Below are 60,948 nucleotides of genomic sequence, written 5' to 3' on the forward strand. Positions count from 1 at the left end.
CAAATGAGAAAGCAGCACAATGAATATATCGATTGAATGATAGCTTTAATCTGGTGAGAGATAACACCAGTGGGTCATCCAAAGTGACGATTCTATGCCATAGGCAAACTTTGGAAGGGTGATCATCTAATGTAATAGGTATCATTCACAAAAAGACACAATTGATATCATGAATCAGTGACACAGTGTCACGAATCTACCCAGTGTACACTATTTCCCTTCATATATATTTTTAAAGTTCTCTCAATAGAGTCTTTTCTTTTTTTCTGTTTTGTCATATATGTTAATCAATAATAAAAGTTGTTTTAAAATTGACCAGAAACAGGAACTATTAGTCTCACGACTACTGGATTATAAATAACTAACGCCTGGGTACCTTTCTGGGTTAAGTGTATGCGCATCCCGATTCGGCGCAGCGCATGCGCACTGCACAAATATGGGCTCGATCTAGCCTAAGTGCCTGCGCATCCTCCCAGTGCGCAGCGCCGTACTGATGATGTAATCGGGAGGCACCTGACACCGGTGGATGACCTGCCCTGAACTCTGCTCCTAGTATAAGGTGATAGGCCAACACCTATACATGTTTTGACTATGAGTGGACGATTGCCCTGTCAATCAGTTACTAAAGTACTTAACCCTCCGTTTTGTGGCTGCACCCATTGCTGCCCATTTCCCCTGAAGAAGCCAGTTATCTGGCGAAACATGTCGGGGGGCAGTTTGTTGTTTTAATGCGCAGTCTCCTCCTTCATAGTGAATAAACAGTGTTTGTCCGCATGGACTAGCATTTAGTAGAGCGATCAAGTAGTCAGTCCAGCTACACACCTATTAGTGTCTGCCTAACCTGCGGTGCTCCTAGCCTTTCAGTTTCTAGCTGACCTGCTGTGTGTGTGGGAGCCACTTGTTCCCCCCTGACAGAGGGTTGACGCCGTATAGGTCCCCTCTGCTTTACACTGCCATACGGGCAGCAGTATAGAGCTAGTAATAGCCAAGCAAACGGCGACACTGTGGAATTTCAGTGAGAAGGTGGGAGCTAGTGCACTCTCCCGGCCCTTCTTATTGTTGTTTATCAATTCAAATTCCTGTTGAAGTGGGGACAGTAATTTTAACTTTTAGGATTTTGGTCTGTAGGAAAATTAATAAAGATAAGCAATTCATTCACCCACCTACTGATATTTAGGTTTTAGTCCATTGAGAATTAAAAGTGAAGTTTTAAACTAATACCTGGGTCAAGATAGGTCTCATTGCCTAGGTTGGCATTAGTTAATTTAGTTGTTACTATACCTTACCCAGGTTAGGTCCTAAATATGATTATAATTTTAATTTTTACACACAGGCCATTTCAGTGCCTAATATGTTGTGCCCAGCATGTGCCAGTGTGAAAAGTTAACTTTCTTATTATTATGCCGTTTCCTGGTTTTAGAAACACTCTACATATGGTTCTTTTGGGAGAAATAATAAATAGAACAAGAAAAGTGACCCTAGTTTGGAAACCACACTCCATAAGACATTTACCCAGGGGTTTAGTGTGCATTTTGATCCCATAGGTGTTTTTTTTTTTTTTTTTTTTATTAATGTGCTGCGGACAGTGATATTGCAGCGCAATCAGAAACACACTTAAATTATTAGGCAGGTTCTACTGGGAAATGCCATAAATGTAGATGTAAACTGCTGTTTATGTGCACCACAGGGCTCAGAAGGGAAATACCACTGTCTAGCTTTTAGAGCAAAGACTTTAATGGAAATTATTATTTCAGAAACCCCCTATAATCATTGGATAACACTTTTAAGGACCCTTTTACTGACATTGGAAACCACTGTTTTTAAAATAATATGTATTATGTCAAATAATTATGATGCTGAACATTTGTACAATGTATAGAGTGAAAACGCTGTTCTTTCCAATATGAAGGGTATCTGTATACAGATAAAGCTACTGTTTCACCATAAGAATACCACTTAATACTACAAGTTAATCCCTAGTTACCATAGACAGCTAAAAAAATTTTTTTTTGGATGCTTATGGAGTTCTTTCCTTCGGTTGCTTTGTTTGCCACCTCCAAAAAACTGGGTTGTAAGTACCATGTTAATATTTAAAGTGGCGACCTTTTAGATGGCCAAGAACATTGGAGAACAATAGTGACACTGACCTACTGTATCTTCAGAGGCATGACTTGCCAGACAAGATTAGTAAATTAGTCCTTTCCTGGTACTACATAAATAAAACCATGCTGTCTATATGAGTATCATTTATAGACATAACCTATAACAATTCTCTCCATTTCTAGGATGTTGGTAGAACTCTATATTATTGGTTAAGTGCATCATAGTTGCCAAAACAACTTATAACAACACATAATCTACCAGAAAATAATGCTATGAATGTTTTAGATAATAAATCAAAATCATGCTGTACACTGAAGATTAACCACCTCAGCTCCCCTAGCTTAAACACCCTTAATGACCAGACCACTTTTTACAATTCTGCACTACACTACTTTCACGGTTTATTGCTCGGTCATGCAACTTACCACCCAAATGAATTTTACCTCCTTTTCTTCTCACTAATAGAGCTTTCATTTTGTGGTATTTCATTGCTGCTGACATTTTTACTTTTTTTGTTATTAATCGAAATTTACAGATTTTTTTTTTTTTAAAATGACATTTTTCACTTTTAGTTGTAAAATTTTTTTAAAAAAACGACATCTATATATAAATTTTTCTCTAAATTTATTTTTCTACATGTCTTTGATTAAAAAAAAATGTTTGGGTAAAAAAAAAAAAAATGGTTTGGGTAAAAGTTATAGCGTTCACAAACTATGGTACAAAAATGTGAATTTCCGCTTTTTGAAGCAGCTCTGACTTTCTGAGCACCTGTCATGTTTCCTGAGGTTCTACAATGCCCAGACAGTAAAAACACCCCACAAATGACCCCATTTTGGAAAGTAGACACCCTAAGGTATTAGCTGATGGGCATAGGGAGTTCATAGAACTTTTTATTTTTTGTCACAAGTTAGCGGAAAATTATGATTTTTTATTATTTTTTTTCCCTTACAAAGTCTCATATTCCACTAACTTGTGACAAAAAATAAAAACTTTCATGAACTCACTATGCCCATCACGAAATACCTTGGGGTGTCTTCTTTCCAAAATGGGGTCACATGTAGGGTATTTATACTGCCCTGGCATTTTAGGGGCCCTAAAGCGTGAGAAGTCTGGCATCCAAATGTCAAAAAATGCCCTCCTAAAAGGAATTTGGGCCCCTTTGCGCATCTAGGCTGCAGAAAAGTGTCACACATCTGGTATCGCCGTACTCAGAAGAAGTAGGGCAATGTGTTTTGGGGTGTCATTTTACATATACCCATGCTGGTCGAGAGAAATATCTCTGCAAAAGACAACTTTTCCCATTTTTTTTATACAAAGTTGGCATTTGACCGAGATATTTATCTCACCCAGCATGGGTATATGTAAAATGACACCCCAAAACACATTGCCCAACCTCTCCTGAGTACGGCGATACCACATGTGTGACACTTTTTTGCAGCCTAGATGCGCAAAGGGGCCCAAATTCCTTTTAGGAGGGCATTTTTTGACATTTGGATCCCAGACTTCTTCTCACGCTTTAGGGCCCCTAAAATGCCAGGGCAGTATAAATATCCTACATGTGACCCCATTTTGGAAAGAAGACACCCCAAGGTATTCAATGAGGGGCATGGCGAGTTTACATAAGATTTTTTTTTTTTTGCACAAGTTAGCGGAAATTGATTTTTTTTTTCTCACAAAGTCTCCCTTTCTGCTAACTTGGGACAAAAAGTTCAATCTTTCATGGACTCAATATGCCCCTCAGCGAATACCTTGGGGTGTCTTCTTTCCGAAATGGGGTCACGTGGGGTATTTATACTGCCCTGGCATTTTAGGGGCCCTAAAGCGTGAGTAGAAGTCTGGAATATAAATGTCTAAAAAAATTTACGCATTTGGATTCCGTGAGGGGTATGGTGAGTTCATGTGAGATTTTATTTTTTGTCACAAGTTAGTGGAATATGAGACTTTGTAAGAAAAAAATAAAATAAAATATCAATTTCCACTAACGTGTGCCAAAAAAATGTCTGAATGGAGCCTTACAGGGGGGTGATCAATGACAGGGGGGTGATCACCCCATATAGACTCCCTGATCACCCCCCTGTAAGGCTCCATTCAGACGTCCGTATGTGTTTTGCGGATCCGATCCATGGATCCGTAAAACACATACGGACATCTGAATGGAGCCTTACAGGGGGGTGATCAATGACAGGGGGTGATCAGGGAGTCTATATGGGGTGATCACCCCCCTGTAAGGCTCCATTCAGACGTCCGTATGTGTTTTGAGGATCCGATCCATGGATCCGTAAAACACATACGGACTTCTGAATGGAGCCTTACTGCCTTACTGCCGCCTCCGGGACGCGATCCTGCGTTAGGCGGTCCGGAGGCGGTTAAAGGGGTTGTCCCACAACAAATATTCTAGTTTTCAAACGAGCCCCTGGATTTTAATACTTTTGTAATTGCATGTAATTAAAAATTTAGCATAGCCACTGAGTTATTCAATAAAATATATCTGTATAGAACCACCTGCTGTTTGTTCTTTTTCTTATTTCTTTGACCAGCTCACTGAGATGGCCGCACATGCTCAGTTTCATCCTTCAACTGCCTCCTGAGCTGTGATAGGGAGAGCTGAGACACGCCCCCTTAGCTGCAGCAGAAAAGACACTCCCCTTGAGCTGCCAACTTGGTAAAAATCTAGCAGAGCAATGAATGGAGAGATCTCTGGATCCATGTGAGGTACAGGGCTGGTTCTAGCTTTGTTGGAAAGAGGTTGTCATGTACTATATGATGTCTGATTTTTCTACATTATTGATAGGATAACACCTTTAATTGATTACTATTCAATTTACAAGTGTTTACCAGGTAGAATAGATCTGTACAGTAAAAATATAATTGTATCTAGTCCTTATAGCAGGACTTAAAGGGATTATACGGTAAATGATAATGATGACCTGTCCTCAGGAAAGGTCATCATTATCGATCAGCTGTTTCAGGGAGCAGGCACACTAACGTAGTTCTGGGAAGTGCCGCCGGTAGTGACCGTGCTTGGTTTGCTGCTCAGCCCCATTCACTTCTATGGGACTGAGCTGCAACTTGGTCATGTGGCTGATGTGCAGTGACATCACATGGCCTAGAAAGCACCTGCAGTGCTCAATGAGAGGCCGACAGCTGATCGGTGGGGGTCGGGTGTTGGACCCCAGCTGATCTGATATTGATGACTTATCCTGAGGATAGGTCATCAATATCTAGTTCCAGATAACCCCTTTAAAGGGGTTGTCTGGGAATACATAGTTTCTAACAGGTGTCATCAGCCTGCCTCCCCTAGCGAAAGGATCATACTTACCTGCTTCCCACCACTCTGTTACTCCACACTGGCTCCTGCTTTGCCATCTTCCAGTGTGGGATTTGTTTTCTTCCTTCACTGAATAGGCATGGTCACCTGATCTTATTTAGCCAACCGCTGCCTTCAGCGATGATGTGTCCACATGAGGCAAGTCACTGCTGATGTCAGCAATTGACTAAAGAGAATCAGGTATCGGTATTCCATGTATTCCTTGACGACCCCATTAAAATTTGGTGCAATGAGGGCATCATCGTTCTTGTTGCACATAAGTTCCTCTCCTTTTTGTGGCCAGCCCCTCCCTGGCTACTTTGCCACTGCCTGGCCTTGTCAATCAAAGCAGCCAGGGAGGGGCTGGCCACAGAAAGTAGAGGAACTTGGGTACCAAAAGAGCAATAGTGATGCCCTCATTGCACCAAAGGTCTAATTTGCATATCAAGAAAAAGTATCATATCTCAATAATGGAGCCTCAACTCAACAAGAGAAAAACAGTGTTTTAATCAGATCAGGTGAACTTGAAGTATGTGTATATAAGTAAATCAATTTGATTATGCAGTGAACAATGGATTACATTGTCCCAGAATGACAACCTATCACCTATCCACAGCACAGGTGATAAGTGTCTGATTGCTGGTACACCTGTGGGACCTCACCGATCACAAGAATGGTAACGAGATATTATATATGAACATATGCAGACTTTGCCTGGCTTTTTTTATGGCCTCATGCACACGACGGTTGTTGTGTTCCGTTCCGCAAAATGTGGTTCAGTTGTTCCGTGATCCGTTTTTGTTTCCGTGTGTCTTCCTTTATTTTTGGAGGACCACCAGACATAAAGGAAGGTAAAAAAAAGTCTAAGACAGGTTTGCCATGCAAATGATAGGAATAAAATGGACACGGATGACAATCTTGTGTGCCTCCGCATTTTTTAGCAGTCCCATTGACTTAAATGGGTCCACAAACCGTTTTTCGCGACAAGAATAGGACAGGTTATATTTTTTTGATGGACTGGAACCACGGACGGCAAACGGTGCACTATCCGCATTTTCAACGGCTCCATAGAAATGAATGGGTCCGCACCTGAAACGCTAAAATCGGCGGAATGGACGCGGAAGCAAACAACGGTCGTGTGCATGAGGCCTATCAGACATTTTTTGGGGGGTCTATGGGTCCTGGAAAGTCACTGTTTTTGGTAAAAAAAAACAAAAAACAGAATACATTTCTCCCATGCTTTCCTTTTTTTTTGGAATGGCACCAGAGGTACGTCCAATATTTTCCCTCTTGAAATAATGTGAATTCAACCAAGCTAAAGATGTATGTTAATGGGAAATCAGGTATTATTATTTATTTTACTCACTTATATAGCACTGACATTTTCCGCAGTTCTTTAGACATTATCATCATTCGCTGTCCCAAACTGATCTCACAATCTAAGTTCCCTATCAGTGTGTCTTTGGAGCATGGGAGGAACTCCTTGCAGATGTTGTCATTGGCTGTCCCAGTGATAAGGAAAACTTTAAGGGAATCTCACCATTTTACCTATCCAGCTTGAACTCACCCTACCACTGTCACTCTACCAAATACTCCATGGATGTGTTCTCCCATGTTACACCAAGCCAAAATATCAAGAAATGTCTTCTCAAACACCTGCTCTTCTCCGCTGCTTCTCCACCCACTGTCTTTTGATTGACTGTACCCCTTTGCATCTCACTTTCCAAACTCTTGCTGAAATTCCCTCTCCTGCAGATCGCTGTCACAATCTTGCTCAGGCGCATGACCAACACAGAGTGGAAAGAAGCCAGAGGTGAGTTCAGTAAGAATATTAAGCCGCTGTGCAGTAGAGGTCAGTAATTGTGCATGCACAAGATTTCAGGAGATTTCAAGAGTGAGGAGAGCTGTCAGTCTAGACAAAAGAGGTGTGTCTAAGTGTGTAAAATGAGACAGAACTAGAAGCTGGGGACTCTTTTCTTCACAGAAGAATCAGATATACAGTAACTCTTTTTGGCTCATTTACAAATAGTGAAAGAAATTATAAGCTTAAAAGAGTTTGGCAGGTATTAATAATAGCAGAACAATATCTTGGTGCAGTATACAAAGTATTCCCACCAGTGGTTCTCAAAAGTAACAGGACCTTCTCATTAATCCGCAGACCAACGGCAGTGGTAGAAGGGCAGCAGGGGTGGCCTGGCCATAAACCCTACAGGGAAATTTCCTCTTTAAATCAACTGTGTCACTGTCCTCAGGACATTAAAAAGTTACAAATTATGGTGTGCTCCATATTTACAACATAATTTGTGACTTCTTACAATTTTTCTAAAGTGGTCAGAAATGAGTGGGGCTTATCAGGAGGTGTGGGGCCTATCACTATAACTGATGCCAGAAGTGGGGAAAAGTTATAGTTCAAGTCTACGCTAGCCCATAGCTGGCGTAGATTTGAGTTTCTGGCCGATGGGGTACCAGCGATGCAACTAAGAGGCATCTCCCTCTTAATAAATTAGGTGCTTCTTACTCCAGTGCACAGAGGATCAAGACTAGCATACAGCAACGCCAGTCTTATTAAATGTCCCCCAATGACATAGGACTAGCTTAGCTGAATGTAAAGATATGTTGCCTCATTCTAGTGAAAAATAGGTTTCATGGTGTCATAAACTTCATTGTAACCAATCTATCAACCTACTTTCAATAAATACAACACTCAGAATAGTATTAATCATCTTTATTTTATTTTACTTTCTTTTATTTGTTGGATAAAGTTGGCCACGGTGTTACTTACGTTACTTAAATAAATATATAAACTGAATTAAATCTGATAAACCAGTTAATCACCATAAATAATTAAATCCACCTAGTCCACTCAAATAGTGACTAATACCCCAAAGCTAACACTGTGACATAAATTAAAAAGGGGAATGGGGGGGGGGTCTCTTCTCTGCTGCTCACCAACTGAACAATAACTGTCTGATCCTTTCTTTTATAGGTACTCACGTGCGAACAGTTGAACCATTCTCCAATCAAGAAAAATATATTCTTTCAAATCCAGATCGCACGAGGCATCTGTTACCAGCAAATACCCAGATCGCAAAAGCATCAGGTAAGAAACATAAGCATCATTACTTGCACATGCATTTAAAGATGTCATGACACCATGTCACCCCTAATTGCATGCACAATCAGGTTTGTCCATTCAAATACAAATGAGTAGTTACATGCACTGAGGCTGAGCCCAAGCCACTCCATGCACCCATCTCATCCTGCTTCTGTTGCTAGCCCTTCTCGCCAGTTCTTGATTGACAGAGCCTGTTTCCTACATAGTTATCTCATCAGGTTTTGTCAATCAAGAAGGAGAGTGAGGGGCTGTTAGAGTAAGCAGGTGGAGCAAGGGTGCATAGAGTGGTTTGGACCTGACCTGGGGGGAGTTCTTTGCGTATGGATTAAAATACTTTTTCTCCAGAATGATGCAATGGATCACTAAGTGAATGTATCATTACATTATACTGAGTTAGCCCTACAAGGCATTCTGGCAATGAATTTCCTTCTTGACAGATTACCTTAAAGAGAAGAACATTATGTAGTGACACACGCTAATTTCAATGGTCTGTCACTCATGACCTAATATTAGGCGGTTGGCGAGAACATGCAGAATAATCATTACAGAGTGAGCCGGAGAAGAGTCATGCTTTTCCTTAGGAGAGTCACGGTTTAATCATGAACTGCTGCTCTGCCACCCATGATTGACGGAGAAAACAAAGGAGAAGACTGTCACTGGTAGGATAGTGGCAGAGCAATAGTTCATAAAAAAACATGACTCTTCTCAGACAGCCGTGACTCTTCTCCAGCATGGGGTGAAATGTTAACATGGCAGGTTCTTGGCAACCACTTAGTAGTAGCTCATGAGTGACAGACTACTAAATTGATTGAGTCTGTCAGTATTCTATGCTGTCCTTACAGTAGGTGTGCACCACCTGCGGCCCTCGATACCATTCTGTGCGGCCCCGAATTATCTGGTAACAGACATGTCTGTGTCTTGTGGCTGCTAACATGGATCTTTCTAGCATTCTCCCATTAGATGGGAGTACTAGGTATATAAGTGTAACTAGCCATTTATGGTATATACTGTATGTACAATATGCAATAAATATAGTATTCAAGTTGGTAATACCCCTTTAAGTTTTTTTTTACCAGCCCTTGGAAATGGTTCAGGCTGACAATGAGGCCCCCAATCAGCAAATGTTGAGCACCCCTGCCTTACAGTATACTCCTGTCCACACAACTGTTAACTGCATGGTTTTCCTCTCGATGTATCCCATTTTAATTATGAATTGTAACAATGTACTATTCTTTATCATATATAATAAATATATTACAAGTACCACAGATTTGATCTTTTATAATTTTTACATTTTTAGGCAGCATGATGGCCAGGCTCGGACTGGCCCACAGGGGTACAGATGAATCCCCCGGTGGGCCCCTGAGCAAGGTGGGCCCCTAGTCTCCCACCCTCTGCACAAGTTGCACATAATACTGTAGACTTATTGCACTACTTACATATATTCAATGTACAGCACCTCCACCAGCCTATGTTCATATAAAAAACTTGATAGAATATTAAATAAACTCCCCAGTTTATTAATATACACAGGATCAGAGCCGAGATGACTTCTAGGTATAGAGGAAAGCTACCAGTGTCCTCTTCTACCCAGGACCTACCTTCTCAAAGTTGCTGCAGGGATCCCAATATTCAATCAACTGGTAGCTTCTTTCTGCTGTGTGAACAGGTAATAATCGAATGTATCCATACAGTGGGCCCCCAAAATAAATTTTACTGGTGGGCCCTAGGCACCCCAGTCCGACACTGATGATGGCTCAGTCATAAGCACAGACACATTGAAGGAGTCCCAAGTAATCCTTTGGGAACAGCATTTACATGAAGTATGTATGTTCACCCTATGGTTACATGGTAGAGATGAGTGAATTTATGAAAAGTTCGATTCGGCTGATTCACAGAATTTTACGAAGCGCATTTTTTTGTAAGTAGTGGGTGCAATCACAGGGATCTGCGATAGTGCCGCCCCCGTCATTGTACCCCTCAGATGCCGTGTTCATACATAATCACGGCATCTGAGTGTAAAAACTGTGTAAAATTAACATTTAAAACATTTTTTACTCAAACTTACCGCATCCAAAAAACAAAAAGAATTCATACTTAACTCCTCCATTTGTTTGCGACGGGCCGGCCGCTGCCATCTTGATTGAAGATCTAGAACGAAATCTCGCGTGGCACGAGATTACATCATCGTGCCGGGCGGCGTGGTGACGTTACATGTCACCACACACGGGATTTCGGCTGAGATCTTCAATCAAGATGGCGGCTGGTGGCCCGTCACAAGCAAATGGAGGAGTTAAGTATGAATTCTTTTGTTTTTTACACTATTTCAGGTTAAATCGATTCGCTAACACGAAGCACAAGGAAATTCGGTTTCAAGTCGAATCAAATTTATCTTGAAATTCGGATCGAATTCCACTTGGTTGAATTCGATTCGCTCATCTCTATTACATGGGTTTACTCTGGTACCATGACTTCCTCTTTCACTTGGATTTCCTTTGCATTTAGCCTCAGTATGTATATAGCAGGGGTTTGATCAGCTGGCTACAGTTGATATTTATGGTAGAGCAGGAAGCTATAGACTCCCTGACACTTTCTAAGCTGCAGGCTGCTTTAGGCCTGCAACCTGGAAGATTAGGGAACAACACTCAGCAAGCCAAATTCATGGCACAGGCGGTGCAATGAGCATCACCATATGGCTGACTACAGAGGCTGGGGGAACTTTAGGTGCTCCACTCATCTGGGGATTGGGATAAAGTGAGTACATTAGTGGGGACACTAGAATTTGAAAGGGGGCACTACAAACTAGACTGGCAGTGGTCACTATGAACTTGTAACATAGTAACATAGTATATAAGGCCGAAAAAATACAATTGTCCATCCAGTTCGGCCTGTTATCCTGCAGTTGATCCAGAGGAAGGCAAAAAAAAAAACTGAGAGGTACAAGCCAATTTTCACCACTTAAGGGGGAAAAAATTCCTTCCCGACTTCATTCATCTATGCCCCTTTTGATGCAACCCATTATCTTATTGGCCTTGGCAGCAGCTGCCTGACACTGGTTTTTACTACTTAGTTTGCCGTTTATTAAAATTCCTAGGTCCCTTTCCATTTTCAGTGTTACCGAGTGTTTTACCATTTAGTATGTATGGGTGAGTTGCATTATTCCTTCCCATGTGCATAACCTTACATTTGTCAGTGTTAAACCTCATCTGCCACAGCCTCTAATCTATCCAAATCCATCTGTAGCAGTATATTGTCCTCTTCAGTGTTAATTACTTTAAACAGTTTAGTGTCATCTGCAAAAATTGATATTTTACTGTTCCAGCCTTCTACCAGATCATTAATAAATATATTAAAGAGAATAGGGCCCAATACTGACCCCTGGGGTACTCTTCTAGTGACAGTGACCCAATCTGAGTGTGTAACGTTAATAACCACCCTTTGTTTTGTATTATTGAGCCAGTTACTTACCCACATACAGACATTTTTTCCCAGTTCGAGCATTTTTATTTTATATACTAACCTTTTATGTGGTACAGTGTCAAATGCTTTGGAGAAGTCCAGATATACGACATCCATTGATTCACCACTGTCAAGTCTAGAACCTACCTCCTCATAGAAACTTAATAAATTAGTTTGACATGACCGATCCCTCGTGAAGCCATGCTGATATGATGTTATTTGCTTGTTTTCACTGAGATCCTCCAAGATAGCATCTCTTATAAAACCTTCAAACAGTTTACCCACAGCAGATGTTAAACTTACCAGCCTATAGTTTGCGGGGTCTGTTTTCGCACCCTTTTTGAATATTGGCACCACATTTGCTATGCGCCAATCCTGTGGAACACACTCCCTGTCAGTATAAAGTCTGTAAATATCAGAAATAAGGGTCTGGCTATGACATTACTTCATTCTCTTAGGATACGGGGTGTATGCCATCTGGTCCTGGCGATTTGTCTATTTTAATCTTTTTAAGTCGCTGTTGTACTTCTTCCTGGGTCAGAAAGGGCACTGTGAATGGGGAATTTACTTTTAGATTCTGCATTTCATCTGACAGTTTATTTTCCTCAGTGAATACAGTGGAGAATTTTTTTTTTAGAGCTTTGCTTTCTCCTCGTTGCTCTCTGCAACTTCCCCCTCATTGCTCTGTAGAGGGCCGACACCTTCAGATTTATACTTTTTACCATTTATATAATTGAAGAACATTTTAGGGTTAGTTTTGCTCTCTTTGGCAATTAATCTCTCAGTCTCTAGTGTGGCGTCTTTTATTAGTTTTTTTACATATTCAATTTTTTTCCTTATAGTTTTTCAGTGCTTCCTTGCTATGATGTTGTTTTAGTTATTTAAATGCTTTCTTTTTGTAATTTATTGCTTTCTTTACAGTTCTATTTATCCACATTGGTTTCTTCTTGTTCTTTAACCCTTTATTCCTATATGGTTTGTACCTCTCTCACAATTAGATTTTAGGATGCTTTTAAAAATATCAAATTTTGTGGCAGTATTTTTATTTTTGAGGACTTTGCCCCAGTTAGTTACGCCTATGGCCTCTCTTAGTTGGCTAAATTTAGCTTTTTTGAAGTTTGGTATTTTTGTTCCTCCCTGTAGAAACACTCGTTTGAAGGATAATTGGAAGGTTATTACTTTATGGTCACTATTTACCAGGTTTCCCCCAACCTGCACATCTGTTGTTCTGTCAGGTCTATTGGTTAATACTAAGTCCATTATGGCCATCCCTCTAATCGGGTTCTGAACCAGTTGAGAAAGGTAATTGTCTTTAGTTATTGCCAAGAACCTGTTTCCTTTATGAGATGCACAGCTTTCAGTTTCCCAGTGTATATCTGGGTAGTTGAAGTCCCTCATAATAACAACCTCATTATGATTAGCCGCCTCCCTCTATCTCGTTTAGTAGTAGATTTTCTGTGGACTGTGGTATATTAGGTGGTTTATAATAAGCTCCTAGTAATAATTTATTATTATTTTTGCCTCCATGTATTTTTACCCACAGTGACACCCCATGTTCATGTCCCTCACTTATATCTTCTCGGACTGTGGGCTTTAGACAGGACTTTACATAAAGGCAGACCCCTCCCCCTCTCCGGTTTGACGATCCTTTCTAAACAGACTGTAACTTTGTACATTAACTGCCCAGTCATAGTTATCAACTAGTCTTGGAAACCACAGGCGAGTCTAGAGTCCCCCTCGGTCAGGAGGGAAACATGGAGACAAAAGAAGGGGTATGGGGGGCGCACAATAGGGTAGTATGTTCGATACAAACTTAATTGTAAAACAAGTAAAAGGTGCTCACCTTTTTAGGTTGTGCTAGAATAGACACAACTCTATTGTGGGTATGTAAAATAAGCCAAAGAGATTTTTTCGGATCCGTGGATGCAGCCGCAGAAGAGGTGTCTTTGGGATCGGAGGCCCAATCCCCCAAAGGATGCTTGTAGAGAGGAAGGTTTTCTGGTCAGGCGCAAAACACATAGGATCCAAACCGTCTCTTTTAGGTGAATCTTTTTTAATGCATAAATAAAAATAGAACAACGCGTTTTGGGGCTCAAAATGTCCCCTTCATCAGGTTAATAGTAATCACAATGAATAATATCAGTACAGGTATTTAAAGATACAAAAAAACCGCCAAAAAACGGATTACCTGAGAGCTGCCCACAGATGGGAGGGGCTAGCTGCAGGTAATGTATCACAAATATAAATATAACTGTTCAAATTATAAGTATGGTCACAGTATGTAATTACAGTAGGTATATGGAGATAATATAAGGGGATAAATTGCATATACTCGGCGATTCTTTCATGAGATTATAACAGCTAAGGACGGAGGACAGGAGTCACATGACCGCACTGATGCGGTCACGTGATCGGCGCAGAGTAACTTCTATGTATAGTACCCGGCGCCTGCACTCTATTAGGTAAGTCTTCTTGCACGGGCACCCTGTGTGTTTGACCTCGGTCGCGGCCCTGCGCCCCACTGTGACAGCCGCCTGGTGTGCTGTTAGTGGGAGCGCACATTCTCCGCAGACCGGCGTCCCCGTAGTCATGGACACTGGCCATGTGATCGTGAGGCTTGCGATCACATGACCGGGTGCCCGTGCAAGAAGACTTACCTAATAGAGCGCAGGCGCCGGGTACTATACATAGAAGTTACTCTGCGCCGATCACGTGACCGCATCAGTGCGGTCATGTGACTCCTGTCCTCCGTCCTTAGCTGTTATAATCTCATGAAAGAATCGCCGAGTATATGCAATTTATCCCCTTATATTATCTCCATATACCTACTGTAATTACATACTGTGACCATACTTATAATTTGAACAGTTATATTTATATTTGTGATACATTACCTGCAGCTAGCCCCTCCCATCTGTGGGCAGCTCTCAGGTAATCCGTTTTTTGGCGTTTTTTTTGTATCCTTATATACCTGTACTGATATTATTCATTGTGATTACTATTAACCTGATGAAGGGGACATTTTGAGCCCCGAAACGCGTTGTTCTATTTTTATTTATGCATTAAAAAAGATTCACCTAAAAGAGACAGTTTGGATCCTATGTGTTTTGCGCCTGACCAGAAAACCTTCCTCTCTATAGTTATCAACTAGCCATGTCTCAGTTATTCCCACTATGTCATAGTCCTCCTCACACATCACTAATTCCAGTTCCCCAGTTTTATTAGTCAGGCTTCTGGCATTAGTATGCATACAATTAAGAGGTTTATGTATATTTTGTACCCTACACCTTTCCTTCTGAACTGTTCTAGTCCCTCCTTCCATTCCTCCCCAGTCCCCCTGCCTTGCCCCGGTCTTTATCTGCACTATCTTCGCATCCTATAACGTAATTACCCTCCCCCCAGTCCTTAGTTTAAAGACTTCTCCAACCTTCTAGCCATCTTCTCCCCCAACACAGCTGCCTCTTCCCCATTGAGGTGCAGCCCATCCCTACGATAGAGCCTGTAGCTGACAGAGAAGTTGGCCCAGTTCTCCAGGAACCCAAACCCCTCCTTCCTACACCAGTTCTTGAGCCACTTGTTAACCTCCCTAATCTCCCGCTGCCTTTCTTGTGTGGCCCGTGTTACAGGTAGTATTTCTGAAAACACTACCTTTGAGGTCCTGGCCCTAAGCTTTTGACCTAAATCCCTAAAATAATTTTTAAGGACTCTCCACCTTCCTCTAACTTTGTCATTGGTTCCGATATGGACCATGACCACTGGATCGTCTCCAGCCCCTCCCAGTAATCTGTCAACCCGATCCGCAATGTGTCGAACTCTAGCGCCAGGAAGACAACACATTGTTCGGTGTTCACGGTCTTTGTGACAGATTGCCCTTTCTGTACCCCTAATAATAGAGTCTCCCACTATCAGCACCTGTCTGGCCTGCCCTGCTCTCCTGTTTACTGGAGATGACATTCCCCTGACTGGCAGAGGAAGTGTCCAGCTGCAGCAGTGCTGTCCCTAGACAGACATCCCCCTGATCTGCCAACCGTGAAAACTTGTTGGGGTGTGACAGATCAGAGCTAGCCTCCCTGGAACTCTTCCCTCTACCCCGCTTTCTAACTGTTACCCAGCTAGCTACCTCACTTTCCTCAGCCTCCTCGCTTTCACCCTCCCCCTAATCTACCCCATACAGTGCTTGCTCAGTGAGCAGCAAACTCTTTTCCAAATCGTTAACACCTCTCAGTGTGAGGGAGCAATATAAACTTGTTAGAAAGGAGTGGGCACTATGAACTAGTGAAGGTGCACTATAAATATGAGGGGGCACTCTAAACGAGAGGGAGCACTCTAAACATGAGAGGGCTTTGTATGCTTGTGAGGGGACATATGGGGGCAGACAGGAGGTATTGTTTATAATAATATTCTATTGCTGCCCCAAAAAAGTAATAGACACCTTTTATTATTTTCCAAGGGTACAAAGAGGGCATTATTCCTTTGTAGGAGGCAATATTTCAAATTGATGGCAGAAAGATGTACACTATTACTGTGGAGGGGCATAAGGTGGGCATTGTTACTGTTTGTGTAGTTTGCACAAAGGTAGAATTCTGTTAAAACTAAGAACCAAAGATGACTATGTTGCAAACTCTGCAGACACAAGTGTGGAATAAGTCATCATAGCGGTCTGGGCAGAATGGTAAAGACAGGAAACGTGAAGGATTCCAATCAGAGGAGTCACCTGTAAGACATTGGGGGAGATTTATCAAACTGGTGTAAAGTAGAACTAAAGTTGCTGTCGACAGGACTTTCTTTTCCGTCCTGCATAACGGAAAATAGACGGATCCAGTATGCTTGCCCATAGACATTTATTATGATGGATCAAAACGGAATGCCTCTAAAGGTTTCCGTTTTGAATTCCGCTATTTTCCATTATAACCATGTTATAACGGAAAGCAATAACAGAATTCATAATGCTGATGTGAATCTGCCCTAAGCCAGTTCTACTTTATACCAGTTTGATAAATCTCTCACATTGTATTTAATTTCACTATAATCACTTATATACAGTTGCAAGAAAAAGTATGTGAACCCTTTGGAATGATATGGATTTCTGCACAAATTGGTCATAAAATGTGATCTGATCTTCATCTAAGTCACAACAATAGACAATCAGTCTGCTTAAACTAATAACACAAAGAAGTAAATGTTACCATGTTTTTATTAAACACACCATGTAAACATTCACAGTGCAGGTGGAAAAAGTATGTGAACCCTTGGATTTAATAACTGGTTGAACCTCCTTTGGCAGCAATAACTTCAACCAAATTTTTCCTGTAGTTGCAGATCAGACGTGCACAACGGTCAGGAGTAATCCTTGACCATTCCTCTTTACAGAACTGTTTCAGTTCAGCAATATTCTTGGGATGTCTGGTGCGAATCGCTTTCTTGAGGTCATGCCACAGCATCTCCATCGGGTTGAGGTCAGGACTCTGACTGGGCCACTCCAGAAGGCGTATTTTCTTCTGTTTAAGCCATTCTGTTGTTGATTTACTTCTATGCTTTGGGTCGTTGTCCTGTTGCAACACCCATGTTCTGTTGAGCTTCAGCTGGTGGACAGATGGCCTTAAGTTCTCCTGCAAAATGTCTGGATAAGCTTGGGAATTCATTTTTCCTTCAATGATAGCAATCCGTCCAGGCCCTGACGCAGCAAAGCAGCCCCAATCCATCAGGCCCCCACCACCATACTTCACAGTTGGGATGAGGTTTTGAGGTTGGTGTGCTGTGCCTCTTTTTCTCCACACATAGTGTTGTGTGTTTCTTCCAAACAACTCAACTTTGGTTTCATCTGTCCACAGAATATGTTGCCAGTACTGCTGTGGAACATCCAGGTGCTGTTGTGCAAACTGTAAAAGTCCAGCAATGTTTTTTTTTGGACAGCAGTGGCTTCCTCTGTGGTATCCTACCATTAAATCCATTCTTGTTTAGTGTTTTACGTATCGTAGATTCGCTAACAGGGATGTTAGCATATGCCAGAGACTTCTGTAAGTCTTTAGCTGACACTCTAGGATTCTTCTTCACCTCATTGAGCAGTCTGCGCTGTGCTCTTGCAGTCATCTTTACAGGACGGCCACTCCTAGGGAGAGTAGCAGCAGTGCTGAACTTTCTCCATTTATAGACAATTTGTCTTACCGTGGACTGATGAACAGCAAGGCTTTTGGAGATACTTTTATAACCCTTTCTAGCTTTATGCAAGTCAACAATTCTTAATCGTAGGTTTTCTAAGAGCTCTTTTGTGCGAGGCATAATTCACATCAGGCAATGCTTCTTGTGAAATGCAAACCCAGAACTGGTGTGTGTTTTATATAGGGCAGGGCAGCTGTAACCAACACCTCCAATCTCATCTCATTGATTGTACTCCAGTTGGCTGACACCTCACTCCAATTAGCTCTTGGAGATGTCATTAGTCTAGGGGTTCACATACTTTTTCCACCTGCACTGTGAAAGTTTACATGGTGTGTTCAATAAAAACATGGTAACATTTAATTCTTTGTGTGTTATTAGTTTAAGCAGACTGTGATTGTCTATTGTTGTGACTTAGATGAAGATCAGATCACATTTTATGACCAATTTGTGCAGAAATCCATATCATTCCAAAGGGTTCACATACTTTTTATTGCAACTGTAGTACAGTCTGCAGAGTGCCTGGGTAAAACTAATATCCACTGCTATATGGTGATTGTATGATGATAATTCTGTGTTTTGTATAGCGGTTTTTATCCAGTGACACTGGTGAATTATGAGTCACTATGTGATGGTAAAGGAATAATGGTCATGGTGTAACAGTACTATCTGTGCCTTGTACAGTTATATCATTAGTAATATTGGCCTTTGCATGGTACATTTTGTTTAATACCAGTATGGATATAATATTTAGTCATTGGTCTTGGTCTGTGATATAATTGGTAACATTTGTCTTTTTACAGCTATTTTGTACTTTGTAGCAGCATGGTGGTATTATTTGGTCTTGGTATAGTGATATTATTGGTAATATCAGTCTTTGTACAGTGGTATTATTTATTCAGTAACAATATGGTGGAATTATTTATTAATTATGTGATGGTAATGGTCACAGTGTAACAGTAATGTGTATAGTAGTAATATTAGGATACATGCACATGTTCAGGATTCATGTGCTGAGAATCCGCACTGAAATCCGTAGGTGTTCACAAGCAAATCTGTGCAGTCAATCCACATCAATTGGTGCGGATTTGCATGCGGATTTTCCGCACTCAATCCTGATCGTGTGCATTTAGCCTAATAGGTGCATGGTGTGTTTTGTTCAATAACAGTATGGGGGGGGGGGGGGATATTTAATCACTGTATAGTGGTATTATTTATTTACTCTGTAGTGGTCTCGGAGTGGCAGCATTATTTGGGCTTTGTAAAGTGGTATCATTGGTAATATTGGTCTTTGTATAGTGAATTTTGTTAAGCAAGAGTATGGTGGTAATCTCTAATCCCTCTATGGTACTATTGCATCATTGTATAATTTGATGATGATATATGTTTATTACATTATTTCTTTGTGTGAATGGGGGACATATGCTTTGAGGTTTGTTCCCCTGATCTTTAGAAATCCAGCAATGTCTCCTTTTCAATTCACTGAATGTGAATGTAATTGTTAGAACAATATTTCAGCATTTTTATTTTGCCTAGGGCAAAAATTTGTCTATAATCAACCCTGCCAAGAAATAGGAGGAGTGATGGTTACATCGTGGGGGGATGGAGGGGGGTAAGTAGTTTATTGCCCTGGTAAGGAACCTGTTGTTAAAATTTTTAATTCCATCCCTGTCTAATAGAAGTGATATTGTAAGCCCCAATAAGTGCAGGGACTGATGTGTGATTGCATTCTGTATACAGAGCTGCACAATATGCTGGCCCGTAACAAATGTACACATTACATGGGTTCCCTTTACTGCATACTAACTTTAGCATTTCTAACAGGCAGAAGTTCTTCTTCCATCTCAGGTTCCTTGGGAGGTTCATGTACCACATGTTGATTTCTTGGAGCTTTACTAATATTTTTGTGACTTGTGAGCTCAAAACATATGTGTTCATGTCACATTTGCTTTACAGGAAAATGATCACATGGCAAACGCTTGCAACACAATGCATGTTACTTTGAATGTAATGGATAGTGCATATTATTCTAAAATGTAAAAACGACTCCAAGAAACTAGTCCAGAAACGTGTCTCATAAAAAACAGATTCAACTCCTGTCAACAGATTTCACTGTATAAGAGTCGAATATATTTAATGCCACTGACCTATGCTACATCCACTCCATGGAAAAAATGACTGCATGTTAAAGCCGTGTAGAAAGACCCATATTTTTGCCTCTACCCAATAAATTCTTCAACTCCCAATTAGCTGAAGGAGTTAAACATTGAGCAGGTACAGATCCTGTGGCAATTACAAATCTCCCTGAAATAAAAGCCAGAAACAGGAAGCCAAAAAACAGGTCCCTAAGGCAGGCATCTGTCTTAAATGATATCATTTGTCAAATTTCCAGCATCTTGTGGTTGCAAACACAAAAAGAAGTTCTGTGCTGTACTGAGGACATTACATTCTCATTAGCCAGAATGTTCCTGAAGTACATAACACAGGATTTTCATTTAATAGGAAGCAGCTAAAGCGCCTTCTGCTTGGTTGTAGTTGATACAAATGGTAAAAGAAAGGGTTGTCTATAGAACGAGTGTTGTCCTGGTTTTGGTCCGGTCAGTCCTGTGAATGACTAGCAGACGTTTTTTACATTTTCTCCATCACTGAGGCTCATTGCATGCAGCGTCTTGTGCTTTCATTACATATACAACTTCACACGCCACCTGCACACATAAGTACGTTTTCAGCACTGATAGGCACCTACCTATAGCCTTTATGTGAACGGCAAACACTGAATGCATCGCTTCCACATTGAAATGCACAGTTTTGCACTTTTTTGAAAAGCAAATGAACCCCAAATGTTGTTTTTCGGCTTCTCATTGTTAAGGCATGTCTTGATTAATTGCAGCAATTTATCAGGTTATGGACAAGTGCAACATGAAAGGCCGAGTCACAATGAAAGTGGCCTGTGAGTGACCCCTGTCCTGGGTGAGAGAAGAGGTCACACAATACAGAACAGCTTATCCATTTAGGTTCTTAGTCCATTAGGACTGTGCTAAAGCCTCCAAAACACAAGTGATTGCTTACAATGTGGAACAAAATGAAACCCGAAATCTAGTCGTCGCCTACTGCAGCACTCTGCTTTGCCTCAGAAGTAAATGACCATCTTGTCCATCAAATCCAAGACTCCCAATGTCAGTCAACCTCGGTGATTTGATGAAGACATTCATCTTTATTGTTTGCTGAGACATTGCTTAAAGGATCATATTTTGCCCTTCTCTGGAGCTCGCCTCCCAATATATTGTAGCTGGAGGGATTTACCAGTTAAATGTTAGCGTTTTATCTTTATTACGGACCCATTAAAATGAAAGGATCCATGACTTCGTTCAGTTCACAGGAAGCAATTTAAGTGGTAATATACATACGGCTAAAAAGTCTTTGCAAAGAATTCCACTGTTTCGATTTGCATAGAGAACAGCAAAATGTTTAAGACATGCCTCGTGTTACCATGGAATAATGTCTTTTATTTGACTGTATGTTAACATTTTATTGCTAGTTTATGCTTTAGGAATGTATACTGATACTTTCGCAAATAGCAATATATACAGTATATATATAGTACTATATATTTTTATTTACTCATGTTTGTGTGTTTCATTGTTTTTATTGAATTTTTCAAAATATGTAACAAAACAAGATAACATATTCCTGGACTAGGTTGCCACAATATAAACATTGTACAGTAACCTAATATACCAATAGGATACAACCTTCTTATATTTGTGAAGTAAACCTTCAAAGTGGTCAGTAGTCACATCTTACAGGCTGAAGTCATGTAAATGATGTGTGCCGTCAAAAAGTGGAGGAGGCCAGGAAAAGAAAAAGAAAGAAAAATTACAACAAAAAGAAAGGAAAAAAGTAACATAATGGAAAAGGCATCTATGTCTTTGTATACAAAATGTGCATTTCCTATGATAGAAAAACTGAGTGAGGGGCCTAAGCAGTCCTTCATGGTGTGTGGGCTATTTTATAGATGGGATGGAAATAAAGAAACCAGAGGATCCCCAGCAAAAGGTGCTCTTGAAACCAGGTTGTGAGTGGGAAGAATTCCTTAAGATTATTCTGCATGTGGAAGGGAAGGATTGCAATAAAGCTTTCCCAAACTTTGAAAAACTTCTCTGTGAATATCTCCTTTCTGAAACATTGGGGGGGGGGGGGGGGGGTGTCCTTAGTCAGCATAAGGAGACTTATAGGCCATACATGCTCCTCTGGTATTCTGGGAAGAAAGGGACACAAATGACTAAGGCACTCTTTCCACAAGTAGAGATGGTACCCACCAAATCCTGACTTAGGCCTCTCACTCAGTTAAGCCAGTACTTTCTGCTCTGCACTGATGAGGGGCAATCACCCCGAAACAGCTGCCTGCAGATGAGGAGCTGGCTTATTTAATATCCGATTCATGTCTCAAGGCCTAGTTAAAGTGTTGAACATTGACTTATAGGATAGCTGCCTTACATCTGGTGGCATCAGACTAAGAGCTCATTTGCATATCTTCATTGCAGAAGAGCATGTATGGCCTATAAGTCTGCTTACGCCGACTAAGGCTACTTTCACACCTGCGTTTAGATGCGGATCCGTCTGGTATCTGCACAGACGGATCCGCACCTATAATGCAAACGCTGGTTTCCGTTCAGAACGGATCCGTCTGAATTACTAAGTGTAAGTCAAACGGGCCCGTCCTGACTTACATTGAAAGTCAATGGGGGACGGATCCGTTTACAATTGCACCATATTGTGCCAGTGTAAACGGATCCGTCCCCATTGACTTACATTGTAAGTCAGGACGGATCCGTTTGGCTCCGCATCGCCAGGTGGACACCAAAACGCTGCATGCTCGGTGGACACCAAAAAACGGATGCATTCTGAACGGATCCTTATCCATTCAGAATGCATTGGGGCTAAACTGATCTTGAAATGGATCTCACAAGCGGACCCAGAAACGCCAGTGTGACAGTAGCCTTAGGCGCTCTCTCCCCAAGGAGAGATAGTACCCCCCAAGAATGTTCTTTTCACGTCACACATGCTTGCTAGTTTGTGTTGGTCTATCAGATAAAATCCTGACTAAATACATTTGTTTGTGGGTGCAACAACAAAAAAGTGGAAAAGTATGAATACTTTTTCACAGCACTGTAGCTATGAGCTTGTAAATATTGAAAGAATGTTATGTGACAATAAGGAAATTCTTAGTCTTATGCGCCCAACAATTTTGAAAGTCAGGATTATAAATTACGGTGGGGGGAGGGCTATTCTAGGTATGCAACTTTGTTCCCAGGAAGTCAGTAAACAGGGACGTGTTGGAGATGCAGTCCACCGCCACACGTAAAAGAGCAGCTGTTTTATATTCCCGGATATTCGGAATTCAAACCCCTATTGAGGCGAACTTGTTGTAAAATGTGATATGGGATTCGTGAGCGTCCCCCTTTCCAAATAAATGATCTATACAGAAAAATGTACTCACTTTTATGTAGCACTGAAATGTTATGCAGCACTTTACAGCTTTAGGCCTCTTACATACGAACGTGTGCGCCCCGTGGCAGTGCTGCGGCCCGCAAATTGTGCCGCAATGCATGAACACTAACCGTGGGGCAGCAGCAGCGAATCGTGGAGGTCTGCGATCTGCCCGTTCCGCAAAAAGATAGAACATGTTCTATCTTTTTGCTGAACGGAAGCACGGGACGAAACCCCACGGAAGCACTCTGTAGTGCTTCCATAGGGTTCCGTTCCGTGCTTCTGTTCAGCACCATTCCTCATCTCCATATTAGCGGACCCATTCAAGCGAATGGGTCCGCATCCATCATGCGGAATGCCCACGGAACGACGCCCGTGTATTGCGGATCCGCACACGTTCGTGTGAAAGAGGCCTTATAGATATTATCATCACTTGATGTCCCAGTGCAGCTCACAGTCTAAGTTACCTATCAGTATGTCTTTGGAGTGTGGGAGGAAACTGACACAAACACAGTAAGAACATACAAACACCATGCAGATGTTGTCCTTGGTTGGATTTTGAACCTAGGACCCCAGCGCTGCTAACCACTGAGCCATCATATATCTATTTATATATATTTATACAGTACAGACCAAAAGTTTGGACACACCTTCTCATTCAAAGAGTTTTCTTTATTTTCATGACTATGAAAATTGTAGATTCACACTGAAGGCATCAAAACTATGAATTAACACATGTGGAATTATATACATAACAAACAAGTGTGAAATATCTGAAAATATGTCATATTCTAGGTTCTTAAAGTAGCCACCTTTTGCTTTGATTACTGCTTTGCACACTCTTGGCATTCTCTTGATGAGCTTCAAGAGGTAGTCCCCTGAAATGGTTTTCACTTCACAGGTGTGCCCTGTCAGGTTTAATAAGTGGGATTTCTTGCCTTATAAATGGGGTTGGGACCATCAATTGCGTTGAGGAGAAGTCAGGTGGATACACAGCTGATAGTCCTACTGAATAGACTGTTAGAATTGGTATTATGGCAAGAAAAAAGCAGCTAAGTAAAGAAAAACGAGTGGCCATCATTACTTTAAGAAATGAAGGTCAGTCAGGCTACTTTCACAGTAGCGTTCAGAGAGGATCCATCTGGTGTCTGCACAGACGGATCCTCTCCTATAATGCAGACGTTTGGATCCGTTCAGAACGGATCCGTCTGCATTATAGTTTAGAAAAAATTCTAAGTCTGAAAGTTGTTCAGACGGATCCGTCCAGACTTTACATTGAAAGTTTGAAAATTGAGCCATATTGTGTCAACTTCAAACGGATCCGTCCCCATTGACTTACATTGTAAGTCTGGACGGATCCATTTGCCTCCGCACGGCCAGGCGGACACCCGAATGCTGCAAGCAGCGTTCGGGTGTCCGCCTGCTGAGTGGAGGCTGAACGCTGCCAGACTGATGCATTCTGAGCGGATCCGCATCCACTCAGAATGCATTGGTAGCTGGACGGATGCGTTCGGGGCCGCTTGTGAGACCCTTCAAATGGAGCTCACAAGCGGAGCCCTGACGCTAGTGTGAAAGTAGCCTCAGTCAGCCGAAAAATTGGGAAAACTTTGAAAGTAAGGGCTATTTGACCATGGAGAGTGATGGGGTGCTGCGCCAGATGACCTGGCCTCCACAGTCACCGGACCTGAACCCAATCGAGATGGTTTGGGGTGAGCTGGACCGCAGAGTGAAGGCAAAAGGGCCAACAAGTGCTAAGCATCTCTGGGAACTCTTTCAAAACTGTTGGAAGACCATTTCAGGGGACTACCTCTTGAAGCTCATCAAGAGAATGCCAAGAGTGTGCAAAGCAGTAATCAAAGCAAAAGGTGGCTACTTTGAAGAACCTAGAATATGACATATTTTTAGTTGTTTCACACTTGTTTGTTATGTATATAATTCCACATGTGTTAATTCATAGTTTTGATGCCTTCATAGTCATGAAAATAAAGAAAACTCTTTGAATGAGAAGGTGTGTCCAAACTTTTGGTCTGTACTGTACATATATATATATATATATATATATATATATATATATACATACACTCACCTTAAGAATTATTAGGAACACCATACTAATATGGTGTTGGACCCCCTTTTGCCTTCAGAACTGCCTTAATTCTACGTGGCATTGATTCAACACGGTGCTGATAGCATTTTTTAGAAATATTGGCCCATATTGATAGGATAGCATCTTGCAGTTGATGGAGATTTGAGGGATGCACATCCAGAGCACGAAGCTTCCATTCCACCACATCCCAAAGATGCTCTATTGGGTTGAGATCTGGTGACTGTGGGGGCCATTTTAGTACAGTCATGTTCAAGAAACTAATTTGAAATGATTCGAGCTTTGTGACATGGTGCATTATCCTGCTGGAAGTAGCCATCAGAGGATGGATACATGTTCTCATTCTGTTGACGCCAAATTCGGACTCTACCATTGGAATGTCTCAACAGAAATCAAGACTCATCAGACCAGGCAACATTTTTCCATCCTTCAATAGTCCAATTTTGGTGAGCTCGTGCAAATTGTAGCCTCTTTTTCCTATTTGTAGTGGAGATGAGTGGTACCCGGTGGAGTCTTCTGCTGTTGTAGCCCATCCGCCTCAAGGTTGTGACTTCACAAAACTTTGCTGCATACCTCGGTTGTAACGAGTGGTTATTTCAGTCAACGTTGATCTTCTATCAGCTTGAATCAGTCGGCCCATTCTCCTCTGACCTCTAGCATCCACAAGGCATTTTTGCCCACAGGACTGCCGCATACTGGATGTTTTTCCCTTTTCACACCATTCTTTGTAAACCCTAGAAATGGTTGTGCGTTAAAATCCCAGTAACTGAGCAGATTGTGAAATACTCAGACCGGCCCGTCTGGCACCAACAACCATGCCACGCTCAAAATTGCTTAAATCACCTTTCTTTCCCATTCTGACATTCAGTTTGGAGTTCAGGAGATTGTCTTGACCAGGACCACACCCCTAAATGCATTGAAGCAACTGCCATGTGATTGGTTGACTAAATAATTGCATTAATGAGAAATAGAACAGGTGTTCCTAATAATTCTTTAGGTGAGTGTATATATACACATCTATCTATCTATCCATATATAGTGTGTATAGATATATTTATGGAGTGTTAAAATCCTCACCTTTAAAAAATATGGTCATCGTGTCCAAAAAATGTGCACTGTGATTACCAAATATATTACTTCTAAATAGGTAGAAAAATAGTGCTTCCCCCTGAACAGTACCTAACAGAAGACAAACAAGCATACATACTGTATATTGGAGTTGACCTATATACTTGTGAAAATGTGACTAACATGTATGATCTGAGCTGTTGTCTCACATTTCCCTTTTTTCCTTCCTTCTTGGCAGGCAACCACAACTACTGCTAGCACTTTACTATGTTTAAACTGTATCACAAGTTGCTGTATGTAAAACAGTTAACCCTGTAGTGCTACATGATTTCAAATGTACATCAAACAATGAAAGTGTAGAATCTTTGATATACAGGGAGTGCAGAATTATTAGGCAAGTTGTATTTTTGAGGATTAATTTTATTATTGAACAACAACCATGTTCTCAATGAACCCAAAAAACTCATTAATATCAAAGCTGAATATTTTTGGAAGTAGTTTTTAGTTTGTTTTTAGTTTTAGCTATTTTAGGGGGATATCTGTGTGTGCAGGTGATTATTACTGTGCATAATTATTAGGCAACTTAACAAAAAACAAATATATACCCATTTCAATTATTTATTTTTACCAGTGAAACCAATATAACATCTCAACATTCACAAATATACATTTCTGACATACAAAAACAAATCAGTGACCAATATAGCCACCTTTCTTTGCAAGGACACTCAAAAGCCTGCCATCCATGGATTCTGTCAGTGTTTTGATCTGTTCACCATCAACATTGCGTGCAGCAGCAACCACAGCCTCCCAGACACTGTTCAGAGAGGTGTACTGTTTTCCCTCCTTTTAAATCTCACATTTGATGATGGACCACAGGTTCTCAATGGGGTTCAGATCAGGTGAACAAGGAAGCCATGTCATTAGATTTTCTTCTTTTATACCCTTTCTTGCGAGCCACGCTGTGGAGTACTTGGACGCGTGTGATGGAGCATTGTCCTGCATGAAAATCATGTTTTTCTTGAAGGATGCAGACTTCTTCCTGTACCACTGCTTGAAGAAGGTGTCTTCCAGAAACTGGCAGTAGGACTGGGAGTTGAGCTTGACTCCATCCTCAACCCGAAAAGGCCCCACAAGCTCATCTTTGATGATACCAGCCCAAACCAGTACTCCACCTCCACCTTGCTGGCGTCTGAGTCGGACTGGAGCTCTCTGCCCTTTACCAATCCAGCCACGGGCCCATCCATCTGGCCCATCAAGACTCACTCTCATTTCATCAGTCCATAAAACCTTAGAAAAATCAGTCTTGAGATATTTCTTGGCCCAGTCTTGACGTTTCAGCTTGTGTGTCTTGTTCAGTGGTGGTCGTCTTTCAGCCTTTCTTACCTTGGCCATGTCTCTGAGTATTGCACACCTTGTGCTTTTGGGCACTCCAGTGATGTTGCAACTCTGAAATATGGCCAAACTGGTGGCAAGTGGCATCTTGGCAGCTGCACGCTTGACTTTTCTCAGTTCATGGGCAGTTATTTTGCGCCTTGGTTTTTCCACACGTTTCTTGCGACCCTGTTGACTATTTTGAATGAAACGCTTGATTGTTCGATGATCACGCTTCAGAAGCTTTGCAATTTTAAGAGTGCTGCATCCCTCTGCAAGATATCTCACTATTTTTGACTTTTCTGAGCCTGTCAAGTTCTTCTTTTGACCCATTTTGCCAAAGGAAAGGAAGTTGCCTAATAATTATGCACACCTAATATAGGGTGTTGATGTCATTAGACCACACCCCTTCTCATTACAGAGATGCACATCACCTAATATGCTTAATTGGTAGTAGGCTTTCGAGCCTATACAGCTTGGAGTAAGACAACATGCATAAAGAGGATGATGTGGTTAAAATACTCACTTGCCTAATAATTCTGCACGCAGTGTATATTTGTTCCATGGGCAGCATGGTGGCTCAGTGGTTGGCACTGGTTCCTTGCAGTGCTACGGTCCTAGGTTTGAATCTGACCAAGGACAACATCTGCATGGAGTTTGTATGTTCTCCTCGTGTTTCCTCCGATTTCCTCCGACACTCCAAAGACATACTGATAGGGACCTTAGATTGTGAGCCGCATTGGGGACAGCTTGAAGCTAATGTCTGTAAACTGCTGCGGAATATAGCAGCGCTATATAAGTGCATTAAATACATTTCACATATCATCCATAGCAGATTATTCAGACTGATGTGAGCGAGTCATTTTGCATCCATTCAATATAGCTACGGTTATATTAAAAAACTTTTTGGGTGTCTGCACATGTTGCAGATTTGTATACAGAAAATCACATACATCTGCATTATTTATCTTGGTTTTGGTGCATTTCTCTGCAGTTTTTGTTGAGCATATTCGTGTGGACCTTCTTTGAAAACTCCATAGAAGTCTATTGGGAAAACCACTGTACAGAAGGTGCAGAATCGCACAAACAATTGAACTGCTGTGGTTTTTAAAATCTGCACAACAGATCAATTTCCACACGGAAGGAAAAAGTAAAGTGTAAGTGAGATTTGTCAACAGGGCCGGTGCAACCATATAGGCGAACTAGGCGTTCGCCTAGGGCGCCGGCCTGCTGGATGCGCCCTGGTGGGCTCCCCCTGACTGGGGCTGCAGCCCTGGGCAAGCAGCTCTTAAGCCGCCCCCAGCGCCGTTACAGGGGGTCCAGGAGGTGGAGGTCCTTCTTAAATATGGCAGAGAAGGCATCTGCTTACCCTGATGGCAGGTGCCTGCTCTGCCAGTAAATTACCGGAGGAGAGAAGGCGGGCGGCAAGGGAGGCTGTTCTAGCAGCTCCCCACTCCTCCCTCGTGCGCCCTCTGTGATGCCGGAATATGACGTCATTCCGGCCCCGCTGGAGGACTGAGGAGCTGCACCATATTGGACCCCAGGGAGGTGAGCGTATGTGTGTGTGTACGTCATTCAGTGAGTGCATGTGTGTGTACGTCATTCAGTGAGTGCATGTGTGTGTACGTCATTCAGTGAGTGCATGTGTGTGTACGTCATTCAGTGAGTGCATGTGTGTGTACGTCATTCAGTGAGTGCATGTGTGTGTACGTCATTCAGTGAGTGTATGTGTGTGTACGTCATTCAGTGAGTGTCTGAGTGTGTACGTCATTCAGTGAGTGTATGTGTGTGTACGTCATTCAGTGAGTGTCTGAGTGTGTGTCTGTCTGTCAGTGTGTGTGTGTGTGTCTGTCAGTGAGTGAGTGACATGAGGCGGGCGGCAAAATGGATCTTTGCCTAGGGCGGCAAAAATCCTTGCACCGGCCCTGTTTGTCAAATCTTATATACTTTGTTGTTACTGTATTATGCTGCATTTTTCTGTGGAATAACCGGACGTAATCTACAATGTGTGCAGGTACCCTTAAAGAGGTTGTGCAGTGCTACAATATTAATGACCTATTCTCAGGATAGGCTATCAATATCAGATTGGAGAGTTTCCGACTCTCAGCAGCCCCACTGATCACTAATGATCATGCGAGTACTGCTTGCGTGTCTCCTTTGAAGTGGTGCTGCAGTGTAATTACAATACATTCACTTGAAGGGGATGTGTAATCACACTGTGCCACCTCTACAAAGGAGACAACGCTGAGGTAATTATGAAAAGGAAGCAGCTCTCGAATGAGCACCACTACCTCTTTAAACAGCTGACCTGTAGGGCGCTGAGAGTTTGACTGTCACCGATCAGATACTGATGACCTATCCTATTGTAGCACTGCACAACCTATGCAGCATACTTTGGTTCCTGGCCTATGAAAAAGAATAATTTCCGGTTACCTTTATAGCACCACCATATTCCCAGTTCTGTAGAGACCATTATCACTTGCCTCAGTCCCTTAACTGGTGTCACAATGCAATTTCCTTCCCCAAAATATACAGACTTGGGCCGTTTTCATAGATTATTTGGAAGTGTATAGGTGTTTTGTTTGAGTGTGGGAGGAAGCCGATTGTTATCCATTAGCATTAGTTTTTTAATTAGCTAAATCCCCCCTCCAAATAAGTTTTTTTTTGTCTGTTTCATTACAGGGATTTTCCCATGAAAAATATATTATCATTTTCAAACCAGCCTCTGAATCTGAATACTTTTTGTAACTGTGTGTAGTTAAAAATGTATTACAGCTACTGAATTGTTCAATGAAATCTATCTATATAGGGCCACCGGCTGTTTGCTCTTTTTCTAATTTTTCTGTCCTGCTCACTGAGATGGCCGCACATGCTCAGTTCCATCCTTAAACTTCAACCAGCTGCAACAAAAAGGACACACCCCTGAGAAAGGACCTTCCCCCCTAAGTTTGATATAAATCTAGTATACTAATTGGAGCAATGAATGGGGAGATCTCTGGATCCATGTTAGGTACAGCGCTGGTCCTAGCTTTGTTAAAAAGAGGATGTCATGTACTAGATTATGTATGATTTCCAGTTTTGACATTCATGGGATAACCCCTTTAAAGTCAGGCATGTTGATGATTAGCAATCAGATAGTAAGGCAAATGTTATACTTTACTTAAGTTGCCAGATTCATTATTAAAAGGGGTTGTCCAGAATTAAAACAACTTACTGATTAGTGTTGATCGAGCACCATAGTGTTCGGGTGCTCGGGCCGAACACATCGGGATGCTCGGGTGCTCTTCCGAGCACCCGAGCACAATGGAAGTCAATGGAAGAACCCGAGCATTAAACCAGGCACCCCCTGCTCTAAAGAGAGGAGGGTGTCTGGTTCACAGGAAAAGGTCAGAAATTGATGGAAACACCACCAAAATGGTTCGGGAACAGCATAGGGAGGATGTCTGGATGCAACTTGGACTCCCAGGTCGCTGCTGGGAACGATGTTGTCCGAGTAGTACGCCACTTTTACAGACTGACGATAATAAGCACAAAACCGAAAATAAAATTGATTTTAGAGGAAAAATTGTTAGGAAACATTCTTTCCTGTATATTTACTTGTATATAAAGTGCAAGTGCTGCCAAAAATTACAAGGAAGAGGCACTCTGATACAACCTGTATATCACATAAAGGAGGGCCTCATTCACATTATGGTACAATTGTTCAGGTAGTGGGACTCCTACACTCATAAAGCCTATGCACTAAGTGAAAGGGCTGCCAAAAATTACAAGGAATCGGCACTACAATACACCATTTGTTACACGTAAAAAAGAGCATCATATGATTGATGGCCTGCTGGTGACCCTCAAAAAAATTTGAGCAAGGGCCTGCTGATCTGACCATCTAAAACATTATATGCGAGGGTCTGCAGGTGAGTTGACCCTCTAAAAAATTATATGCGAGGGCCTGCTGCTGGGCTGACCCTCTAAAACATTATGGTTGAGTGCCTGCTGCTTAGCTGATCATTGAAAAAATTTACAGTGTTCAAAGCAGGCCGAGTCGCCTGAATACTTCAGCTAGGAATAATGGAATAGGACTCTGGTTTAATTTTGTTGGTTTTCGGAACTGGGGCCATGATTAAGAGAGACGGCCGGGGACATCCGTATTGCGCCACTAAAGGTGAAATTCTTGGACCGGCGCAATACGAACCATAGCGAAAGCATTTGCCAAGAATGTTTTCATTAATCAAAAACGAAAGTCGGAGGTTCGAAGATGATCAGATATCGTCGTAGTTCAGACTATAAACGATGACGACCGGCGATCCGGTGGCGTTATTCCCATGACCCGCCAAACAGCTTCCAGGAAACCAAAGTCTTTAGGTTCTGGGGGAAGTATGGTTGCAAAGCTGAAACTTAAAGGAATTGACAGAAGGGGACCACCAGGAGTGAAGCCTGCGGCTTAATTTGACTCAACACTGGAAACCTCACCTGGCCAGGACACGGAAAGGATTCACAGATTGATAGCTCTATCTTGATTCTGTGGGTTGTGGTGCATGGATGTTCTTAGTTGGTGGAGCAATTTGTCTGGTTAATTCCGATAATGACCTCTGTGATAACTAGTTACGCAACCACCGGCGGTGAGGATTGTGTTGACCAGACTCTTGGATAGTGAGACTAAAAAATTATATGAGAGGGCCTGCAGGTGAGCTGACCCTGTAAAAGATTGTAGGTGAAGGCCTGCTGGTGAGCTGACCCTGTAAAAAATTATATGCGAGGGCCTGCTGGTGATCTGACCATGTAAAACATTATATGCGAGGGCCTGCTGGTGAGCTGACCCTCTAAAAAAAATCATATGCGAGGGCCTTCAGGCGAGCTGACCCTGTAAAAGATTGTAGGTGAAGGCCTGCTGGTGAGCTGACTCTAAAACATTATACCGTATTTTTCGCCCAATAAGACGCACCGGCCCATAAGACGCACCTAGGTTTTTGGGGAGGAAAATAAGAAAAAAAATATTTTTAACCAAAAGGTGTGCTTTTGGTGGGTTTGGAACTAATGGTGGTCTGTGGATGGCACTATTACTGGGGATCTGTGGATGACGGACACTGTTATGGGGGGGATCTGTGGATGACGGACACTGTTATGGGGGGATCTGTGGATGACGGACACTGTTATGGGGGGATCTGTGGATGACGGACACTGTTACAGGGGGATCTGTGGCTGGCACTGTTACAGGGGGGATCTGCGGCTGGCACTGTTACAGGGGGGATCTGCGGCTGGCACTGTTACAGGGGGGATCTGTGGCTGGCACTGTTACAGGGGGGATCTGTGGCTGGCACTGTTACAGGGGGGATCTGTGGCTGGCACTGTTACAGGGGGGATCTGTGGCTGGCACTGTTACAGGGGGATGTGTGGCTGGCACTGTTACAGGGGGATCTGTGGCTGGCACTGTTATATATGTGCCATCCACAGACCCCCCCACTCCATAACAGTGCCATCCACAGACCCCCCCAGCCCATAACAGTGCCATCCACAGACCCCCCCAGCCCATAACAGTGCCATCCACAGACCCCCACCCCTTAACTGTGCCATCCACAGTGTTATCCACAGATCCTGTACAAACAGCTGACCCTGTAAAACATTATATGTGAGGGTCTGCTGATGAGCTGACCCTCTAAAAAAATCATATGCGAGGGCCTTCAGGCGAGCTGACCCTGTAAAAGATTGTAGGTGAAGGCCTGCTGGTGAGCTGACCCTGTAAAACATTATATGTGAGGGCCTGCTGGTGAGCTGACCCTGTAAAAGAAATCATATGCGAGGGCCTTCAGGCGAGCTGACCCTGTAAAACATTATATGTGAGGGCCTGCTGGTGAGCTGACCCTGTAAAACATTATATGTGAGGGCCTGCTGTGAGCTGACCCTCTAAAAAAAATCATATGCAAGGGCCTGCTGGTGAGCTGACCCTGTAAAACATTGTAGGTGAGAGCTTTCTGGTGAGATGACCATCCAAAAAATTATAAACGAAGGCCTGCATGTGAGCTGACCCTGTAAAACATTATATGCGACGAATAAGCATGTTGATAAGATGGAAGAGGAGAAGGAGGATCAGAAAAAGAAGATTCAACCATATACCCTTGTTTGTGGTGGAAGGGGTGCATGGGAATACAATGTATTCAGTACATTATAAACAACACATTTAACCACCTCAGCCCCCATAGCTTAAACACCCTTAATGACCAGGCCACTTTTTACACTTCTGCACTACACTACTTTCACCGTTTATTGCTCCGTCATGCAACTTACCACCCAAATGAATTTTACCTCCTTTTCTTCTCACTAATAGAGCTTTCATTTGGTGGTTTTTCATTGCTGCTGACATTTTTACTTTTTTTGTTATTAATCGAAATTTACTGATTTTTTTGCAAAAAAAATGACATTTTTCACTTTCAGTTGTAAAATTTTGCAAAAAAAAACGACATCCATATATAAATTTTTCTCTAAATTTATTGTTCTACATGTCTTTGATTAAAAAAAAATGTTTGGGTAAAAAAAAAAAATGGTTTGGGTAAAAGTTATAGCGTTTACAAACTATGGTATAAAAATTTGAATTTCCGCTTTTTGAAGCAGCTCTGACTTTCTGAGCACCTGTCATGTTTCCTGCCCAGACAGTACAAACACCCCACAAAAGACCCCATTTCGGAAATTAGACACCCTAAGGTATTCGCTGATGGGCATAGTGAGTTCATAGAACTTTTTATTTTTTGTCACAAGTTAGCGGAAAATGATGATTTTTTTTTCTTTTTTTCTTACAAAGTCTCATATTCCACTAACTTGTGACAAAAAATATAAACTTCCATGAACTCACTATGCCCATCACGAAATACCTTGGGGTGTCTTCTTTCCAAAATGGGGTCACTTGTGGGGTAGTTATACTGCCCTGGCATTTTAGGGGCCCAAATGCGTGCGAAGTAGTTTGAAATCAAAATGTGTAAAAAAAGGCCGGTGAAATCCGAAAGGTGCTCTTTGGAATGTGGGCCCCTTTACCCACCTAGACTGCCAAAAAGTGTCACACATGTGGTATTGCCGTACTCAGGAGAAGTTGGGCAATGTGTTTTGGGGTGTCATTTTACATATACCCATGCTGGGTGAGATAAATATCTCGGTCAAATGCCAACTTTGTATAAAAAAAAATGGGAAAAGTTGTCTTTTGCCAAAATATTTCTCTCACCCAGCATGGGTATATGTAAAAAGACACCCCAAAACACATTGCCCAACTTCTCCTGAGTACGGTGATACCAGATGTGTGACACTTTTTGCAGCCTAGGTGGGCAAAGGGGCCCACATTCCAAAGAGCACCTTTCGAATTTCACCGGCCATTTTTTACAGATTTTGATTTCAAACCACTTCTCACGCATTCGGGCCCCTAAAATGCCAGGGCAGTATAACTACCCCACAAGTGACCCCATTTTGGAAAGAAGACACCCCAAGGTATTTCGTGATGGGCATAGTGAGTTCATGGAAGTTTTTATTTTTTGTCACAAGTTAGTGGAATATGAGACTTTGTAAGAAAAAAATAAAAATAAAGAAATCATCATTTTCCGCTAACTTGTGACAAAAAATAAAAAATTCTAGGAACTCGCCATGCCCCTCACGGAATACCTTGGGGGTGTCTTCTTTCCAAAATGGGGTCACTTGTGGGGTAGTTCTACTGCCCTGGCATTCTAGGGGCCCTAATGTGTGGTAAGTAGTTTGAAATCAAAATGTGTAAAAAATGACCTGTGAAATCCTAAAGGTGCTCTTTGGAATGTGGGCCCCTTTGCCCACCTAGGCTGCAAAAAAGTGTCACACATGTGGTATCGCCGTATTCAGGAGAAGTTGGGCAATGTGTTTTGGGGTGTCTTTTTACATATACTCATGCTAGGTGAGAGAAATATCTCGGCAAAAGACAACTTTTCACATTTTGTATACAAAGTTGGCATTTGACCAAGATATTTATCTCACCCGGTATGGGTATATGTAAAATGACACCCCAAAACACATTGCCCAACTTCTCCTGAGTACGGCGATACCAGATGTGTGACACTTTTTTGCTGCCTAGATGCGCAAAGGGGCCCACATTCCTTTTATGAGGGCATTTTTAGACATTTGGATCCCAGACTTCTTCTCACGGAATCCAAATGCGTAAAAAAAATTTGACATTTATATTCCAGACTTCTTCTCACGCTTTAGGGCCCCTAGAATGCCAGGGCAGTATAAATACCCCACATGTGACCCCATTTTAGAAAGAAAACACCCCAAGGTATTTAATGAGGGGCATGGCGAGTTCATCGAAAAAAAAAAAATTTGGCACAAGTTAGCGGAAATTGATTTTTTTTTTCTCACAGAGTCTCCCTTTCCGCTAACTTGGGACAAAAATTTCAATCTTTCATGGACTCAATATGCCCCTCACGGAATACCTTGGGGTGTCTTCTTTCCGACATGGGGTCACATGTGGGGTATTTATACTGCCCTGGCATTCTAGGGGCCCTAAAGCGTGAGAAGAAGTCTGGAATATAAATGTCAAATTTTTTTTACGCATTTGGATTCCGTGAGGGGTATGGTGAGTTCATGTGAGATTTTATTTTTTGACACAAGTTAGTGGAATATGAGACTTTGTAAGAAAAAATATATATAATTTCCGCTAACTTGGGCCAAAAAATGTTGGAATGGAGCCTTACAGGGGGGTGATCAATGACAGGGGGGTGATCAGGGAGTCTATATGGGGTGATCACCCCCCTGTCATTGTTCACCCCCCTATAAGGCTCCATTCAGATGTCCGTATGTGTTTTGCGGATCCGATCCATGTATCCGTGGATCCGTAAAAAACATACGGCTATCTGAATGGAGGCTTACAGGGGGGGTGATCAATGACAGGGGGGTGATCAGGGAGTTTATATGGGGTGATCACCCCCCTGTCATTGATCACCCCCTATAAGGCTCCATTCAGATGTCCGTATGTGTTTTGCGGATCCGATCCATGTATCCGTAAAAAACATACATACGGACATCTGAATGCAGCCTTACAGGGGGGTGATCAGGGAGTCTATATGGGGTGATCACCCCCTGTAAGGCTCCATTCAGACGTCTGTATGTGTTTTGCGGATCCGATCCATGTATCCGTGGATCCGTAAAAAACATACCGACGTCTGAATGGAGCCTTACAGGGAGGTGATCAATTACAGGGGGGTGATCAGGGAGTCTATATGGGGTGATCACCCCCCTGTAAGGCTCCATTCAGACGTCTGTATGTGTTTTGCGGATCCGATCCATGTATCCGTAAAAATCATACGGACGTCTGAATGGAGCCTTACAAGGGGGTGATCAATGACAGGGGGGTGATCAGGGAGTCTATATGGGGTGATCAGGGGTTAATAAGTGACAGGGGGGGTGTAGTGTAGTGGTGTTTGGTGCTACATATTACTGAGCTGCCTGTGTCCTCTGGTGGTCGATCCAAACAAAAGGGACCACCAGAGGACCAGGTAGCAGGTATATTAGACGCTGTTATCAAAACAGCGTCTAATATACCTGTTAGGGGTTAAAAAAATCGTATCTCCAGCCTGCCAGCTAATGATCGCCGCTGGCAAGATGGAGATCCACTCGCTTACCTTCCGATCCTGTGAATGCGCGCTCCTGTGGGCGCGCGTTCACAGGAAATCTCGCGTCTCGCGAGATGACGCATATATGCGTGACTGTGCGCAGGGCTGCCGCCTCCGGAACGTGATCCTGCGTTAGGCGGTCCGGAGGCGGTTAAAGTGCCTTTATGTTCATCAGCTTTCCTCTGGTGGAGTCGAGTAGTCATGGTCAATCCAGGCCTTGATCATTTTTATAAGAGTCAACCTGTCAGCATTTTCAGCAGCACTAAATACCCACTCAGACAAAACGTTGGCGGCAGGGCAGGCCAGCACCTCCAAGGCGTAGAGCGCCAGTTTGTGCCACGTGTCCAGCTTGGACACCCAGTAGTTGTAAGGCACTGAGGAATCACTGAGGACGCTGATACGGTCTGCTATGTACTCCACCATCTTCCAAAATGTTTCCCTCCTTGTGACACTAGGCCGCACATCAAGGTGAAACTGTCCCAGGCTTTGGAGAGTGTTGCCCTGCCTCTGTTGGAACTGCTGTCTGTTCCCCTTCTCTCCCCTCCTCGGTTGGCCAAGGAAATACGGACTCTGCCGCCAGCGTTGGCAGATGGAAATTTTTGGAGCAATTTTTCAACAAGGATCTTCTGGTATTGCACCGTTTTGCTCGTCCTCTCCACCAGAGGAATGAGAAGTTCTCTTTGTAGCAGGGGTCAAGAAGGGTGAACAACCAGTAATTCGTGTTGTCTAAAATGCGTATAACGCGCCGGTCACGGGAAAGGCAGCCTAACATGAAGTCAGCCATGTGTGCCAGAGTACCAACAGGCAAGCCTTAGCTATCGCCATCAGGAGGATCACTCTCAATCTCCTCATCCTCTTCTGCCCTCCCACGCTGAACAGATGGAATTAAACTTCCATGGGTACTACCCCCTGTAGCGGAGGCAACCGTCTCCTGCTCTTCCTCTTCATTGTCCAATTCGCGCTGAGAAGATGAACTGAGGGTGGTCTGGCTATCACCCTGTGTAATGTCTTCCCCCATTTCCACCTCTTCCTCATGCAAAGCGTCGTCCTTAATTGTGAGCAGCGAGCGTTCTGAGTAGGTACAGAAGTGGGATGGTTACGCTGATAATACTGGTATTGCCGCTCACCATCTGTGTTGATTCCTCAAAGTTTCTTAAAACTTCACAGACATCCATGCCCACTCCTCGCTTGTCAAGAGCAGAAGCTGACAGGAAAGGCGACGACCATGTTGCAGCTGGTATTCCACTACTGCCCTCTGCTGCTCACAAAGCCTGGCCAACATGTGGAACGTGGAGTTCCAGCACGTGCTCACATCGCACAACAGCCGGTGAGCTGGCAATTTAAAGCGCTGCTGTAGCGTTGACAGACCGGCTGAAGCTGTCGATGACTTGAGGAAAAGTGCAGACACGTGGAGCACCTTCACCAGTAGCTCAGGCAAATTAGGGTAGGTTTTGAGAAACCGCTGAACCACTAAGTTTAAGACGTGGGCTAGGCAAGGGATGTGTGTGAGCTTGCCGAGTTCCAAAGCCGCCAAGTTACGGCCATTATCAGACACAACCATGCCTGGTTCTAGGTTGAGTGGCGAGAGCCACAGCTCAGTCTGGTCTCTTATCCCCTGCCACAGCTCTGGGGCAGTGTGCGGTTTGTCCCCTAAGCATATCAGCTTCAGCTCGGCCTGTTGCCGCTTCCCCACTGCAGTGCTACACTGCTTCCAGCTACCGACTGATGACTGACTGGTGCTGCACACGGAAAATAATTCGGAGATGGAAGTGGAGAAGGAAAAGTGGGGGTGGAGCCACTTACTTAGGTGCTGGCAGAAACCCTGATCAACGTAGGGCCCACAATCCTTGGCGTTGGTAGCACCTGTGCCATCCCAGGGTATGACTCGCTCCCAGCCTCCACAACATTCACCCAGTGTGCTGTCAGGGAAATGTAGCGTCCCTGGCCAAATGCACTTCCCAGTAACTGCGTTCGTTGGTCAGGGCACGTGTGATGTTACAGGACACATGTTGGTGTAAGGCTGACCGGCACACCTTGAAAAATAGTGGCATCTGGGGACTACATAATGTGGGGCGGCCGCTGACATGAGGTTGCGAAAGGCTTCAGTGTCCACAAACCTAAATGTCAACATTTCCAGGGCCAGTAATTTGGAAAGCTGCACATTTATTGCTATGGGCTGTGGGTGGGTGGCTGGGTATTTGTGCTTGTGTTCAAATGCCTGGGGTAAGGACATTTGTATACTGCGCTGGGACATGGAAGTTGATGTGGTTGTTGATGTGGTGCTTGCGATGGTCCAGGTACAGGGTAGGAGGCATCCGGGCCTGCGCCTTCGACAGGGGATTGGCCAGCACATAACACAGGGGAAGAGGAGGCAATGGAGTGACCCGCAGCCACAGATTGTGGACCCGGGCGCTTGGCCCACCTATTACGGTGCTTTGATGCCATGTGGCGGATTATGCTGGTGGTGGTGAGGTATCTAGTGTTCACGCCCCTGCTCATTTTTGTAAAGCACAGGTGGCAAATTACAATTCTTTTGTCAACTGCACTTTCCTCAAAAAAGCGCCAGACTGTGGAACACCTACCCCTTGGCAAGGGAGATTTCCGCAAGGGGATGCACCGGGGAACAGTTGTGGGCCTGTTTGGTGTGGCCCGCCTTCTCCTTTTTGCCACCCCACTGCCTCTTCCAGCCTGTTGCGGTGCAGCAGATCCCTCCCCCTCTGTACTGCTGTCCTCGCTCGGCTTTCCACCTTCCCAGGTTGGGTCAGTGACTTCATCGTCCACCACCTCTTCTTCCACTTCCTCACTCTGCTCATCCTCCTGACTTGTTGACCTAACCACTACCTCAGTGATTGACAACTGTCTCATCCTCTTGAGACAATAATTGCAGTTGAGTTATTGGCAACTGTGTCTCATTATCATCCACCTCATTAAACAGTAATTGCCGTTCCCCCCCGTCATCTTCTTGTGATTGTGGATGCTCAAGAGTTTGGGAATCAGGGCACAAGATCTGTCCAACTTCAAGCGTGCTTGGCTAGAGAGCCAAATCAAGGAATGGCACTAAAAAGAGCTCCCCAGAATATCCGAGTGTGGGATCACTTGTTTGCTCGGACTCTACATGGTGGGAGGAAGAAGGATCAGGGTGAGGATTCAGTTGAGAAGACTCTTGGCTACTGAGCCTGGACATGGTGAAAGACAGGATGGTGCTTAACCGACTGGAAGCATTATCTGCTGCAATCCAACCGACCACCTGGTCGCACTGGTCTGACTTCAAGAGTGGTGTCCTGTGCCGCCCTGCAAACTGGGACACGAAGCTAGGTATCATGGATGATTGTTTTTCTTGTGCTCTGGCAGCAGGCACAGTTTTACCACACCCAGGGCCACAGCCTCTGCGTGTACCATCAACATCATGGCCACTCCCCCGTCCCTTACTGCTCGCCTTCTTATATTAAATGTTATATATGATTGAAAAGCTGTCACACATACAGTAGTGCAGGATTTCGAAGTGTATGCACAAACAAATTTAAAAAGGTATTTGGGATGTGGAAACGTCACACAGGAGATATCTCGCAGATAATGTCAATGCTGTCACCAATGGCTAATGAAAAATTACAGGGGATGTCACAGGTATTTGGGATGAGGAAACGTTATACAGGAGAGGTACCACCGGTAATGTCACTGTACGCAGCGTCACTGTCACAGATACATTTTTGAAGCGTACAGGTTACACTGCAGATGTGGCCCTGGTAATGTCACTGTCCGCAGCGGACAGAGTCTATTGAAAAAGTACACTGTATGTCATTTTTTTTTGGATGCACGCACTTTACACTGGAGATGTGGTGCAGCTAATGTCTTTGTCTGCAGCGGCCTAACTATTGTACGCTATTTAGTGCAGGATGCGCAAAAAGTATAGTTATTGCTGCCACACACAATAGTCCTTAGAAGTACTTTTGGGTCTCTGAAAAGTTTTGGTGGTAATAATATTCTGAAATCACTCCTTACAGTATCTATCCCTTCCTCAGCACAGCTCTCCCTGACTAAGAATGAGCCGAACATGGTTCATAGTAGGGGTGGGCAATATAGACGATATGCAATATAAATTTGGCCAACGATAGAGATTTAGTTTATATCGTCATATTGCAGTAGAACATGGCAAGCGCCACTCTCGGCCTGCACCATGTTCTCCTGAGCCGGCACAGTGGAGAAGAATGGAGTCCCTCCCTCCCTCCCTCCCCACTGTGTGCGGCTGCCGCTGATCACCAATGAGAACAGAGAGGAGGAGGAGGGACTGTGGCCACTGCGCCACCAATGAATATAGTTAATATGCCTAAATACAAACGTAGCCTGCATGTGCCGGCCATATCCCATACCCGGCCACTATGACTGCGCGCCGTGATCCACTGCAATTAACCCCTCAGGTCGTGAGGGGTTAATTGCGGGGGATCACAGCACGCAGTCATAGAGGCCAGGTATGGGATATGGCCGACACATGCAGGCTACGTTTATATTCAGGCATATTAACTATATTCATTGGTGGCGCAGTGGCCACAGCCCCTCCCTTCTACTCCTCCTCTTCTAAGTATTATATTAATTGCTGCCCCTCCACACGATTAAATCATTGGTGTCAGTGACCCCAGGGTGGCAGATTCTGATCAGAGCCCCAGCAGTGTAATTGTGGGGCTCCGATCGATTACCATGGTAGCCAGGACACTACTGAAGCCCTGGCTGCCATGGTCAGCTCCCTGCTGCTGTGTGCACTATGCACAGGGCAGCAGGGAGAGTGTGAAGTCCTATTTACCCTAATAGAGCTCTATTAGGGTGAATAGGACAATGGTTCTAGCCCCTAAGGAGGCTAACAGTTAAAAAAAAAAAAAAAAAAAAAAAAAAAAAAAGTAAAAGTTTAACCACCCCCCCCCCCCCCCGAAATATAGAATATATCAATATATATCGCACATGCTTAAAATTATATCGCTATATAGATTTTAAGCCATATCGCCCACCCTTACGTCATCGGGTGCTATGTAGCACCCGATGACGTGTTCCGGCCAGCCAATCACTGCAATGCCATCAGCCAACATGGCTACAGCATTACAGTGAGGGCAGTACTTACCTGCACGCTTATTGGCTGCGTAGCAGCCAAGAAACATGCAGGGCGGAGACTCGAGCATTGCGTTTGAGCACATGTGGTATTCGGATGAATACCGCGATGTGCCGAGCATCGAGATGCTTGAGCCAAACAGGTGTTCCGCCGAGCATGCTCGATCATGACTATTACTGATACAAAATCTGATCCTCAGAAAATGAAAATGCCTACATCACTTGACCATTCATGTTGAATCAGAAATTATTTTCATTTTATATACCGTATTTTCAGGCGTATAAGACGACTTTCTACCACTAGAAATTATTTTTAAAAAAGTCGGTCATCTTATACGCCGGGTAGACTCAGATCCGATGGTATATTCTAACCCCCAGGCATTCCCATGGTGACGGGGACGCTTGCCTGGGGGTTAGAATATACAGGGCCCAGCCGCTCACAGGAGAACATTTATAAACTGTAATCAGCAACTTTAACTTTAATCAGCGCTCATCTCTTTACTAGGGTACCTTTTTCTCAGCTCCGGTAACAGGCAGTGCGGGTGGCGCTCACTCACTGACGTCAAGTGCCTGCTCCTCCCACTAGGCGGCGCAGGCGAGTGACATCAGTGAGTGAGAGCCGCCCGCACTGCCTGTTACCGGAGCTGAGAATAAGGTACCCTAGTAAAGAGATGAGCGCTGATTAAAGTTAAAGTTGCGGATTACAGTTTATAAATGTGATCCTGTGAGCGTTGGGGAGGGGATCTGTGGATGGCACTGTTTAGGGGGGGGGGAGGATTCTGTGGTTGGCACTGTTTAGGGGGGGGGGGAGGATTCTGTGGATGGCACTGTTTAGGGGGGGAGGATTCTGTGGATGGCACTGTCATGGGGTGGATCTGTGGATGACACATATAGCATAAGATACTATTTAGTGTCATCCATAGATCCTCCCCATAGCAGTGCCATCCACAGATCCCCCCTCCCCATAACAGTGCCATCCACAGATCCCAGTCAGTTCCCTGGACTGGAGAAGATGGTCTTGAAGACAGGGAGGGCTGGGCATTCAGGGGTAGTCTTATACGGCGAGTATAGCCCAAACCCTATATTTTAAAAGGGAAAAGTTGGGGGTCGTCTTATACGCCAGAAAATACATTTTAGATAAATTATATCCCTTAGTTATCAAATATAATTTTTGGTATGAAATGGTCATCTGGTGATTTGGCACGTACATGATGCCAGCTACTAAGAACGAGACTATTGTAATCAAATAATAGCACCTTTTTGGTAATGTATGTTAGAATTTAAACAGATCCCCATTCGCATACATGAGTGCCCTCTCTTATTTTTGTCATGTTTGGTTTTATAAAGATATTTATGCACTAGACTTTCCATACCAATTTCTATGCAAACACTGTACTGTATGCCTACATAAAGCACAACTAAGTCTGCATTCAAATTGTACTGATATACATACAGCGAGCATGCTATTGAATGCCTGCATTCTTTAAAGTGGTTATTACAACTATCCTCCAAACAACCCTTTACTGTAATGAGGGCATAAAATGCTTAACAAGAGGATAGCCTTCAGTTTCATAATTCAGGAGGTGTCACAATGGCAATAACCTTCCTTGCCATTTGTCTTTAGTGCAGTTGTGACACTTTGGCACGATCCATAATTTGGCAGCTATTTACTGTGACATTTTCCTTCAGCTGAGCCATAACATTCAGTAAAGTCATTATTTGGTTCCATTTACCATATAAATTGTATTGTTGTGCATGCATGCTAGCTACTGCATTAGGAATCTTGAAAATGAGCAAATCTTGTAAAATACATACTATCAGCACTCAATGGCAGAACAGGTTTGCTGAGGGAAGAAAAAAAAACATTTTAAAGAATACACTCGTTAAATGTCATTAAGACAAAGAGAAAAAGAAAAAGCAAACTCTGAAACTATAATTATAATATTTGCACATGACAGGACTGTTATACTTGGCCAGGCTTCCCTTTAAAAAATATCCTGGTGGGGATCTACCTTAATTTGAAAAGGCATTACGACATTCCAGCAGGACAATTAAATGTGAAGAATATCTGGGTTTTGGCTGGCTGAGGGGGGAAAAAAAAAGTAAAATGTAGACATGTGATTCTGATTCAAAGGGAAAAAGTGAAAGCTGCAACCATTTATTACCACAAAGGGCAAACAAAATTCTAAAATTATACCTGTGTACGGAGCACTGCCGACTGCAGTGAGGAAATAGTGCAGAATAGATCAAATGTAGACTGGTGGCTTCAGAATTTTGCTACGATATTTAGCAAGCTTTGTAATACTAGTACATAAAGCACAGGTCAAAAAGTTATCAAAATATTAACTAAGCGCCCAAATCTAAAACATACGTTAGACTGCTTCAAGTCTACAAAGAGTTAAAAATTTGGAGCTTGACCAAAGTCTATGTCTGTTGCTTTGCTTGTAATTGGGCAATTGTTTGATGTCTGAAAGAAAATTATCAGCTTGTTAAGTTCCGCAATTGAAGTATTGTTAAGCAGCACGCAGTAGAAATTTATTTTGGATCCTTTAAGTTCCTTTTTTTTGTAAAATACCTTATGGTAGAAGAAACATTTTTTTTTATATAATTTTCTTTTTTTTAAAGAAAAGTAGAGAAGCCAGGTGTGACTCTAAAATAAAGCAAAAACTCCACTGATATTATTGCATATGGTTTTAATTTTACAACAGGACTGAAATATACCAAAAATATGAAAACATGTCTAAACATCAATTCCTATATTAAATATAAGATTTAAATTTTTTTAAATAAAATTACAAAGCAAAAATTTTTCCCCTATGCAAAAATACACGTACAATTCATTATTCTTGTGAGGTTAACGGGTGCAATCTCATATCTTAAAATTTCATAAGCCATTTATTGCTGAATGAAAACATTTTAATAACCCCTACATACAAAAAAAATCATATACAATGCATTATTCTTTCTTCTTATTACCACATTTTTTTTTTATATAATCTCACCCTTTATTTAGGCACTTGGGAGGTTAATTCGTGCAATATCAATGAGGTATCCTAAAATTTACTAAGCTATTTATTGTTGAATGAAAACATTTTAGTAACACCTACATATGAATTTTTTTTAATGCACCATCCATTAACGACATGTTTCAGACATTTCCTGGCAGAAATCACATTTTTAAAGTGATTTATATCATTGTTCTGTTTTTACAGCTTGCTGTTGACAAGGTGAGGTAATTCAACTACAATTTTTCCAATGTTTTTCCCTGTGTACATATAATCTACAGCCCGGAATACAGACTCCAAACCAATGAACTTGCCTTCTGGTGATTGTTCTCCACTGTCTACCTCACACACCAGTTTTCCACTGTGGTACATCTTCACCAAATCTATTAATGCTTCCTTGTATTCCGTCATATAATGGGTCAAGAAAAAACCATGAACACTTGCAGATTTGCGTAGCAAAATTGCAGGTAAAGCCCCTGAATTTATGGGCAAAATACCACTAGATGTCTGATAGCCGGAAATAAAACCAATTATGATAAGGTGACCCTTTGTTGCTAAACAGTTGACTGATGTGTCAAACATTTCCCCTCCAATAGACTCATATACAACATCTACTCCCTCTGGAATTTTTTTCTTAATAACTGAAGCCACTTTTTCAGATTTGTAGTTGATTGGGAGATCACAGCCTATAGACTTCAGGAATCCGGCCTTCTCTTCGGAAGAACATGTCCCAATAACATAGCATTTGGCATTTTTTGCAAGTTGTACGGCAAATTGTCCTGTTCCACCAGCAGCAGCAGTCACCAGGACCTTCTTTCCTTCAGACAAGTACCCAAACTCTTTGAGACTGATGTAAGCAGTAGTGCCACTGATCAGCAAAGTTAAAAGCTCTGGTTTTACTACTGGAACAGGAACAGCTATATCGGCTGGTACATTTGTATATTCAGCAAAAGAACCACTTTTCACATAAGCTACAGGTTGCCCAACTGCAAAATGTTTACTAGCACTGAGCCCTAGGGCTACTACTTCACCGATTCCTTCAAATCCAACATCAAAGGGGGGCTTTGCAGACATTTCATATCGGCCAGATGCAAAGTTTACGTCCGATGCATTGATGCCAATGTATCTAGGGGCAAGGAAAGAAAAAATGTTAAACAGTACAATTACATCTTCAAGGCACTATTATAATTTTATAACCGGTAGACAAAATTCTTACAATATGCTTGGTGTTAAAGGCTATAATAAAAGAATGAAATACAAATCTCTGCATGTAATAATGTGTAACTGCATCCCAGGAGGTCACTGATAAATCTCAATTAACCACCATAAGGAATCCAAAAAATGGCTTTATTTACTTAAAATGGTGTGCTGTACATATTAGTTGAATTACCTTTTATCTCAATTCACAACCCAAGAGATGTATATTAAACTCAAAATCCATTCAATGTTCAGTGTTCTAATATAAAGAGAGTTCCATGTTCTTTAAAGTAAAACATATAGAGTGAAATTTATCAAGGCTGCCAATGTCCCAGTTTTAGGATGTAGGCAGATCGCAAATTTTTGAGGACGTGCTATCCTCTGACTTCTTGGAGTTTCCAATGCTCATGGGTGGAACTTAGTGGAAAAGACTGGGGGCCAACACATTTAATCATGATTTGTTCAAAAATGTAGTCAATAAAGCTGATTTTGTGCAGCATGTAGCACGCCATGCTTCGAGGGTTATCCTATGCCAAAAATATGGCATCTGACTGGGCAGTCTGGAATTTTTATTTGTTTATACAGGCTGACCATTTGAAATTGCCCTGATAGGAATGCTAAAAACAAAGATGGAAAAGTGTGCCAAATACAGCTTCTAGATGAGGGGTCTGGCATCTCACCTCAATGTAGCGGGGGACAGTTTATGGCGGGTCAAAGAAGCCTATGGCCTGAAATCTATGAGGCAGTAGAATGGAGCAGGAAGTCATGGTGATGTCCATGGGGGCCTTATTTCTACTGGGGCACCATGGTGGCATAATTACTACTGGGGTACTGTGGGGGCATTATTATTGTGCAAAATAAGTAGGGCATTGCTACTAATGGGGGCACTCTTGATGGTACTACACAGGGCACTATTACCATTGAGGGCAGTCTGGAAGCACTATTACTATATGATGGGACTATTTGTATGGCAATGTTATCTTGGCACTATTGTATTTTTCGGCATCGTGGAGCAGAGTGGGCACAGTATTAGGGGCAGCAGGAAGAATATGTTGGGGAATCGGGGGGGGGGGGGGGTGATGGAAAAGTGAAGAACCTAAGATGTCTGTGTGCCAAACCCTGCAGGGACCAGATAAGACAAAGAATTTGTTGAGGCGGTCTGGTCCAAATGGAGAAGATGAGAAAAGAAAACATCTACATCAGAGGAGACATCACTGGAAGGTAACAATATTTGGTCCTATATTCTATTAACAATATCTGGTCAGGTTTGAGAACCCTGTTCTAGATAAAAGCAAGTATTAACCCAACCATACATGAGATAGCCTTTGGCCCAAAGATGGCTTTCCCATGAACATGCATAAATCAGATATGAAAACATAATTTTAAATACAGTAACCAAAAGGATTTAGTTTGTCTTTTCATAGCTGACATACTTGTCTGAATTTTTAGTGGACCAGTTTCTGTTTGGTTGTTTGCTTTTAAGGGTACTTTCACACTAGCGTTAATCTTTTCAGGTATTGAGTTCCGTTCTAGGGGTTAAATACCGGAAAAGAACTGATCAGTTTTATCCAAATGCATTCTGAATGGACAGCAATCCGTTCAGGATGCATCAGGATGTCTTCAGTTCAGTCTTTTTGACTTTTCAGGACGGAGATAATACTGCAGCATGCTGCGGTTTTATCTCTGTCCAAACATTCCGGAACACTTGTTAAAAAAATAAATGCCGGATCCGTTTTTCCCGGATGACACCGGAGACTGATCCGGCATTTCAATGCATTTGTCATATGGATCAGGATCCTGATCCATCTGACAAATGCCATCAGTTTGCATGCGTTTTGACGGATCCGCCAGGCAGTTCAGGCGATGGGAACTGACTGCCGGAATCCTCTGCCGCAAGTGTGAAAGTACCCTAAAAGTGAAAAGTCCATATACTCTTGGAGACCATTTTTTTGATTGGGGGAGGGGGATTATGTCTCTTAATTTGCTCATAAGATGGCATTTGTGGTTGCCCTAGGATCATAGGTCAGCAAACCTGTTGTGGAACAAACTCCCAGCATGCACATTTGACTGTTCTTGCAACCACCAAGTTGGTACTGGACAACAGTTGTGGTGGTGCCGATCGCTGCCGTAGGCTGCATGAATTCACTTTACATTACTCCTCAAACTGTTTACCCCATTACCCAACACTCTCATTTTCCAATATGGTAGACAAGCCACTACAAAGCAGCATGAGCTTTTTTCATCTTCCATATTACACAAGGATAGTTGCCCTTGTACTTATGACATATTGCATTGGCTGCAAGTTATACGGTAGAGGGTATATGCTATGAACTTTTTATACCTCATTCCAATGGTGCTGTAAAGGAATGAGGTCAAGGGACCGTGTAAACCATTGAACTATGCAAAAGTGATTGTCATGTTCCATTTTGTCCATTTTATCCTGAGATGCAGGAAAGACGGTGACCTTGAAGAGATGCTCCTGGTCAGCAAAAATGTTTAGATATGTTGCACGATTCAGACATTGATGGTAGTGGAGTAATGGAGATGGGAATGCTTCCTGATACCAATTGCACAGTTTACCTTTGACACCAGGCAAGATAGATTTATAGTTCCATATAGGTTTACTGCAGTTTCTTCCGAACAATGGTCATTATGTGTGCTCTACAAGATTGCACATACTTTAAATTAATTATGGCCTTTCTCATTACATGCATCCATCTTGTCATTTTCTTTTGACCTTTCACATAAACAACTAACTTTGGCCCAACAGACCCAAACTATAGTACACGGAGTCCAACTTCATTCCCTCATTCTGTAGGTTTCAATTATACTACTAATAATAATAATAGTATTAATAATTAGTGTTGAGCGAATCGAAGTTCACAAACTTCTTGGAAAATTCGATTCGCTGCGAAGCCGAATTTCCTTGTGCTTCTTGGTAATGAATAAATTTTCCCTAAAATGGCGGTAAAAAAAATTTAAAAAATCATACGCACCTCATCATTCCTGTGCGAAAAGTCCCACGCCAAATCTTGGTCACTGTGACGTATGACGTCATCATGCACAGCGCAAGATTTCGCTCTGGATCTTCAAGCAAGATGGCCACAGCGAGCTCTTCGCAATCAAATGGATGAGGCGCGTATTGATTTTTTTTTTTAACAGGTTAACCCCTGACAGCCGTCAATGGTCATATCAGATGCCGCGATCGGCGATGAACGCGGCAACTGAGGGGTTCAATGACGGGGGTGGTGCATTCGCTGTTCCCAGTCATTTGTCACAAAGCGAATTTCCTTTGTGAAATTCGGCAAAGCAGCCTAATCTAACTTATGAAAACTTTGTTCATCTCTATTAATAATACTAATAAGTAGTCTTCGGGCACCGTGCTTTGCAGTCTGCGAATTTGTAAAACACGGATGCCGGAAAGGGCGGCCCATTATAGAAATGCCTATTCTTGTCCACTATATTTTTTGCAGGGCCGCGGAACGGAAAGGATGTGGACAGCACACTGCAAAATTGCAGATCGGTTGTGGACCCATTCATACGGTCGTGTGAAAGAGCCCTTATAGCATGTTGCTAGCTCACTACACATTCATACTGACTTTCATAGAACAGTTCTTGTCCTCTTTACAATAGATGCAACTCTAAAACATCAGGTCAAAGTGTGGCAGGAGACATTCCCATCATTTCAGAACATTGTGGATTAAATTAATAATCTGGGAAGACATGCATGGTGTGCAGCTGTTCCTGACTCTCATTATTTGTCACCTTTTCAGTCGCAAACTAATATTTGACTTCTGTAATAAAGCCCTGTTCACACCAGGCTTTTGCATTCATCTGAAAGATACTGTTTTTTTTAAGATTGGAAGAAAAAAAAAAAGTACATTTAAAACAAGTTGGCTGACTTCTTTTGTACAAACACAAGATTCATCTGGATCCTCTTCTTCAGCAGGAAAAAAATAGAAGCCTTCATCATTTTGTGCATCCTGTTTAATTAGTAAATTTGATCCCCTACCCAAATAGAAAAAAAAAGTTTGACAGGGTGTAAAAACAAGGGGCAAATCTATTAAAGGGCTTATCCGGGGTCCCAAACATCCTCCTTTGTAGATTTAAAATGCTGAGACATGAAACTTAGGCTTATTGTACACGAACGTGTGCGCTCCGTGACCGCATTTGCGGATCCGCAATACACGGGCGCCGTTCCGTGGGCATTCTGCATCACGGATGCGGACCCATTCACTTCAATGGGTACGCAAATCCGGAGATGCGGAACGGAACCACTACGGAGTGGGGTTTCGTCCTGTACTTCCATTCCGCAAAAAGATAGAACATGTCCTATCTTTTTGCGGAACGGCCGGATCGCGGACCCATTAAAGTAAATGGCTCTGATCCGCTGCCCCACGGTGAGTGTTCGTGCATTGCGGCGCGCCCCATTTGTGTGCAAGAGGCCTTACTCATGGAATGCCATCAGCCAGGATCCCCTGCAACTCGCCACCCATGTAAAAAATTTCACAAATTTTTTTTTTTTTTCAAGTTTACAAAGCAGGCCTCTCTCTATCAATGTAAAGATGCCTAAGTGACCAAATGGTTCACTCTCCCAGCTCTGTCTATATTTAGTTTTGGTTTAAAACTAAGATAAAACAGAAAAAAAAACACTGCAACTGCATTGTGTGAACAAGGCTGTAAAGATCTATTAAAAGGCATGATCAAGAACAAGCCATAGGAATGCTAGTTCCCAATAAATGGCCTATATAATTGCCCGATCTCCCTGGGGAATGATCAATAGAACTGAATATGGAAGGAACAAGTGCAGTAGCGATCATTCCTCCCACATTCAGTTTGCATCGGCCTGTATTATCCGAGCGCTGATGGGTGGGATGATATTCATCGATGCTCACACTGCCCTAACATCAGTGTAATAAATAGGTCGATTCAAACACAATGCAGTGGCGTCTAGGTGTCAGGGGTGCAGGTAGGTTGTCGACTGACATATCCTGTTCACAATTTTAAATATATTTTTTCACTGCAATAGGCATGTTCGATGTGAACCTGTCCAACAATTCTGAGTAAAAATTATACAAAACCAAGAATATGCTACCGTAAAATATTTATACTAAAAATCCATGTATGAAAAATGAATGGAAAATCCCTTTGCACCGTGTGAACCCAGTGCTAGGTGGGTATATGGGGGCAGAGAATGGATCACTGCATAATTTCCCAATAAATTAAATTGGGGAAACTGATATTAATGTTGTAAAATCTAGATAATAATGGAATTAAGAAAGTTACCGCAAAAAGACAATCGTCGTCTTCACTATATATACACTAAGGCATGAAAAAGAATGATGTAGTTTGATTATCCAAGAAGATATTTATTTCAGGTCTCACAGAATATTACATATTTCCAAAAGTGTCTAGAATTTGTTGGATTTGACGTTCCTGTATTTTCGATGGGCCTCACAGATTAGGAGGAGAATCAGAAAATCTACCCTACATTGTGGTGCGCCACCAAGACATTAATGTATGGAAGAATGGGTATGCTACGCAAATAAGGTACAGCACCATAATGCAGTAGCCCAATGGCACTGACCGCGGGTGGCCATTTTAACAAATCTGTATCAGTTCCCTATGTATGCTCTTGTAAAGCATATAAAAAGGTACGCCACATGGTCTGGTTTCCTGATGCGGATTTGGAAGCCAAAACCAGGAGTGGATCATAAAAGAAGAGAAAGTATAAAAAAAAAACAGACACGACTTTTTGAATTCACTGGTTTTGGCTTAGGGAACCTGACCGTGTGGCCAGCCCTAAGAGGGTGCACCAAATCCCCTAACATGGTACATATCCGTTTTGGACTTAGGGGCATTGACAGTACATTTTCACAAGTTACTCCTCTACTTAAATGGAACATAATGTTTTACCAACACAAATGATAAACTAAAAAAAGAGATGTAACTGCACTGATGAATCCAACCAAATCCAAAGAGACATTAGAAAATAATAGACTCTGCAGTCCAATCTTTGAAAAACTTAGTAAAATTTTGGGTTATGGATGTGATTGACTTAAAAGAATCATTATTTATGGGTTAATGCAAAAACAGCAGATCCTTCTGGAATGTATGTATGTATGTATACTATAGATGATAGTAATGAACAGCGGTGCACCACCAATGAGGCCAGGTGAGGCGATCGCCTCAGGCAGCACCAGAAGGGGCATGGGCATTGAGCATTTTCATTGTGGTAAAGGGGTTAGGTTCCGAAATATGTGTGTGTGTGTGGGGGGGGTCGCCATTTCAACTTTTACCTCAGGCAGCAGAAAGGTTAGGTGCACCCCTGGTAATGGATTCATTCTTACATATTACATAACGCAAATAGTGAGTAATTCTGGGCTACTAGGGGTGAATACAGCGCTATGGAATATGTTGGTGCTAAACAAATAAAAAGGATGAACGATTATGGTCAAATACACAGGATCCAAATATTTGGTTGCAACCATCAAGATAGAATTCTACTATACATGTGCTATCATATGCTAAATAATGCGACTACAGGGAGATGCATCCATAACTATTAACCCTCTACAGGGTTGTATTTCAAGCTGGCCTGATACTCTATATATAGTATACAGACACACCCGGGACTGAGTGACCAGAGGGAACACTCCCATTCCACCCAGAGAAAGGGGGCGGGGGGCTAAGGAAGCTGGTGGAGGGGGGAGACGTAGGGGCACAGCAGATTAACCCACATAGTGTTTGAAGTGTCAGCAAACAAGCTGCAGGCACCTTCCACTGTAAAAGGGGTTAATTGCTGGGAAATAGTAATAAATCACAGCCCGGTATGCCCAACTTTTGTTTGCACCTTCCTCGACAATGATAGGTCACTAAAAGAAAGGTTAATTTAATTTCTGGGATTTACATAACCAAAACTGGAAGAAGAAAAAAAAAAAAAAAAAAAGTGTATAATAATAGAAACCATGCATTAAACCGAATGAATAGTCGGCAGCAAATTACATTTATTAAAAGCAATTGTGAGCGATAAAATCAGGAAGGTAACAGAGGAGGGGGGGGGGTTCTAGGTTACAGAGCTAGCACTTTTCACGCAGATCTAGAAAGCACAAAACGACTTCCACTGTCAGAATCTGTTCTTTTCTTCGTGTCTAAACAAAGCAGATCCGAATCAAATTGAATATATGTAGACTTGGAAGGGAGAGCGAAGAGTTGGTACATACAACATCCGAATACATGTACCGAGGCCAAAAACAATCAAGACCTGTCTTCATCACAGGAAAGTTATGGGCAAGAAATTCCTCTCCTTCATGGGTGAAAAGCATGGTATTAGCATAGGCAACATGAAGCTCATTGAAAGTGGACAGGAATAACTTCAGGTAGCCATCAGCCGATAAGAGGTCACGTTCTTGAGGTTGCCTCCAGGTATGGCTTTCAACTAGGCAACTATCACAAACTCCCTCAGCTCTCTCCTTCCATACTTCCAAGGGGTTATGGGACATCTAACAAGGCAGGATCAAAATAATGAATACAACCATGTGTTAAAATGCCGGCTGACCCCCTCGAGAAGGAATGCTTCTATTAGTGTAGTCATTGTGGAGGAAATGCTTCAGAATACCCACGAGTGGCATAGATTTGTATCAAACATATGATCCATCCCTCTCAGTACTTACCATCCTGCTAAATTACTGCCTAAAACGTGTGATCATTTGGCGTTTGTATAAGGGTACATGCACACGAACGTTGTTTGTTTCCGTGTCCTTTCCAGGTTTTTTTTGCGGATAGGATGCGGACCCATTCATTTCAATGGGTCCGCAAAAGATGCGGACAGCCCACCGCCTGCTATCCGCATGTCCGTTCCGTAGCCCCGCAAAAAAATAGAACATGTCCTATTCTTGTCCATTTTAGGCATTGTTACAATGGATCCGAAAAAAAATATATATATAAAAATATTTTTTTTTTAAATGGCAATTTGCGGAGCGCAAAACACATACGGTCGTGTGCATGTAGCGTAAAACTGTACATTTATTGTGTCCATTTAAGAGGTGAAAAACATATCTGTAGGCGGTCATTAAGCCGCACTTTGTAATAAAGGCAACTTTCCTTTCTATCTAATGTACGCGTTTTTAATAAATTTACCGTACGTTTCCTTCATAATTGTAAACATTTCTAAAATGACAGTCAATTCTAAAACTGGCACAATGAAAAAAATATATATATATTAATTGGTACTAGTAATATGTGCACAGTTAATTACAATTGCTCGCACATTTTGAAGGAAAATCAGCAAGCCTATGAAAGTCGTTAAACTGCGTAATTATGTAATCACTTAAATTTCATTCCGAATCTCTGGTCTTTATGGTGAAATTATTTTTAAGGCAATTATATTGTGAACGGACATGGAGGAGGTGGTGTTGTTTGTCCACCAGGATTATTTATATCGGTCTATGCCAACATCTAAGTGTAGTAGATCTGATAGTACAGGTTACCCACATTCGTCTCAGCAATTGTTTGCTTAGAGAGAGACCTTGAAATAAAATTGTGTGTGTATATATAAAAAAAAAAAAAAAGGTATATATGAAAAAAAGAGTGGAAATGATCAACAAGGTATGAAACCCGATTATGGATGTGAAATATTTTAAAACAAAAATAATTTATAAAAGCAACTTTTATCTTCAATGCCAATACCAAAAAAACGTATAAAAATAGGTCTCCCATACAAGTGATTGTTAGAGAAAATATTATCAGCGTTAAAGCATTCAAATTTGTTCCAAAAAATGTTTTATACTAATTGAAATGAGAAAAACGTGAAAGAGGACAAGAAGAAGAATTCAGGGCATCCTGTATTCAGAGGGACCAGTCGGGAGGTTAGCTTAGGATCACTATCTTGTAAGAAAATGGCGACTTACCCAAGGTGCTTCTATGTCATGTAGAAAAGGCGGCAAAGCTATGCCACACCCTTTTTTTTCCTCAGGGGGTCCTTGTTATAGATTAATATGTAAAGTGTAAAATTATATATATATATATATATATAATTTTATTGTGTATATTATATATTTTTTTCTACACACATTTTTTTAAGTTTTGCTAAGATACTGTTTTATCGTGGAACCCTTATGTACAATCACAAACGACGGATAAACTGGAGGCAAAAAGTTGGCACTGAGATTAAACAGTTAATTGTGAGGACGGTCCAGATATTTTAGTATTTTTTTTCTTCCTTTGGGTGGTGTATGGGTCTTAAAACTATAAAACTGTCCTCCCTGGGACCATGCAAGTATAAGGATGGATGAAAATATTCCCATTTGCTATGGAAAAAAAAAATTACCTCAGAAACTAACAAACAAGACGTGTGTGAACATTAGCTCCCATTGTTATTGCATCAGTAACACATATAGGACGTTTAAGGTCAGTGCTAATGAGGAAGACCTTAACCTGTAGGTCTCTCTTTACCCCTCATTCACACATGTTATTGTGGATTCGAAAAACCTAGCTTGGCTCCGACGCCTAGTAGCAAAGGGTTAACGTTTTAAAAATGCAAGATATTTTATAGTACATAGCTTTTAATAAATCACAATGAGCCAGAAAATCCACTGATAATAATAAACACCTAAGACATTGAAATGCTTGGGTTACTTCTGCCTTCCTGCCTGTAGGATGCGTCTCTTAGGGGTAAGGAAGGCGACGGTCAGAGAAACAACTGGGCGAGGGCACAGGTTACAGGCACCCTGAGGGGGATCACCCACTGCAGGGTTCCCCAACTCTCCCACAGAATGAATACCTGAGGTAAATCCTGATGGATGGACACCAATTATATCAGCTGCTCAATACTAAGGAAATCCTGAGAACATGAGCGGCAGGTGGGCCCTGAGGACCCCTCACTCTTCACGATACTGGGAGGGACGTTGGGTTATCAGTCCGGCCACTCCATATCTGCATCACACCCCTCCCACTAAATATACTATTCCTGCATGCCAGGTAAGAAAAAGTGCCTTGTCATCTGGCAGCTAGACAGAAGTGTCAGGGCGTTCGTCTGTACAAGGCGGAACCTGGCAGGGTGCTGAAAAGAATGATGGTAAAATAAAATTAACAGTCGCCAGATGGCGGCGGGTCCAACTTATTTTGGGATCACAGGAAGGAAAAGAATGAAGCTGGCCTGTGAGGGATAGAAACAAAACAGGGGAGGTGAAACTTTTCTACTGTGGACACACGTGCCACGCTGTAAACAGTGCAGGATGGGGATTGTAGTGCAGAGGCCTGCTGAACTGCATCAATAGGCCGCAGTCTGCTGCTGCCCAGGTATAGGTGGAATACAGGAATACATTGCTTACCGGTTCCTGACGAGGAGCTCTCCATCCCCTGGAACTGGCACTGGCACATTGGGCATTAAAGTAACTGCCTTTTTGAAGTCAGGGCTCAGCTGAGTGACCACCAGCTTTTTCATAAAGGTGGGGATAGAAGAGCCATGAAAATCCACAAAGTGGTGGGAGTAAGACATGTCCACAATGGGCCGAGCGGCACAGATGGGTGGCCAGGTTGGTTTGCGGTGCCAGCCTTGAGCCAGCACTGCTCTGACACGCAGAAAGCTCATGCCTGTGGCTGCACTTTGCCCCTGGAGCAGGTCGTCTCCGGCACCCCGGCTGCTGCACTTTGCCCCTTGGAGCAGGCCGGCTCCCGCTGCACTCTACCCCTGTTGCAGGCCGGCTCCGGCTGCTGCACTCTACCCCTGGAGCACCCCGGCTCCGGCTGCACTCTACCCCTGTTGCAGGCCGGCTCCGGCACTCTACCCCTGGAGCACCCCGGCTCCGGCACTCTACCCCTGGAGCACCCGGCTGCTGCTGCACTCTACCCCTGTTGCAGGCCGGCTCCGGTACTCTACCCCTGTTGCAGGCCGGCTCCGGCACCCCGGCTGCTGCTGCACTCTACCCCTGTTGCAGGCCGGCTCCGGCTGCTGCTGCACAGGCTAGGGGGAAGCACTATGCAATCGAAACAAATAATTAGGCGGGTCTCCGAGCGCAGACCTGACACAGCCTTGCTGTTGCCGCGTCCCTCCCACCCTTTTCTTTCCTACGAAGGAAAGTGGAGAGCAAAAAAAAAAAGCCCCAGCCGCCAAACCCCCCGGAGCGGATCTTCTTCCCCTGCACCGTCACTAAACTGAAACAGGAAGAAAGTTGGGCTCCGGCTCCAAACCTCCCACTGCAGATCCTACAGCCGTAATCGCACTTCCTTCACTAATCTGAATGGGCAGTTGTTTATTTCCTCGCCCAATACCAAGCAAATGGCCCAGAGAAAGAACCGCGCGGCAAACTTCTCAGCGCGGATTGTACCCATTAACCCCTGGCATGTAGGGAACACGGTGCCAACAATGGAGCCTGAAAGGGTCTCTTGTCTGTGGTGGAAACGTGCAGTTTGTTTGTGGGGAGGGGGCGTTGCCTTTCGTCAGAGATGGACATGAAGTAGTTAATGGTTGCATGCCCCGGTCAGGACAGGGTTTGCCCCCCGGTAAGTCCCTCCTCCTCCCATGTGAAGGTGATACGGCCAGCTGCTGGGGGAAGCCTCTCTACATCAAAGCGGCCTCCGCTGTGGGGCCCATTGGTAGAGGAAGGCTGCACGTGTCTGTGTGGGACAGCTCCGGCAGTAACCCCTTCCTCGCTGGGCTCGGCGCGGTCACGTGACCCGAAGGCTTTGCCTGGCTGCATTAACTGTTTCACCACCACCACGCTGCCTTCCCCAGCATAACATGTGACCTTTAGATCACTGTCAACACTTTCCAGGGAGAGGAACCAGCAGAAATCAGCTCCTTCCAGCGATGAGCAATTAGGCTGGAATACCAATAGCTAATTACTTCCCATGAATTCTTCTATACACGGGGATCAGGCTGGGGAACAGAAGAAGCTCAGGTTCACATGCTGCAGAAAACCCAAGGGATAAGCAGTATAAAACATCAGGGTCACCTCATATACCATATAGCTGATATAAGGACTGTCCTGTACTGATGTCAATAATACCGCCATACCATACCCTGAAAGGGATAAGGAGTATAAAACATCAGCATCACCTCATATAGCTGATATAAGGACTGTCCTGTACTGATGTCAATAATACCGCCATACCATACCCTGAAAGGGATAAGCAGTATAAAACACCAGGGTCACCTCATATACACTATAGCTGATATATGGACTGTCCTGTACTAATGTCAATAATACCGCCATACCATACCCTTAAAGGGATAAGCAGTATAAAACATCAGGGTCACCTCATATAGCTGATATAAGGACTGTCCTGTACTGATGTCAATAATACCGCCATACCATACCCTGAAAGGGCTAAGGAGTATAAAACATCAGGGTCACCTCATATACAGTATAGCTGATATAAGGACTGTCCTGTACTGATGTCAATAATACCGCCATACCATACCCTGAAAGGGCTAAGGAGTATAAAACATCAGGGTCACCTCATATACAGTATAGCTGATATAAGGACTGTCCTGTACTGATGTCAATAATACCGCCATACCATACCCTGAAAGGGATAAGCAGTATAAAACACCAGGGTCACCTCATATACACTATAGCTGATATATGGACTGTCCTGTACTAATGTCAATAATACCGCCATACCATACCCTTAAAGGGATAAGCAGTATAAAACATCAGGGTCACCTCATATAGCTGATATAAGGACTGTCCTGTACTGATGTCAATAATACCGCCATACCATACCCTGAAAGGGCTAAGGAGTATAAAACATCAGAGTCACCTCATATACAGTATAGCTGATATAAGGACTGTTCTGTACTGATGTCAATAATACCGCCATACCATACCCTGAAAGGGATAAGGAGTATAAAACATCAGCATCACCTCATATAGCTGATATAAGGACTGTCCTGTACTGATGTCAATAATACCGCCATACCATACCCTGAAAGGGCTAAGGAGTATAAAACATCAGGGTCACCCCATATACCATACAGCTGAAATAAGGACTGTCCTGTACTGATGTCAATAATACCGCCATACCATACCCTGAAAGGGCTAAGGAGTATAAAACATCAGAGTCATCTCATATACCATATAGCTGATATAAGGACTGTCCTGTAATGATGTCAATAATACCGCCATACCATACCCTGAAAGGGCTAAGGAGTATAAAACATCAGCATCACCTCATATAGCTGATATAAGGACTGTCCTGTACTGATATCAATAATACCGCCATACCATTCTCTTAAAGGGTTAAGGAGTGTAAAACATCTGTGTCACCCTATATACAGTATACCAGTGGTGGCGAACCTATGGCACGGGTGCCAGAGGCGGCACTCAGAGCCCTCTCTGTGGGCACCCGCACCCTGGAGAAAGTCTATGGTGTACCAATATGGCTTAGACTTTTCCTGCCATTCATCAGCGCAGGACGCACTATGGACAGCACAGGCAGTCCACTGAATGTAGGCAGGGTATTATAGCTAAATGATAAAGTACATGGAAGATACACTATACTGGACTGTAGTATTCAGGGTGAATTACCGTGTTGGCACTTTGCGATAAATAAGTGGGTTTTGGGTTGCAGTTTGGGCACTCGGTCTCTAAAAGGTTCGCCATCACTGCAGTATACAGTATAGCTGATTTAAGGACTGTCCTGTACTATTGTCATTAATACTGCCATACCATACCCTTAAAGGGATAAGGAGTATAAAACATCACTGCCATCTCATATACAGTATAGCTGATGTAAGTACTGTCATGTACTGATTTGATTAATACTGCCATACTCTGAAAGGGTTAAGGAGTATAAAACATCAGCATAACCTAATATACAATACAGCTGATATAAGGACTGTCATGTACTGATGTCATTAA

The 60,948-nt window shown here is 42.7% G+C and overlaps 1 protein-coding gene across 6 annotated transcripts; it reads right to left on the reverse strand.

Annotated features, from left to right (window-relative positions):
• Positions 1 to 45,557: 45,557 nt before the first annotated feature.
• Positions 45,558 to 58,085, reverse strand: ZADH2 (zinc binding alcohol dehydrogenase domain containing 2). 6 transcript variants are annotated; one of them, XM_040432234.1, is made up of 4 exons: positions 57,912 to 58,032; positions 57,817 to 57,866; positions 57,415 to 57,761; positions 45,558 to 47,012 (listed from the first exon to the last, which is right to left on the reverse strand). In XM_040432234.1, the coding sequence occupies exons 3-4, from the start codon at positions 57,672 to 57,674 to the stop codon at positions 46,088 to 46,090; spliced, it is 1,185 nt and encodes a 394-aa protein (XP_040288168.1). In that variant the 5' UTR covers positions 57,675 to 57,761; positions 57,817 to 57,866; positions 57,912 to 58,032; the 3' UTR covers positions 45,558 to 46,087. The 6 variants fall into 6 exon arrangements, with proteins under 6 accessions (XP_040288168.1, XP_040288167.1, XP_040288170.1 ...); XM_040432233.1 differs by having other exon boundaries at positions 57,415 to 57,758; positions 57,814 to 57,866; XM_040432236.1 differs by having other exon boundaries at positions 57,415 to 57,730; positions 57,831 to 57,866; positions 57,912 to 57,976.
• Between the last annotated feature and the right edge of the window lie 2,863 nt (positions 58,086 to 60,948).

Source organism: Bufo bufo, chromosome 5 (assembly GCF_905171765.1).
Source record: "Bufo bufo chromosome 5, aBufBuf1.1, whole genome shotgun sequence".
Lineage (NCBI taxonomy): Eukaryota > Metazoa > Chordata > Amphibia > Anura > Bufonidae > Bufo > Bufo bufo.

Excerpts from the sequence above, each read along its gene's own strand:
- ZADH2 (XM_040432238.1), bottom strand. The coding sequence starts at position 57,674 with ATGAGCTTTCTGCGTGTCAGAGCAGTGCTGGCTCAAGGCTGGCACCGC. Across the intron at positions 47,013-57,414 it reads GAGCTCCTCGTCAGGAACCG|ATACATTGGCATCAATGCAT; the intron begins GTAAGCAATGTA and ends CCTTGCCCCTAG.